The sequence below is a fragment of the Erpetoichthys calabaricus genome, chromosome 2 (genome assembly GCF_900747795.2).
Source record: "Erpetoichthys calabaricus chromosome 2, fErpCal1.3, whole genome shotgun sequence".
Classification (NCBI taxonomy): domain Eukaryota; kingdom Metazoa; phylum Chordata; class Cladistia; order Polypteriformes; family Polypteridae; genus Erpetoichthys; species Erpetoichthys calabaricus.
The window spans coordinates 106,707,828-106,779,916 of record NC_041395.2 but is presented as its reverse complement, the minus strand read 5'-3'; the positions used below and the strand labels follow the sequence as shown (position 1 = coordinate 106,779,916).

Below are 72,089 nucleotides of genomic sequence, written 5' to 3'. Positions count from 1 at the left end.
AATTCTTCAACAAAATCAAAGTCTAAATGGCTGGGCAAACACCTTAGTGGCTTAAATTACTTCATGGATCACAGTGTGCTTTTACGTTGGTAACAAGTACTGTACTGGGTTAGCATGCTATGTGTTCCCAGATGTGAATGAGACAATACCCAAAAAAAAAAAATCACACAGGGCCACATCAGTCAGATGGGCTGAAGTTCAGAAGGGTTGTGTAAGAAGACACACATCTGCAGATGTAACGAACTTCCTGAGCTTGCAGGAAGGACCTAAGAATGAGTTAACATATGCGTGACACACAGAAATTTCAGTTTTTCTTTTCTTTTTTTTTTCGTTTTTTCTTTTTTTACAGGAACCCAAAATGCAGCCCCTGCAGTTAACTAAATCAACAGCACCCACAATCTACTTGGGCTATCACACAATTGAAAAGTGCCAAACTCTTTAACTTTCTTAAATTTCACTTCACTGGAGGCTTTTGTGTTATAGCAGTGTGGCTAAAATACCCACTCTGTCACAAATGGAGGCAATTGATCCTAGGTATTCAGCTCCTTGATGGAGGTGGCTCATAAAGAGCATCACCCATTCTGCTTGCGGCCCTTCTATAAGGCCTCCTAGGTGTGCCAACACAATGAAGGCAAAGAATAAATTAACTAGATGAAATACAAAAAATCTGAATCCAACACACCTCTCCTAAGCAGTGAATGTATACAATCAATAGTCCATCCCCACTGTCTTTCATAATCATGTGATTGAACTTAATTTCTGACATGGTCACTCTTGAGCTTGTGCAGTCTTCTGCACTCTACATGTCTCAAATCAATGCCTGTCCAATTTCTGTGTCACTGACCTTTAAGGCTAGAGGTTGTGTCATCAACCAAGGTGCTGGTAGAAGACTTTTGTACTTGTAACAGACATTCAACTGAATTTGGAGCCGTTCCACTTTTCTAATGTCTCCCAGTAAACTAAACATCAAAACATTGGTTTGTGAATCCCAAACAAGTTTCACCATATTATCTAACCACAGAAAAGCAAGTACTGAATCCAGTTCTGGTTGTTTTATGTTGGCCTATGAACATCACAAGGAAGCGAATCTGAAAGAGAGATTCCCAGTTCCTCTTCTGTTCCAGCGCATGTGTGACAGAGCTTTGGCTCAAGCTGATCTCTCAAATGATTAACATTCCCTTTCTGTCAAGCAAGAGGTGCAAGCAGCAATCATACCGCATCACATTTATACAGAACCAAATGTGAAGTTCTGTAGGTGGCAGCCTCAGTGTTCACTGCACCCCAGAATGCTTATTAGTAATTCTTGTGAGAAGTATTTCAAGCAGCCATCAATCCATTCATCCACATTCCTAACCCAGGTCAGGGTCACAGGGCAGCTGGAGTCTGTCTCAGCAATCATGGGATGCAAGGCAGGAGCAACAACTGGACATTATGTTATTAAAAACATCTAGAGAGGAAACTAAAAAAATGAGATTACAGCCACAGCCTCAAAAAATGTTAGAATTCCTGATCACAAACTAAATGAGTACAGTATCATACAGTATACAAAATTGTACTGCTTATTGGGCAAATGTTGTAAATACTTGAATGAAACGATATCACATCCTGTTGCTGCTACCTATTATGTCTCCATGGTTTAACCTTTGAGTTCTTTCTTTTTTAAGTTAACAATCTATTCAGCCTTTGGACATTCTTTTGAACCTGGTCACTGCTGAAGAAAGAAACAGTTCTGAAGAAAAAGAAACATGTCCGTTGTCTTGTTGTATCACAGACTATTGTTCTGATGATGATGAAAATGGCATGGTCCTTGTCTCTGCAACGCCTTGTATGTTCCAAGTTAAACCAGCATTAAAAGTTAATCTAAGTGCTATATTTTGAGTATTTCATCCTGTTCCAAGGGGTGTGTGGGTGTTTTTTCACTACCGGTAGGCTTGTGATAAAATTACATTTTATAATTTACATTTTACATGACATTTTTAGACAGACAGACAGACAGACAGACAGACAGACAGACAGACAGACAGACAGACAGACAGATAGATAGATAGATAGATAGATAGATAGATAGATAGATAGATAGATAGATAGATAGATAGATAGATAGATAGATAGATAGATAGATAGATAGATAGGTCTACAGGTTGTTTTCTTATCTACGACTCAGGAATCCATTTTCCTGCCTCAGGCTTTCTCACTTGGCTGGTCACTCTGTGACAGTGTAAAGTTGTCTTTAGGGGCCAAAGAGCTGAACTTTATTTTCTGAACGTTTCCTAGTCAGTCTTTAGGGCATGATCAGTGATCTTTGTTTGCCTAGACTTCTTGGTACTGCTGTGCAACCTCTGAGGTCAGTGAATATGTCAGTGCTGATCATTAGTTAAATTGAAGAAAACATTTAAAATTGAATTCCTGAGAAACATGAAAAGGTCTCATATCACAAATTTAATGTACTGGAAGAATTTCAGTTGCAGGGAATCTTTGATTGGATCAGGCAAGTCTTAGATCCTAAGATGTTACCATGTGAAAGTTGGCAGAAGTCTTCTCTACAGTCACTAACCATATCATTCCCTCCCCTTCTTACTCCTGTTAAAGTCTCTGAAGGCCATTCATGTGAAGGCAGAAGTGAAAGTTTTCAATTCTAATTTTTCTCCCCTTTTGGTTTCTTTCAAACAAAGTGGCCATTGCGGATTACTTGACATTGTGGGATGCGAATCTGAGGCCCTGGTTGTTTGGTGAATTTTGTATTCAGCGCTCTCATTCTCCACATTTTATGTTTTATAGTCCACCAGGGTGACAGGGTACCTGGCAGTAGAAATTCAAAAATCTATGGCAGTGAATTAGACACAGTTTTTCGTCAGCTCCATCAGGGAATGATAGGCGTATGTTTGTCTGTCTTCTTGTTGCTTTGTGATATGATTTAACCAGACATTATGGACCCTTTAAACTACTGCAGAGAAGTGGCCCAGATGCAGATTAAGGAGGCAGGGTGCCCTGCCAAGTGCTTACGTGCCATCCTTCCAGATATACTGTAGCCATACAGCATTCAATCATCAACAGTACAGCACCAAATATAAACTACACCATGCATCACTGGTTATTGCTACATCTCAGAAAACATGTTGTCACTATAGTCACCCACACTAAAGCAACCAGTATTGCACATAATGGATTCAAGTGTGTGGTGTAAGCTGGAAATTGTAAAGGTCTTTAGTTCGACTTCCACTGTTAGCTCACACAAAGACCATGAAAAAGACATGTCACTTGAACTCCTCAAGATGTTAAACATGTTTTCTTCTTAAGTTGTATTGCATTGATCAGATAAAGGGCTTTGTGCAGTGCTTGATGTATACAAATTAAAAGTTAGAAAAGTTTCGTGTCTATCCAATTTTTAACTGGAAATCATCACCCATTTCTCGTGGAATCAAATGTAGCATTTCTGAAGATTTTTTTTTGTTTGTTTTGAAACCTTACACTTTATGAGAATGCCTCCTAAAATTGTGGCAGATGTTCTCACCCTGGGTCACCAAGCAACAATCCAGCATGTTGTATTGCCTGCTATTACAATTATAGAAGCGTGTGAAGCTGCTGAGAGGGGAGAAAAAAAGTATAAATAAACTTGGAAAAACTTCAGCGTCATCAGTTTCATAGGCAAGGGCAGCAGCTGCAAACAACTCACCAACCACATCTCTGGGCAATGACTACAGGGGCATACCAGCAGCCCAATAGCTCGCTTGGAAATTTAACTCTAACAAGCATATTGTTTCTCTGTCTGGTCTGAAGAGTCAGTGGCTTCAAAGTCAATACACCTTATGTGTTTGGGAAGGTCTAGTTAACAATGTAGGGGATAACCAGATTACCAGAATGATGGAGACTATAGTAAAAAATCAACCAAAGGGGAGCATCACTAATTTTTGCAGGGCACATCTATTCATCCATGTTCCTAAAGCTCATTGTCACAGAGGGTTGGAGCCAGTCCCAGGGGCATTGGGTGTAAGGCAGTATGGGATACCTGTCCGCTGTAGGACACACATGCTCCCATACCATTCTAAATCAGGACAGACGATAATCTAAACCTCATGTTTTTGGGATGAAAACAGACATGTCTGACAACAACAGAGGGAAAACATGTGAACTCCAGACAGACAGTGGCCTGGCCAGAGTCCTCTATCTGTGAGATAGCAGTGCTAACCACTGCACCCCTGAGACTTTTGGGCCAGGAATCACATGAATTTAGTCCACATGTTGTACTGCATGTGCTGGCTAGTAACAGTTTTAAATGAAAAGGGAATCAGGAGAAGTGAAAATAAATAAACAAACCGCAGGACGTGAATCAATGATCAAAGTTGGGATACAGTGCAGGATTTTGTAGCAAAAAGGGGACACCTAATTGGAGTCAAAGCAAACAAAGTGAAAGAACAGAAGAAAAAGAATTCATAACCGGAATATACTAATAAGATGTTTCTTAAAAGCAATCTAAAATCTCAGACAATTGGACCTTTATACAATTGTGCTGCTGGTGTCACATGTTGCACACTTCAGATCATCTTGCCTGGTAAATGCATAGCAACTTTCAATAAAATTGGAGGTGCTCCTGAGGAAATAATGCAAGACGAGCATAATTAGGTTTCAACACAGTTAAAAACACAAGGTTGAGCGAAGACTGCGGTGGGCAGTCGCCCTGCCCGGGGTTTGTTCCTGCCTTGCGCCCTGTGCTGACTGGGATTGGCTCCAGCAGACCCCCATGACCCTGTGTTAGGATATAGCAGGTTGGAGAATAACTGACTTGAGTGAAGAGAAGATTTTAATAAGTACTGTTGCTTAGTGACTCACGCAGAAGACAGATCTAAAGATCATAGCAGGTGACTCACTACCCAAAAAAGAAGAAGCGATGGGCATCTGGACTGTGGTGTGCCCAAGACCAAGAAAGGGCGATTATTAGTATATTGACAAAGTCGATTTTAAGTCTGAATGGAGTTCCTCAGGTTCCTGTCTTTTGAAAAGTGACAGAGAAAATAGCTTTTGATTTTAGGGGAGTATTATCAAGTTCATCTGAGATTCAGAGAAGTGTCCATTTTTACTTTTGCTATAGACAGAATTCTATATTAGAGATGGGCCGACAACACCAATAGGAGTGATCTGAAATCTGGGAGGGTATCACTGATCTTGAGTTTGCCACTAAAGTTAGAGTGGGCAGTAAACTTCCGATCCCTACTGACATGGATGAAAGAGAAGAAAACAAAGGGCTGAGTCTGGAGTGACTCTGCTATTGCCTTCTAAAATGTTCTCACTTTAAGGTGATGACAAGTGGTTTGCTGCCAGTTAGCTAGACGATTATCAATAGTATGAAGGAAGCCACTGTTCTGTTCCAAGAACTCTACCTTGGTGGGGTTTTTTTTTAAATCTGAACAGCTGAACTTTAACCTACTTGTTGCACTATTTTCTTGTTTTGGATTTCTGTCAAATCCTAGAGGTTTGTATCAGTGTTTCGGTTTTCACCCCATGATCATATATTATGATCATATTTTATCTCCCAATATAGATCCAAAGAAAACATGCAATTGAGAGCCCTAATTCATCATTACATGTAGAGCTGCAGGACGTTGCTTCAGAAGGTAACCATAGTCCTGAGAAAATTCACACATTAGTTGGTATTAAGATGAACCAGCTTCTCAATACACATCAGAATTCTTATCCAGTATAAAGGAAAGGGCATTCAAGGACTAAATAATTGAGTCCTGCTTAGTTTTAAATGAAAGCAGGCAGTAACTAATAGCATTCATGATATTACAGGTTGTGGAAGATCAGTCCGACCCATACAGACACATAGACTCAGAAGTCAAAAAAGCATGCACGTTTATTATTCTTCTTTGGCACACACAATGCACAATCCCACAATAATTGCTCAATCCTTTATTTTCTTTTACTCTTTTCTTCTTTTGCCATCTCCACTCCTCTCCTGCAAGCTCCGTCTTCTGCCTCCCTACTCCGGCTTTCTTAGTGGAGTGAGGTGGCCTCTTTTATACGGCACCTGGAAGTGCTCCAGGTGCTCCCTGATCAACTTCTGGCAGCACTTCCGGGTGTGGCAGAAGTGCTGCATGGGAATCCAGCTACTATTCTGGCCTGATGCATGCCAAGCTGTCCAGGCACCCCCTGTGGTTGGCCATGGGCCCCAGCAGGGTTGAGCTTCTAAGTTCCAAGCCCATGGCCCCGATGCAACCCAGGGGGGCTACCCTCTCATGTTCTCTCCCCCAGTCCTCTCCTCAAAAGGGCGCCCAGACCGGGCAAGGACCCCAGCCGTCTGTCACAAGGCATATACAATGTAGTACCAAGCGATGGCTGTATCCCATGTCCCACTGGCTCCTTGATTTAAGTACTATAAAAGGAAGCACATGCAATCTTTAGATCTGGACACCCAATGCTTTACTTTTGTACAGGTTATCTAACCACAGCTTTTGAGTATCCTTTTCAAAATTTGTTCTTGTGTGTATTGCCACCATCTACTCAAATTAATGTTTAGTCTGTCTTTGCACATAATTTGTATTTCTTAGAGTAGTAATTCTGTACTGCATGTGAAAAATCATGTGCGTGGTGACCTTGAGCAATGACGTTTCAAATCCATGTGTAATTCTAAATGGGGTGAAATACAGTCTGTAGCAACTATTAGATTGAATCACTTGTCATTGCTGCCTCATCAACACAGGAAGTTAAATAGTAGCTGTCCATAACCCCCCCATCTGCCATGGAAGAAACCCAGAAACATGCAGAAGATTTTAAATACATTGCTCTATATTTTTTAAGCTACATATTCCATTGTTCACCAAAGGACAACTTATAATTCTATAGAATATTTTGTTTTTCCTATTCTGCTCCAAAAGGGGTGACAAAATGTTTTAAATAAGACATAAGCCAAGAGGCAAGCTAAGATTTGTAACTGTGAAGACAAATATACACTGTCATCAACCAAAAATCAAAACCCAAAATCGTTGACAAAAATAACTAAAGCAAGAGGTCATTTTACGAGGGTTACAAACTAAGTAAACACACACTGAACTATTTGTTATTGCCCTGTAAATTCAGATAATTAGAAAGTGATTGTCAGGACCCTTATTCCAATATCCGCCATGATGTCACCATCCATTCAATTCTGTGTTAATTAACCAAAAAGTGTGGCAACAACTGTGCCACAAAATGGCAGCACCCACAATAAATAAAACAGTGTCACAAAAAAGACGGTAAATTAATTCAGCTTTTTTGTAATACCTTCTGGAAGCATACTACTGTCAAATTCGAAATGCTTCAGTTAAAAAGACCCTCGATATACGCATATACAGTATGTTTAGAAAACACCTCAGGAAAGGCACAAAAATTAAAGAAAAATATAAATCATAACATTTACTTGGTCCTGGCTGTTTGGAATTGAAGGCTCCTACATATCAGTTATCTGGCAGCTGTCTAATTTTATCTATGAAGTGTCTCAGAGAAGAACAATCACCTCTTACTCGCTGCTGTACATCTCACCTGTCATGGTCCAGGTGGAGCTTGGGACCTTTTTGTTTTCTTTCCCCTTTTTAATTCCATAATTATGTCTCTTTTAGTTGCTAATTGTTATTCATTCTTTCTATTAAGATTAAAGCCAAAGGAGGTCAGCCTCCACTTCTGACTCCTCCTCAGGTGCCGCTGTTAAGCATGATGCAGTCACTAGAGGGAAAGTTAGCCTCAGTTTATGTTTTGCTGAGGTTCTGCCTTGTGCTTCTTTCAAGTGTAAAGCTTTTACTCTCTGTCCACCCGGTCTTGACTTTTGGTGTGCTAGCCACATCTGGATTACTGAATTATAGTTTTTTTTTCTCTAGGTTGGTTTATTTTTAGTAGTTTAGAGGGTTTATTGATAGTTTTTAATAATTCAATAAGGTTTGGATTTCTTGCTTTTTTCTAGTTTTCCTTATATTCTTGCAATCACATTTTGTGTTAAAAAATCATTAATTATTTTACAATACATCTCTTGTGTATTTGTTGATGGAATATAATATTTCAGGGACTAGTTTTTGTACTTTTGCCTTTTTAATTGGGTGATCCTTATGAAATCTTTAAATGACTGAAATTAACATAATTGATTATGCTGTACATTTCATATCTTTCAGTGAAGAAATGGATGGAATGATGTACAGTTAAACTCTTTTAAAAAGGGGCTTAAGTCAAGAATTCAAAGATTAAATTGCCTTTTGTAAATTATCTTAGCTGCAGATAATCTGATTAATTCAGAATTTTTTCTAGGGTGCAGGTTTAAAGAGCAGAATAAAGAGCACCAAAAATGGGGTCCTCTTTAGTTTGTAGAATTTAAACAGTCGCCTCACCCCTACAATCACTAGTCAAGGTAAACCAATCAGAGCAGGTATAACTGCTATTGAGAAACGTCTTTGAGTGGTCTGTCAAACTGATTGGGCTGCTTGCTTTGAAAGAACAAGGGGCACTTGTTTGATGAGTTATAAGGAAAATATTTCACTTTGTAAAAGCTAGAGCATTGTGTTATTAAGCTGATCAGTTATTAGTATTAACAATGAGACATGGGGCAAAGACCTGCATAGGTCTCATCTTCCACATCCATACAGTGGTCTGCTAATACATTTTCATTAATTCTGCAACCCATACTGGCCTGTTGATTTAAAAACTATGACCTAACTCAGAGCTGTATGTTGTCATCATTAAGTATGAGTGACTGCATATCATAATAGGCATTTATAAGTTTGAAAATAATAAAATATCTTAACTGTTTTTCCAAACATGCCGAGGGTTATGAAACTACGGAGCCCGTTTCAAATTTGCATAAGTGTAAAAAAAGGAGGTGACTTTGGGAGTTGTGTGAATATTTTATTTCTAAAATCTGCACTTTACCCTGTCCAAAAATACTGTACTTCAGATATACTGCATCTGACAATATTGACATAATATTTACATACATATATAATTGCCACTTTAAATGTGAAATGTTTAAACAGTAACTATTTCAGTCCGTTAAAACATGGCCCTCTAAACTAAAAAAACATTTAACAGAGGTTAACCATCCTCATTGCAGGCCTTAATTATTTCTTGGGCAAAGAAAATACCCAAATAAGTGCCATATTTCTTTTTATGACGCTATGCTTTATGACATGTTGCTTCTCCAGTACTCACAGCTTAGCACCGCACACCAATCCACTACCAGCCTAGGTTTAATTGTAAATGACAGTAGTTTCCTCTCCCCACTTGATACGCCATGTTCATTTTTTTTCACTGTTGCCATATTCCATGCTCTCTTCTCCACTTTGTGAAGATTTCAAAATCTTGGAACTCAAAGTGCAGATAAGCAATTTGCTTAAAATGGCCAGTCTTAATCCTTACCATAACTGTTTCTGTTCCTTTGTGTTTTGCTTCTCTTGCTGTTCTCCAGTGCGTTTTTTGGCATCTTCTTTCCTCATATAGTACCTATTAAAAGTTTTCACACCATAGTCATTTAACATATTATTGTTATACAACATTGAATCACTGTGGACTTAATTTGGCTTTTTATGACACTCAACAACAGAAAAAGGCTCTTCGATGTCAAAATGAAAACAGATCTCTAAACCATCACTGGTGCAGCCAGATAGTTTTACAAGTCACATAATTAGATCAATGGAGTTCACCTGTCTGTAGCCAAGGAGGTTCAATTGAATGTAGTTATAAATGCCCCTGCATGTGGAAGGTCCAATTTGTGGTGAGTCAGTACCTACATAATGGAGACCACTCTAAGCACTCCATGGAAGGGTGATTAAAAATCACAAGTGAAAGGATGCAGACAAGAAAATGTCACAGTCATTAGGAAATGGAAGGAATGTGACACAGCTGTAAATCTGCCTGGAGCATGCTGTCCAAAAAATGGAGTGAATGTCCAAGAAGAAGACAAGTGAGGGAGGCCATCAGAAAGGCTCTTATAACTCTGAATGAGTTACAAGCTACAAAGGCTGAGATTGAAGAGACTGTGCAGACAACTACTGTGCCTGGAGGCTTCGCAGGTCACAGCTTTATGGGAGAGGCACAAATTTGTCTGAAGGAATACAGGAGACTCTGATCTTAGCTGGGAGAAGGTTCTATAGTCTGATAGGACCAAAATTGAGTTTTTTTAGCAATCAGACTAAACACCATATTTAGCATAAACCAAGCATTGCACATTATCAAAAAGATAACATGCCCACCGCGAAGAATGGTGGTGGCAGCATCATGCTGTGGGGGTGCTTTCCTGTAGTAGGTTCTGGAAGGCTTGTGTGGGTAAAATTAATGCAGTAAAAGAAACTGATTCCCTCAGGAGAAGTTTTTTTTTTTTCCAGCAAAGCAGTGTCCCTAAGCATAAAGCCAAAAATACACAGGAAAGGCCTAAAAAAACAACAATGTTAATGTCCTGGATTGGCCAAATCAGAGTCCAGATCTCAATCGAATTGATAATTTGTGGCTGGACTTGACAAAGGCAGTTCACTCGCCATCCTCATACAGCTTGACCGAGTTTGCAAAGAAGACAAAGTAGCAAATGCAGAGTCCTGATGTGGTAAGCTGATAGAGACCTGTGCACACAGACTCGAGGCTGTCAGTGGCTGCCAATGGCGCACCTACTAAACACCTGAAGGGGTGAATTAGAACATTAGAACAATCTGGACAAGAACAGGCTATTCAGCCCAACAAAACCTCGCCATTCCTATCCACTTAATTCTTCTAAAAACACATCAACTTCTAAAAAAAAAGTCATGCAATCATCAGTTATGCAATCACTTGTTTTGTGTTTTGTATTTGTCATTAATTTCAACCACTTCACAGAAGTCTGTTTTAATTTTGATTTTAAAGAGCCTTTTTCTGTTGATCATTGTCAAAAAAAACCAAATTAAATCCACTCTGATTCAATGTCCAAAGAAGGCAGGGGAGGAATACTGTTTTTTAGGTTCTGTATACTTCTTTGTGTGTTTTTTTTCACACTGCCTCCCCCTATCCTTACATTAAATTTCTAAACATTATGTTTCTTCAGTCTGACTGCAAAAAAACATTTTTTAATGTATGAGATTCTACATAACTCTAATAGGTAACAATGGTGGTTAAGCTCTAGCATACAGTACTTTTACCTGTCTTCAGATACTTTTATTTAAAACAGCATGACTCTAAGTTTTGACAACATGTTTCTTAGCAGTTTCACCTGCTTACTTGGTATTTGACCTTTTGTCCATTCTTGGGCCAGATGGACATTAGTATTTGTGTTATTCAATCTGTTTACTGTACATTTTTTGTTTTTTCATGTCTCCTTGTTCTTTACCTGGCAGTCTAAAACCACTTAACTAACCCCAATGTTACAAAATTAACCAGGTTCCAGAAAATTAAAAAAAAACTAACCTCAGAAACACAAACATCCATTATCCAACCCTCTATATCCTATCTACAGGGTCACAGGAGTCTGCTGGAGCCAAACCCAGCCAACACAGGGTGCAAGGCAGGAAACAAACCCCGGGCAGGGCACCAGCCCACCACAGGGCATGCACACACACACACCTACACACCAAGCACACACTAGGATCAATTTAGAATCACCAATCCACCTAACCTGCATGTCTTTGGACTGTGGGAGGAAACCGGAGCACCCAGAGGAATCCCACGCAGACACGGGGAGAACATGCAAATGCCACGCAGGGAGGACCCGAGAAGCGAACTCAGGTCTCCTAACTGCGAGGCAGCAGCGCTACCCATTGCGCCACCATCTCAGAAAACAACATTCTGTTAAACGATCAAGACAGACTGTGTTTCATCATCTCTTAGGATCCTTGTGGTTCACTCTCTAAAATGTCAGTGCATTGTAAATAAAGATATTGTGTCACTTTATATGCTTCACCCAGCAGGTTTCTGGCTTTGTCTGTACCTATACCAACCTGAGAAATTTAATGAATTATGATAGGTTTTAACCTGGAAAATGAACCCAGCTTTGTTAGAGAAAAATATTTAGACAGCCTTCATGTATAAAAAAGGGATGAACTGACTAATAAAGAAAATTCTTGCAACTCAAGAAGACTCAATAGCTGCAGTTCTACCTACATTGACATTATTTGTTGACCCTGACCTACACATGAATATGGATTGTTCAGTTTGAAATAAACCAGCCTGGAAGGTACCACAATAGTTTATCTGTTTAGACAGACGGGACCGAATAGGCCACTGTGGTTTTACCCTCCAGGATACACCATCAAATATTCCGTTGCAACAGATACACTGTACTTTACACACGGCCATACTACCTTATGGCTGTTGACTTTGCTCACATACAGTCTGTACAAGTTTGTGCTGTGTGGTAACGCAGTCCTGTTTGGTGACTGAGGAAAGATTGTGCCTGCACTTCTTTTTATCTTTGTGCAAATGTATATTTTATTTCCAATTTTTGCTCTTAGAAATTACTTTTGATAGCCATTAAGAGTTTGTACAGTACATTTTACAGATTTTTTATGCTGTGTTTCGGCTGCACTAAGGAAATAGTTAGCATTTGAAGCGGAGAGGGAGCAGCTGAAGTGTGTTTACTGTACAGAACATGCAAGAGTTGGCGGCAGCGGCAGCAGCGCAGGCAAAGGCAGAGGCACCTGGCAGGGCATAAAGATATGTAATTCACTGGCATTATGCTTAATCTATAAAAAGTAACTGCGAATCCATGGAGCTTATAAAAAGAAGAAAAGAAAGTAGAAAAGAATATCAAATCAATCAGTTACATAGCGTTCAAGCTTGCAGGCGTTGTGTTAGGACATTTAATCAAAGACAGCGTAGGCTGGTGACGTCTGAGCTGGAAAGTAAAAGACAGAGTGAAGTATTATAGGGAGCAAAGCAGTAACTCAGAATAAAAAGGTAGTGAAACATCTGAAGCATCTGAAAGTTATTTCACTCTAGTTAGAGTTACACAGCAGGCTGTAAAAATATGTGAAAAGCAACAAGGTAAAGGTCAAGGCATGAAATGTTATTATTAAGAAGTGGTGCAGGCCCTTGAGTATATTAGAAGGTGTAAAACAGCCACTTGTAGTTTCTTGAAAGGTGCATTTAAATAGTTAGGTCAAAAAGATTCAACCAAATGCAATGCCAGTCTTGTATGATGCTGGCAGTTTGTTTCAGTGACAGGCAGTCTCGTTTAGTGTGTTGCACAAATGGGAGACCACGCTGAGCTTGTTTTTAGGCCTTTGGCCAGAGCTTGGTGGATGCAGTTGTCACTCTCCACACCGGAACAACTTCTGTAAGTATGGGAAGACCACCAGTTCTGCAAGACAAATTGAAAGAACTAGGAACCTAGCTGATATGTAGAGCTGATAAGATGGCCTGCTTTCAAATTCTGCCAGTGTGACTCTCCAGTCCAGGTAACCTTGAGGAAATTCAAAGATTTATTATGTTGTTCAAATCTTGATGTAGGACAGAGGGGTACAGGTTTATGGGATATTGGAATGCCTTTTGCTGAGACTGGGTACATTTGGACTGGATGAGCACTGATAAACTGGAAAGGCATATGTGTAGGTAAGTTAAGGGCATTTTAAGCTAAGGAATTGAGGGACAGGAAGTTTAGGACAGGCAAGGGTTAAATATTCATTCAAATCAACAACAATAATATTAAGAAGAAGAAGACATTAATATATAAGACACTCAAAGTTGCTTTACATACAGAAAGGGGGAACCACTTCAGCTACCACCAATATGCAGCATCCACCTGAATGATGTGACGGCAGCCATTTTGTGCCAGTATGCTCACCACATATTAGTTATTAGGTGGCGAAGAGGTGAGAGAGACAGTTAGCCAGTTAGAGACGGGAGATGATTAGGAGGCCAGATTGACCAAGCTGTGATGGAAAATGTAGCCAGGACATCGGGAAACACCCTACTCTTTACAAAAGATGCACAAGGATCTTTTATGACCACAGAGAATCTGGACCTCGATGTAATGTTTCATCTGAAGGAATGACACAGATTTTTACAGCACAGTGTCTCCATCACTGCACTGGGGCATTGGGATCCACATACAGACCACAAGGTAAGTGCCACCTGATGGACTCACCAAAATCCCTTCCAGCAGCAACCCAAGCTTCTCCTAGATGGTCTCCCATCCATGTACTGGCTGGGCCCAAACATGTTTAGCTTCAGATGTCTTGTTCGGAAGTGCATGTGGCATGGCTGCTTGTATAAAAATATAAAAGTGTTCCTTTGAAATTAGAAACATACAGGCGGTGAAACTAAATAAAATCACTGATACATAGTAAAAAATGAGTATAAAGACTTGATACTGGGAGTGTGTTACTGACTCCTAAAGCAGATAGAGGAAAGATTTGGAGTATGCACTGATACCACGCGTCGCCGCACACACTACACGACGAACCACGTCAGGAACCCAAATTAGGATCCAAGCGCAGCTGTGCAATGGGTGACACCTCAGCACCACACTAGTTTGAATGGAATAGTGTGAGGTTTTACAGTGGCTGAAGTGTCAATCCTGCCACCAACATCAGAGTTGGAGGACCTGCTTGCAGGGCTGGATGCAGGTTAACCTCATACCTAGGACAGAGCAATTGCAAGTTAAGGCCCAACGGAGTGGAATCACTTCTGGCATTTATGGGATATGAACCAACAAACATCTGGTTGCAAATACTGATCCCTAGACTCAGCACCACCACTACACCCCAAAAGCAAATAACAGATTCAAAATGCAACCCTTTAATGACACTAGAAAAGCAAGTTTACAAAAGTATGTTACGGTAATGGGAGACTTTTCTCACTTAAATATTAACTGAGAAAGCCTTTCAAAGAGCAAGACACACTAACAGGAATTTACAAATCTAATTGATGATTTTTTTAACCCAGTACAGTGATCCCTCGCTATATCGCGCTTCGCCTTTCGCGGCTTCACTCTATCGCGGATTTTATATGTAAGCATATTTAAATATATATCGTGGATTTTTTGCTGGTTCGCGGATTTCTGAGGACAATGAGTCTTTTAATTTCTGGTACATGCTTCCTCAGTTGGTTTGCCCAGTTGATTTCATACAAGGGACGCTATTGGCAGATGGCTGAGAAGCTACCCAACTTACTTTTCTCTCTCTCTTGCGCTGACTTTCTCTGATCCTGACGTAGGGGGTGTGAGCAGGGGGGCTGTTCACACACCTAGATGATAGGGACGCTCGTCTAAAAATGCTGAAAGATTATCTTCACGTTGCTACCTTCTGTGCAGCTGCTTCGTGAAGCGACATGCTGCACGGTGCTTCGCATACTTAAAAGCTCGAAGGGCACGTATTGATTTTTGACTGTTTGTTTTTCTCTGTCTCTCTCTCTCTCTCTCTCTGCTCCTGATGGAGGGGGTGTGAGCTGCCGCCTTCAACAGCTTTGTACCGGCGGTGCTTCGCATACTTAAAAGCCAAACAGCCCTATTGATTTGTTTGCTCTCCTCTCTCTTTCTGACAGTCTGTGCTCCTGACGCACACTCCTTTGAAGAAGAAGATATGTTTGCATTCTTTTAATTGTGAGACAGAACTGTCATCTCTGTCTTGTCATGGAGCACAGTTTAAACTTTTGAAAAAGAGACAAATGTTTGTTTGCAGTGTTTGAATAACGTTCCTGTCTCTCTACAACCTCCTGTGTTTCTGCGCAAATCTGTGACCCAAGCATGACGATATAAAAATAACCATATTAACATATGGTTTCTACTTCGCGGATTTTCTTATTTTGCGGGTGGCTCTGGAACGCAACCCCCGCGATGGAGGAGGGATTACTGTACACTGAACTCCAATGAGAGTAGAAGCCTGTCTAGATTTATAATTTGTAGTTATAAGGAAAAAAAATAGGAGGTAGAAATAATCAAACAATTATGATTCAGTGTTCATAATACAATACATTTTAGTGGATCAGTACAGCGTATCCACAAAAGTGCAAAAAGTACAAAAGTGTATCTGCACATCCTCTCTCTGACACACTAACTCTAAGGACTCCTTTATACCAACAGCAATATGTATGCATAATGCCTCACTGTGACTGGGACTGACAAGTCAGACGTTTTCCTTTTTTTGCCATTTTTCTTCCTTTTTAGTCATTCTGATGTGTGTGCAGACTGTAATGTGTGTAAATATATGTACATTATTTATTCATTTATCTATTTATTAGCTGTATATATTTATTTAAAGAGCTTCTGTAAAAAGCCAAATTTCCTACTGGGACAAATAAAGTTCTATCTATCTATCTATCTATCTATCTATCTATCTATCTATCTATCTATCTATCTATCTATCTATCTATCTATCTATCTATCTATCTATCTATCTATCTATCTATCTATCTATCTATCTATCTATCTATCTATCTATCTATCTATCTATCTATCTATCTAATCTACCTACCTACCTACCTACCTACCTACCTACCTACCTACCTACCTACCTACCTACCTACCTACCTAGAAGATAAAACACATATATTTAATTTTATAAGGCAAAACGTATGCAGAAAGAGAAAACTGGAACAAAACTTTTAAGTGTGGGAATGGTTAAGAAGTAGTGAAGTAGATTTAAGATTATGTCACACAATGCAGGACAGATTCATACCAAAATTTCAAAACATTAATAAATCTTTGAGAAATTGGCAGAGTAAGAAACAAAGAAATAAACTGAAAAAGAAAAAGCAGCTATAAAACATGCATTAATGCCAGCATTAACCACAGAACATGGGAAGACATGATGATTAATGGTTAAAAAGGACATTAACAAAGGTTAAAAAGCAGCTAGAATACACAGAAAATGCAAAAATTTATTTTGATAGTGAAAAATGGTCAAAGAGGAGTGAAGTGTATTAAGAAGAGTGAGGGTGAAAGAGTTTATGTGCAATGATTTTGATAAAGTCCTGTAGTTACAGGGACAATGAAGGATTAATTTAGCAATTTGGAGATAGCAGAGAGAGAAGTACTACTTGGATTAAAAATGGAGAAATCAAATATATCACTGGCCCAGATAACATTTATCTTAGACTACTTAGGGAGGTTGGTGATTACATATATATATCTCTCTGGAACATGTCTTGTGAATTGTACAATGATGAATGCCATCTTCAGAGTGTACGTTGGTGGATTAAATTGTAGGCACCTTGGAGTTACAACATGCCTGATGCAAGAAATAAAAAATTATTTTAAGATATGTGATTCATTTTCTTCCTTTGTGGATTTCCAGCTACAAATATACAAACTGTATCACCCTCCAAGAAGCCCTCCAATGTATTAGATGATGGGAAACTTCAGCTATCCGAGAAGCTCACAGCTATGAAAATCTTTTCTTCCTCCTTAGCTACCTATGATTTAAACCACCAACGAACACTCTGAAGATGGCATTCATCATTCAACAATTCACAAGATGTGTTCTATATGAACTTCTTACTGAAGTTACTTACTGAAGTTTGTTACTGAAGTTACACGGCAAACTAACCACATAAGACCAACACCCTCTGAACCCCACCTTATTAATCCCCCCCACCACCACCACCACATCCACCTACCCTACCCTTCTCCCTGCCTTATTTGCCTCAGATTCCTGTATGTCTAATCATTTTCCTCTGATGATGACTCCTGATAGGAGCTGAACAGTTAGGAATAAAAAACTATTTTAACATATATGATTTATTTTCTCCCTTTGTGGATTTCCAGCTACAAATATATATCATATATACTATTAACATATTCACTTGGGAAATTTCAAAAATCTGTGATCAAATTGATCCTTTTTATAGGGAAGATTATTATGCATCACAGGCAAAATAATGGAAGCAATAATATAAAGGACTAGCAAGAAATGTCAAGTACCTTTGTATTAATGAACACTCGACAGCCTACAGTGAGCAAATGAACCTGGACAGAATTTAGACTTTGACAGATTTGTGTACCATATATAAATGGAAAGTGTTACACGCAGGAAGTAAAAATGTTTGAATGCACAATAGGGGGTCCAAGAGTTGAATATTAGAACTTAGGATTTGTAGTGGACTGATCCATCCATCCATCCATTTTCCAACCCGCTGAATCCGAACAAAGGGTCACGGGGGTCTGCTGGAACCAATCCCAGCCAACACAGGGCACAAGGCAGGAACCAATCCTGGGCAGGGTGCCAACCCACCGCAGTAGTGGACTGATCAGTTTCCATATCCAGACAGTGCCCAAAAGTGATTAAGGAATACTTAAGATGGTATAAGATGATATATAGAAGACCGATAGGATAGCATGTAGAAGACTAATATAGTTCTACAGAACAATATCAGTCAGTCAGTCAGTCAGTCATTGTCCAACCCGCTATATCCTAACACAGGGTCACGGGGTCTGCTGGAGCCAATCCCAGCCAACACAGGGCGCAAGGCAAGAACAAATCCCCAGGCAGGACGCCAGCCCACCGCAGACAGAACAATATGTCAAATACAAATCAAGCAGAGGTTATTCTTAAACCAAACAAAATATAAATGATGCTTCATCCAGAAAATCATGAGCAGTTCCACTCTCTATATTACAAAAATGTATTGCAGTGCTAGAAGCACTCCACTAAAGAACAGCTAGACTGGTTCCAGCATTATGAGATATTAATAGAAAAGTTGAATATTTTCAGTTTAAGACATACAAATGTGATATGATAGATATGTATAAAATGATAAATTATGTTGTACAAAAAATTTCATCTGGTATTTTAAAATGAGTTCTTCAACAAGAACATGGAGCACAGATGGGTGCTAGTGATGGGTAAATTTTACATAAATGTCAGAAAATATTTTTCTTCAGCCAGAGAGCTATAGATATCTGGAATATTTTCTCAAATAATGTGGTGTATAGTATTGTTTTATAGGACCTTCAAAACTCTGTAAGATATTTTGCAAACATTAGATGAGTATGGACTGGTGAGCTTTGCAGGGGATGAATTGTCTCTTGTCATCAAAAGTGTGCTTATGTTCTTACACAGGGTCAATTTACAATCACAAATTAAACTAACATGCACTTCTGTTGCATATGTGTGGAAACTATAGTACCTGAAGAAGACAACATACAACGCGGGCAGGACATGCAAACTGGACCAGGACACAAAGGCTTGAGGTGTGAGGCAGCAGCGCTCATCATTGTGCCACTATGCTGCCTGCTTGATAAACCAGCTCTGCCAAGTTTACTTTGCTTCTGGCAGAGAGGTCACAAAAACAATAAACAGTGACAAAATAAGTGATTTTGAATCCATTGCTAAAATACTGGTGTCTTTATCAAAACTAGGCAACTTCCTTAAAATGAAAAATTGCCCTCTTGCCTTAAAGCAGATAGAGTCAGTATCTTTAATAAACAGAGAGCTGTGTGGCAGGTTTCTAGATATTTAAACCAAGAGCTATTCCACTGCTTGTTGTTTTACTAAATCTATTTGCTCTTTTTAAGATTAATAGGTAAAAATAAGTTACAAAATGTATGCATGGTATAACATTCATGTGGGTTCAGGGATTTAGTTAATTTGGATTTGGTTTTGAGACATGGAGCATTTTTAATATTTCTCTATTTACTTAATCAAAGACATATAACACTTTAGTGTATTAAGAATTTATGTAACAATAACAGATAGTAAAACATGACAGTGATAATACAATTACACATATTAGTAGAGTACATTAAATTCATGTTTTTTTAATGGCACTATGCAACAACTTGTGGCTAAATATCAAACCCAATCAGGCTTTTTATGAATAAAATATCATTCATTGACAGCAGATACCAACTCAAGTGATGTAAAAATTGCATCAATGGATAAAGTATTGTTAGTTGTTGGCTGAGAATGGTCTATGGTTACACACAGGTCATATTATTTCTATGATGTAGAGTCCATCCACTGGCACTGTAGGGACTTTAATAACTTACAAAGGGGATTTTTTTTTTGCTGTCAGTAACTATCGGATGTGTAAAAAAGGAAAATCTCTCAAGGTAAATTTGAAAAATTAAATTCATCAGTAATTCAGGTCACACTGAATGTTTCTCTGGTTTTAGATAGAGAACTTTCAAAATATATTAAATGGTTTTCAAATGGGAACTTTTGAAATTTCAAGAAATTGTACTGTGCAAGCTATTCAAGATGCAACAAAAACTAAACTTAGGAAAAAATGTAAAAAAGTTTCATAAAGTTGGTGCACTAGGAGCCATGTTGTTTTATTCAAGCATATGGGCATGATGAATGCATCACAAAAAGCAGATACTGGACATATTAATATTATTGCTAAGACTGGAATAACCTTTGTTGTGTGCATTTGCCTACATAGGATTGAACCATAGCCATGCAGCACATACATAGCAAGCCAACCAACCGAGCTAAAGGAGGACGTCTGATGTCAAGGTAGCCTGAGAGTGTTACTGTTATTGGCCAGTGGTAGGGTCATCATCCACAATAGCTGGCTTGCAAATTGAACACTGTTCCACTTTTCCAACTAAATTTTCCATTTTTGGTGAAAATCCTCACCACTCTGACACCACTGCAAATGACATTAAGTCTTCCCTTTTCATCTACCAGGACCCAATTTATTATTGGGATTGGACCACAGACACTTTTGTGGTTTTTCTTGCTGAATTTTTCAGCTTTGTATCAGATTTAGCTATAAAGTATAATCATGTAGTGTTGATGGAGTCTTTAAGTATTCATATAGATGTTGAAACTGACACTTGCAGCAAATGTCTTACTCACCTGCTAAACTCAGTAGTGTTTTGCCTGATTATGAATGGCCCAAGTCACTGACATAATCATACATTGGATCTAATAATGATTATGAAGTTGAGATCTAACATAAAAGTCTTACTCTGTTATATACTGTAAAATTATCTCTGATCACTGCATAATTACATTTGGTTTGTCCTTGCCTTTACTAATACTATATATGGTTTAATCTTTGATAGGGTGGCATCCACTGTACATAGCAACTCCACATTAAATTTTATGGATATTCTGGGAAACCCAAATTTATTTATTGAGGACAACATAGATCAACTGACATATACTGTAATTATAATACATCACTGAAAGAAGCCTTGGACAGAATATATACCCCAGAAAACAAAAGTGAATAAAGCACATAGAAACTCAGTTTACTAAAAATTCGAATTTTGAAAACTAAAGCATAGATGGAGACCAAAAGGTCTTCCAAGCTGCATGGGCAGATAGTGCTAAAATATATAAAATTCTATTTTAAATGTATCTTTTCTTACTAAAGAACTTGAAGAAGTAGTGCTCTATACCTTCATTCTCACCTTACTCAACACAATTTACTTGAGATGTTCCAGTCTGGGTGTTGTGCTGGTCACAGAACGGGAACAGCAATACAGTAGCTTGTGTGAAACTGACTCTTTAATATCTTCTGATGAAGGAAATGCTACAGTAACTCTGCTGTTAGATTTAAGTGCAGCTGTTGACACCATTGTCCAATCTGTTGTGGAAAATTAACATTCAGTCTGACTCAAATGCAGATGACATTCCACTACACTTTTCTTTCTGACTATCTAAAGTGTCTCCTAATGTGCCCTTAAGTCACTGTTTCAGTGGATTAATGATAACTACTTATCCTTAAACACAGGAAAAGCATACATTTTATAAATTTGTGGGAATGATACAGATCACGACAATATTTTATCACTTTTACATTTAGGAGGTCTAAATATTTTACTGAATCAGAATGCAACTTACACATTATCTTTGCTACCAGTCTGTCTTTGAAACTCACATTTTTGAAACTTACATTTCAGCACCTGCTGAAAAATATTGGAAAATTAAGATATTTTGCAAATGTGGAAGATGCAGAGAAATTAATTCATGCACTTATTTCAAGCAAAATTGTGTTATTCACAGGATATTCCAATCATACTATATGCAGTTTTCGGTTAATTCAAAATGCTGCTGCAAGAACCTGTACAAGAACTAGAATATTCAACCACATAACTCCTGTTCATTCTTCTAAAATATTTACACTGGCTTCCTCTTAATTTTAGGGCTGATTTCAAAATCCTCCTTCATTTAAATTAAACATGAAATGGTGACAGCCTTACTTACCTTATTTTTAATATGCAAGCCGAGCAAGTTTTATGATCTCAAGATGACAGGATACCAAAGATTCCAATCATTAATAAAACAACAAAATCATGGAATGGTCTGCCTGCTTGTATATGAGATGCCCATTCAGTCTCAGCTGTTAAACCCAGCCTGAAGACTCGCTACTTTAGTGTAGCATACCATGACTAGAGCTGCAGATTAGCTGTTAATACATTTTGTTTCTTAGACACTTCTACAAAAATGTAAGAAATACAATAATTATGAATCATCATTAAACCTCCACTTTGTGTTTGTCTTTTTGGCATCCTGCTGTGGCATTTGGTAGCACTGCTCTACTTCTAAGCTGTTTTTTTGCCCATGGGAAAGACACCTGAAATATTGGGAGCTGCAGAGTCCAAGGATGAAAGTGTCTTGTCTTATCAGGATACTCTGCACTATATATAATACTGTAGAATGCCTAGAAGGGGATGGGTGGCTAATTGGAAGAGGTCTCCAGGACTATGTGTCTGAATTTGTTTAAACTGACTGTAGGTGCCCCAGACTTTTAGTTTCCCCAGAGATGCTGCTGTCTGAAGGTTCTGTTTCCTTTTACCATTGTCAATTGGCCATTATTTCAACCATAATATCAACAGACACATGCTGATGCAATCTTTCTTGTGTTAATCAGATTGAATTTTTTGTTTTCTGACTGTGTTTTGTAATTGCTAATTGCTAAACTTTGTAATTGAATTTTACCTGTCAATTTGATACAGAGAGCTGAGCCTGCAGACAGTGAAGAGAACTATACTAAAATAGACATTAACAATGGTTTGAAAGCATAAACCATAGGTTGGTTCCTATAGGTAAATGCCAATCTTATTGTATTTATAATTAAGCTTCCTTTCATCTGCATGTACCACTTTGCACTCAACATTAAATTTTCCAAGTGTTTGTCCAATTGTAAATATTGTCTAGGTCATTTTCAATGTTTTTGCTGCCTCCTCCTATCCTTATAATTTTGCTAGTGTCTGTGAATGTCACAAACCTACTAACTAATTTAGGATCTGTACCATTATATTAAGTGAGAAAGCAGTAGTTTTTAAAGCACGGGTCTCAGTGGAATTCCATTAATGACCTCAGTCCATGTAGAGTATTCTCTTATCTTTACTCTTTGCCTTCAGTCAATTAACCAGTTTGAAAACCAGTTTTGTTAATTTACTTCTTATGTTAGTGGTTCCAGTTTTAAAATGAATCTTGAAGGCAGACCGTTATCAAAAGGTTTCTTGAAATAAAAAAAAATGATGGTGTATGCTTTACTTTTGTCCCATACTCCATTTTCCAGTTTGAAAACATTGTAACACATTGGTTTGTCAGGATCTCTCACAAACCCATGCCATCTGTTATTTAGTATATTATTGCTGTACACATAGTGGTTTATCTTACTTCTGACTACAGTTTCAATAATTTACACTGAACACAATTAAGGCTTATTGACTTGTGCTTATTTGGATCCGTCTTGTCTCCTTACTTCTTGACACATTTTATTATGTTTCATATTGTGATTGCTTGAATATGATTAGTAAAGATTTATAAATACCACCTTTGATTTGTTTCCACTGGACAGATAAAATCCCGTCTGACCTCTGAGTTTTTTTAGTCTCCGACAGAGTGAGAGCCCAAAGATCATCTGTTTCTTTTTTAATTGTTTCTAGTTTTGTAAGAGGCACTGAATTTATTTCTTCCTTTCTAAAGTTTTGGGTGAAATATATATTTAGTTCATTTGCTATTTTCACATTGTCAATGATTTTTCTTTTTGCATCTCAAGGCCTGTTAACTTCTCTTTACTGCCTTTTTGATAGAGTAGTACTGGAATCTTTGCTTCAGTAGCAGTTCTTTTTTTCAGTTTCTCTTTTAATCTTTCAAATGCTTTTTTGATGCCATGCTGCAGTTTTCAATATTTCTCCAAGTATGAATATTTTGACTCTATTTAATTTACAATTTAAAAAATATTTTTAGTTTTATCTTTTAAACATTTTTTAAGTATCTTTATTCATCGATTTCTGCTATTTCTTAGTTCTTTTCATTTTATTTGTTTTTTTAAATATATTTATTTTGGGCCTGAATCAGAACAACCCTGAAGCCACACTATCTATTATGTATATTTGCATTATTTCCATCCATCCATTATCCAACCTGCTATATCCTAACTACAGGATCACGGGGGTCTGCTGGAGCCAATCCCAGCCAACACAGGGCGCAAGGCAGGAAACAAACCCCGGGCAGGGCGCCAGTATTTGCATTATTTTCATTTTCCAATTTAGGATTTTCTATGTGGTCTTTAATTTTCTCTGTTTGAAGAATGTTTGTTTTACAGTAAATTGATCAATTTGTAATCATTTTCTTATAATTTTATAATACTTTCCAACACTTAACCACTGCCTTGTTGAGATAATTTGAGGCATATCATTAAATGGTGTCTTACATTGACTTACTGTGGGTAAGACTAAATTGACTAGGTTTCTTACTTTTATATATTGGAGGGCCTCTCAGACCTTGTCCAGGTGATCAGCTCGTTGATTGGCTAACTCGATGCCAACTTGGCACTTGTTCTAGCTTGACTTAACTAGAGCCATACATTCATTTTCCAACCTGCTTATCCAGTTCAGGTTCTTTTTCTTTTCTTCTGGTAAATCCATCATAAACAAACAACATAATAATATTAAAAGTACAATATACATGTAACACTGGTTTGGCTTAATAAGCCTTTCATAGTCTTAATGGCTATAAACTTCACAAATTTTAAGCATCATTGTACATTCTATCTACCATACAATGGAAAGAACACACACGGTACTAATGTCCTTTCTGTCGTGTTAATCAAAAACAGCACTTGAAAACCTTCTCAGTCTAGAGGCCTTAGTAGACCTCTCCTCTTCCTCATAGACTGGGAGTCCTCCAATTTTTGCCCCCCTTTTTATGGTCAGTTCAATCAGTGTAGAGCTGTCAATCACTTGGACAGCATTTCTTTGGACAGATGAAATAGCCAAAGGCCTGTAGGAAATCCACATTAACCACTGCTTGACAACATCTTCGTTTAAAATGTTCACACTATTTGCTTTCAGTGTTTTGCAAGAAATGTCTAAATGCAGTTTGTTATAAAAATGATCATTTGGCTAGTAATGCCTCTTTTGAAAGCAGAAACATTCACATAGGAAATAACAACATCTTCTGTAGTGGTATCACAAAAAAGAAAATGCTATGACACTAACAGTCATTAATCGAACCCGTAAACATAACTGTTTGGCTTTTGACTAAACTGTGATTTACTGTAGAGGCAGTGGTAGCTAAACATTGGGGGTTTCTGTCACAGATTAGCCCCCTGGTCATGCCTCAACTGAGGCTTAAGGGAAAGAGACCCCAAAGTGAGGTTTATGGTGTATCTACACATTCAGAATGCTCTCAACATAGCAGGTGAAAACCGTAGAAGGATGAGAGTGGCATGCGTCTGTGGTGAATGATGGAGAGATAAGTGCTCTTTCATGTGGAATTAATGGGTTTTCTCAAAGAGAGTTTTGTCTTTGCGGAGCATACAACCACCTGTCAAGTGGGTTAAACATCAGGTAGCAAATTCAGCAAGACAAACTTTCAAAGAATAACGTGAATTTGGCAAAAGTGAAGTTACAAATATCACAGAAAGGGAAAAAAAGAACAATCAGGAAGTAGACTGAAATTTTCATAAAGTGAACTGAAAACACAAGAGAGTAAAGGAAAAAAAAGACGTTAGACTGTAAAGTTCAAGAGGAAGGACAGAAGACTCAAACATCAATCAGCTTTGCCCTAGAAATCTTTTACATTAAACCCAGAAAGCACTCTCCTTATCTGCATTTCCTGCATGCCTCCAGATGTATTGCTGTCTTAAGATTTAACACCCTCGCCATTAAATCAGAGCATCTTCAACGAAAAATGGTGCTTTTTGATGATCTAATTGTTCAGCACTAACTCCTGAATGCTAACACCAAAAGATTTCAATTGAGAGTAGTGCACGGGATTTTCTTTGCACGACAATTTTCACTGGAAAGTGGGAATGGTGACTGACCATATATTGTTAAGTGAAAGATGTGTGTATGTGTGTGGCCTCAGTGCCATACTTCCCATGTCTAGGGGGATTTTGCTGGTACTATTTTGACTGTTCCCGTTTCTGAGAGCTATTCTGTGAAGTGAAAATAAGTATGGCTGCGAGTGGATCACAAGTGGCTTTGGGCCATTCATCAGCCTTTGCAGTGACAGCCAGTTTCCTCATGGGACCAGCATTGTGCCAGGTTATTGTCCATATAGAGTTTGAATGTTGTCAAAAGCTCTTCTTTATCTTCTTCATCAGTCCATGACTGTTAACTTTCTTCTTTTAAGTGCTGCTGGGATAGAATCTGGTCCCTCAGCGCCTGGATTAAGTGTATCTGAGAATGTTATATTTTATATACAGAAGTCCAATAGCTTGTCACTGGATCCTCATTGCTCTCCCTTCCCAATATTGTGCTCTCCTAGCAGCAATACCACACTTCTTTGCAAATGGGAGTACCACAACAATCAAAGCACCCATTCCCAAGTTAATAATTCAAGACATGAAGTGAAAATTTCTGAGAAAACATAAAAAGTTCCAAAAAACAAAACTAAAAATTAGCAACAAAAGAAAAGCTTTTTGAATCTCTCAATTCATTCACTTTTTAGCCACCTTAATTCACTGCAGCGTCACAGGGAGCCGGCATCTATCCCTGCAGCACTGAGTGTAAAGCAAAAACCAAGCCTGAAGGGGGTGGCATTCCAACGCAGAGCACACTCACACACGTACCCACACTCAAGATCAAAGGGGGCGATATACAGTCACAGGCAGAGCTGGCCCAACCTGATCAATCAAATATGGGAGGAAAAACAACATGTCAAGTCAATAAGTCAAAGCAACATCCATCCACCTGTTTTCTGTATCTGATTCTTCCAGTTACACAGAGAAAGAGTCTACAGACATTATGCATGAATTATGAATCAATTATGAATCAGCCTTGGAAAGAAGACACCAGTCCTCTTTGAGTATTCACCCATTGATCAGGCTTAAAGCAGACACTTCAGGCATGCACTGTAACTCCCAGGGGCTATAAGGCGCCCTGCGCTTTTGTGAGGAAGTTACATCAATTAATTTCACAATGTGCTACTAAGGAATGTTACACATTGAAATCAGGCACTCATTTTTAACTAGAAGATGTAAAACTACACCAGATTTCTTTAACATTTCCTGTAACTCTGAACTGAAGCCAGTTTAACATTCATAATAACTATAAGTCTTGCACTGAGGACTGTTACTGGTATGCCCAAAATAAACACTTTGGAGAGATTATCTGATGTTTTATATGTTTAGGCCCACTCTAACATGAAAAATAAAATCACAGAGCAAGACAGGAAAAGCAGAGCTTTTATGAAAACGTAGTTACCCATTTTAAAGGTAAAGAAAAAATATAAACTTGCACACAGCAAAATGAAAATCCATCTATTTGCTGAACTTGCCAAATTAAAATTTTAGATCTGTGAGGAGGGAGGTACAGCGAGCCCAAACAGCAAGACACCCTAAACAGAAGGGCACACACACACACATTCACTAAGCCAGTTAAACGTACAGTAGCTCTCTAGCATATATATCAAATTCCTACAGCATGTATCTAGATAAAGTGAAAAGACCTAAAAGAACATCAAACACTACAAAGTGTAAAAGCATAGGTGAACTTAGTCAGAATGTCACAAACATTTCACACAACAAAGGAAAATCTTCAGAAAACATGAAGAGGTCAAATTAACATTTAAAGGAGTAAGTCATTTGATTCCCAGCCAAGTATCATCATTCTCATCTCTTATGCCCTCATTTTGTGAGATGAATTCTAAGACCTGAAATGGGTGGAGTGCATCTAAGTATCCCCTGCAATAAACAGGCGGTGCTCTGTCCGGAGTTATTTATTTCCTGCATGCTGCTGTCAGAATAGGCTCCGACTTTCCATGAAATTGTGTGAACAACAACAAAATAGGTGGAATAAACTACTGTAAACTAAATAAACTAAGGTGAATCAATCTGGAGGCTGCATGGGCAGCGTGGAAGTTTGCACTTCTACCTTACGGATCCAACAATATAGGTTTTGATTACACTGTTTATTGTAAGAACCTCTAATACTTCTGCAACATGTCAAACATGTTTTAGTTGAAATGGTTGCTCTGAACTGACCTGGCTGTGACTGAGATTGGCTGTGTGTGTGTATGTGTGCGTGTGTGTGTGTGCGTGTCCTGCAGCAGACAGGCATCTCATTCTGTGCTAGTGTGTCCAATGACACTAGGATAAGGTCTTCACCACCCCTGAACTGGATTAGCTGTTTACAGAAAAGAATGGATAAATAAATCAAAGCTGACACAAACTACAATTCCATTATGTACAATATAGTAATTAATTTTAGGAATCTTTTTTTAAGACAAAATTGACATATTCAGAAAACAAACAAAACCTCAGAGATGAAAAACTCGGAGCAGGGAAATAACACCACAATGTCTAGTTCAAATTAAAAAGTACCAACTAAACATGAAAAAAGTCAAGATTGTTTCAAAATTCAAATAAGTTGTGCTTGATGATACCAATGCAGACTTTAGGTCACAGTGATGCTACAGTGGAAAGAGGGGATTGAAAAATACATACATGAAATTATCGAGTGAAAATGTCAAAAAGTAGCAAAATAAAATCTATGTCTTTAAAAGTGAAAGCAAGTTGGCAACTGACAGTATTTTTGGAGCAAAGTTAAAAATTAGAGGGAGCCCTGCAGAGCAAAACACCCACCTGGGATGGAAACTCACTAATAACACAGATTAGAGGCCTCAACCATGCCAGCCATACCAGAGGAAGCCACAACAAGAATATGCCAACATCAGGAAGAAATTGACCTGATAGGCAAATAAGCTGAAGTCTGTCAACCTGTAATTCAGCAGATCTGACCACTATGCCACCATGATGACAAACATTGCAATTAGAAAATAACTCCCACAATATGCAAAAAATTGAGAAGTAAAGCACTGAAAATGCGTAGGCAAGAAAACCATGTAGATAAGCGGATGCCACATCTTGTCTAGATTTGACTCTACCATTGAAATCAGTGCTTGCTTGCATCAAGGTGCAGGAGAAAGAGTAATTAGACAACTTACAAGTGATCAGAGAGTGAGATCACATGACCTGCTGTTTAATAAGTGATACTGTGAAAAATGCAACGTAATTACAGTCATGATCAAGTCATTCAGTATTCTGTTGCGAAAGACTTGTTCAGCAGTGATCTGCCCGCTTTTCACAATGTTATCATTTTTTATCTTCTCTTCTTTCATGCTTCTCCCTCTCTCCTTATCTTCAATATTATTTTGCTTAAATAGTAACCTGCAACAGGCACCTGAACCTATGTCAATAGTAGCGGTCCTTCAGTATTGCTTGAAATTAAATAGTTGACAATAAAAAAGCAACCACAGTCCAACTCACAACAGTCCTTCCTCAGTAACACTGTTACTGCCACTTTGATCATTGCTTCCAAAAGTCTGGTAGGTAATCATCTCCTCTGTTTGCATTAAGCAGGTGTGTGAGAAAATGCTTATATAACATATGCTATACAAATACATTGAACTCTCAATGCCTTTACATATAAAATATAAAATGAAATGAAATACTCTAAGCTGTTAGGAGCTGGTAACAGGAAAAGTAAATCAAAGCTCCAACCTCTGCAGATTCTACTGGTCATTCAGTCTCTTCTTGAGTATTCTGAAAGTACATAGCAGTGCAGGCAAATGCTGAACACATTCTTAAGATAAAGCTTGTGGCTCCAGGAACAGAGTGGAAGACAGAGCAGGACATGGGCAGGGAGCTCCAATACCCAGGGGAGATCTGTTGCACCTCACTATAGCCAGACATGGTGCTGTGGGTTGTGGCTGTAAAATCTATGCTACTGATTGAGCTGACAGTGTCATGGGAAGAAGGGATAGCAGTGGTGCATAACAGGAAGAGAATAAAATACTTGGACCTGGTCACAAAGTACAGAGAAGTCAGATGGTATGTGAGACACTGCCCAGTTGAGGTAGAAGCCAGAAGGTTTGTGGGCATATCAACAACATGCCTCCTCAAATACATGGGTTTTATGGGGAGCCAGGGAGTTTGCGGAAGAAGCAGAGTTTCTGGTTGTGGCTGAGGAAGAGAGACAAAGCTTTGGGGGCAAGTAAATCCTGAGGAAAGGTTGGCTGAAGGGGGGGGGGGGGGGGGGGTGTCATGGAGACATCCCTGTTCACTGCCCCACCACCACAAGATATTCTTGGATAATGGGAAAAAACAAACAATAAGTGGAACCCTGCTGATGTCCCCAGTGGTCAGTCAAGCAGGCATCGGTGAAGGTCTAGCAGGTATAAACCTGAGCAGGAAATCATCTACTTGTATATGTTTGAGGTCCATTATTGGTGACAATCTGATCGAAATGGCAGTGACAACAAAGACTTCCACAGGACACCAGAATAAGGAGAATGGGAAGGCTTATAATAATGACTGACACAACCATTATAAAGGTAGTAGGGACCGTCTCAGTGGAAGCTCTAAGAAGAGGGTTCTGTGCTGAAATAGTAAGTCTTTAGTCTAGAGTTATGTGACAAAATATGTTAAAATGCAAGCAGATAATAGTAAAAATGTATTGTTTTAGTACCTATAAATCAATGGAATATTATAAATAGGGAAAAATGTACTGTATCTTGTTTAATGTAATCCTTCTGGGCATGTAAAGTTAGACAAATAATAATAATAATAATAATAATAATAATAATAATAATAATAATATGAAGAAAGAAAGAAAGAAAGAAAGAAAGAAAGAAAGAAAGAAAGAAAGAAAGAAAGAAAGAAAGAAAGAAAGAAAAGAATTTAATTGATTGCATGCTTATCACTATGAGAGTTAAGATACAGCCACTGACTACCTACACAATACCCAAAGATGTCTTTCCAGCAAGTCAGTTCAGTGTATAACACTCAGTCAGTAAGTGATGGCTTTCCAGGTCCCTCCTGTTCTGTTCTTATTCAGGACAGCACTTGGAAGAAAGGTCCCCCCACACAACCTATTGCTATGACTAAGACTGATAATGAAGAGAAGAAGAATTGTTCAAGTGTGTGGGCTCTAAACCTGGTATAAATATCATTAATGTAACAGGCATGCAGTGTAGACATAGTATCGCTCAGTTCTTTATTCCTGTCTGTGTTAGGCCCTGTCTCATGTCAGGTTTAGGATGAAGCTCAGGATTACCGTCACACGTGCAGAGTACAGTGAAACTCTTATTTGCACCTGTAACCAACATGCAAGGTGTCAATGCTCCTGTATTTGGCTCAGTGTCCCTGTGATCCTGACTAGGATGAGTGAATTGAAAATCCAGATATTCTACTTAAGCATTGCCTGAGAGTATGCAACATGAGTATCTTGATCGATCATGAACACCTCTATATCACTGATTATCTTAAAGCCGAACTCCTGGCATGCTAACATCTTTTTTGTGCAAGCTTTAGTAAGGATGATAATAAATTGGAACAGTTTTTTTTTCTTTTCTTGGAAGGAAAAGGGAGATTATTATATATCTTCAGATTACATGCAAAACGAAGCCAGCCTGAGGCCTGAATAGATAGGAGCAGAGCTATGTAGGAGTATTCAAGCCTCATCCCTGGCGTAAACAAAGCAAAAACAAAAAGCATAAGCCATGCTAACAGCACAATTCACACTTCTGCCCCCACTTATAGGAAAGAAGGCCCAGGATAAGTCATTGTGAAAATAAAACCTGTTGGTCTCCAGAGCTGGAGCTTCGGAAGAGCAGGACTTTTGTGGGTTCTGACCCCAGGCACACACCTGTGAGGGTCAGCATAGTCATTGGCATATGCATGCCAAATACTCCGCTAATGCTGCAAGGCACAGCACCCTCCATGGAGTATCTCTCCCTGTGGTAAAGCCTGTGGTGCACTGATGGCCAGAATGAGGAACACATTACGAAGGGCCTGGCTAGCTCTGCTAGGCAGGGGAACTGCTGTTATAAATAACTAATACGTCCTACACAATCCAGGTCCAAATTTGCTGCTGTTTAGGGAAGTACCTGTCTTGGAGCCTTTCATTAAAAAGGGAACAAGTATCAATCACAAGTTCACTTTTAACAAACAGCAAGTTAAAGGCATTCAAAGACTAATAATAACCCCCTTTGTATGCATGTGGTTTGGTGGAGGCAGTGGCTCGAGGTGCTGATAGCAGAAGTGAAGGGAGACTCTTCAGTTAGATTCATTCATATGGGGAATGTCTTTTTCAACTCCAGGGAAGGGAGTCATCAACTATGTGTTATGTAAAATAACAGACAGAGCATCGTAAAATATCAGTCTTAAGCTTATTATCAGCATTAGTAATGTAGTAAAATCTTCTAATGAATGTTAGTATTCATGTGTTACAGCTCAATAACAGGCAGGTTAAATGATTTGTTCAGGGTCACACAGTGAGTCGGAGGCCAGGAATGAATTGACTCCCTTGTGGTTTCAAGTTTACTGTACTGTCACTAGGCCACAATGATTTAGTGGCCCCACTGAAATAGGTGGTTGAGAGGGGTGATGGCAAAGATGCCAAACACTAACCTGGCTGAGCAAAATTTCCAGAGAGAACAGCAACAACATATATGTCACTAACATGTAAGGGGAGCATCACTCCCAAATTGAACCTGGCATCTGTCAGACTGGAGCAAAAGCACAGGTGTCACCAGCTACAGTGGTGTCTAGACTTGTGCCATCAATTGGTTTCACCTGTCACATATTTTCTACCCACAGCTTCATACCCTTTTTGGATGGGTTAGACTGTGAGATGAGAGCCAGGATATTTCAGGCCCAGTGGCAAATAATTGACATGGTTTGGGGGTTTAATGGAACTTTTAAGGGTTTTAATGATTCTGTCCTTCCTTTGGAGCACAGGCCCATGTCAATGTGAAAGTTTACAGCAGCTGATGCGCCTTGTAAAACAAACCTGAAAGCAATCAAAAAGAAGAAAGGAAAAAAAAGACCTGTCTCCTAAGCCAAGCTGCAAAATACAGTTTCTTCATAATTCGCAAGAAGCTAAAGTCATTAGGGAAATGGGAGGCAAGGCCATCTTCATTCAAAATCAGGCAGCCGCCTTGATTGGCTGAGTTTATGATGTCACAGTTAATATAGTGCAGGGTTATATCTGTATCAAACACATCTCTAAGAATCAGGAACTTTCTACAAAAAGTAAATACAGTCCCCAGCCACCTCTTCCAAAACGAACAGGGAACATTAGGCTTACTGTGTAATGTAAAAACTGGACAAGCTGGTGGAGTGAAAGGAGCCGAAGCCTTTCAGCTGTGGAAATACAGATTTAAGAAAAAAGGAAAGAAGAGTGCCGTGGAGAGCTGCACCAAGTGATGCCATGCGCTTCTGAAAGCTTCAGAGTCGCCCCGGAAATATCGCTTGGGCCTGAGACTTCGCTCTGAAGGCCTGCAGAATGGAAGGCTATCTCATCAACCCTGTAAGTAGACTTGCTAGTGGACTTATAGCATTGAAATTTCAGTATGTACAGGAGGGCACTTTGCCTGCCATATATTTAAAGAGAGTGTCAATTAGTTCAATGCAGAAACACAAAAGAAGGCTTTTGTTTGGGCTGAAAAAGTACAAATGCCAATTTCAAAGCAAGGCATTGCCTGTAAAACACATTTATAATGGACAAGGCTAATAATTGAAAACAATTCAGAGCTTAAATAAAATAAATATGATACAGGTGCCTACAGAATGGAGGAAAGCTCTTAATCATTAAATGAATGAAAAAATAAGAGGTAGGGCAAAAAAGTAGTGATCAGTGGTTCTAAAAGTTAAAAGGCAATGATTCAAAAGTTAGCTCTTCATCCTAAACTTTTTATATATTTATTTCAAATCAAAATAATGCATAGACTCATCTGTGTCATGTTTAACACAATGGGAATTATATAAAACAAATCAATTCGTTATTCCATAAAACATTGTGTTATCAGAAGTAAATTGGCAACTGAAATCTTGCAGTCAATTAGAATCGCTTGAAAGAAATGCGATACACTCGCACACCCACAGACCCAAACTTGAATTATTAAAATAAATAAAAGATGAACAGCAAATAAAAGTTAAAACTTATAGAGTCCATCTGCTGTATTGAAATTAACGCCACACCGGCAAAATAGCATCCGTTTAAAATGCACAGTAAAAAATAGTCTGCTGGTATTTAAAAATAATGAGTTAAGCTTTTCCGATTCACATAAAAATAACAAATGTCGCGCGGAGTGTTCACTTACGGAGCCTGAAACAATAAAATCTGTCCGTCGTAATTCAATTGTACCTTTAATGCCGATCACTTTTATATAACTGCAGATCTTTCTCAGTGAATTATTACACACAAAAATTTTCCAAGACAAAATAAGAATTGCAAAAGCAACACTCAATGCTCCAATTCTTTTAAGCGTTAAATGTCTTTTTTTTTCTTCACCATCTGTTGGTAAACCTTTATCTACTGTAACTGAAATCCCCGATCGTTTTTTCCCCCAAGTTATTCTTTATACATGTCTATATTCGTTAATATTCTATTTGAATTTCTTCTTTTCTTTTGTGATCAAGTTCATCACCAGTTTTATTTCACTTTACTGTTTTTTTACCTAATAATATGGCATTTAGGAAAACCATTTCGATTTGCTTGTAATTTTTTGTCTGTTTTTCACTTTGTTATATTTTAGGCAATGTGTGCGTATATATTAAATATTGTTTCTCAGGTTCTCGATCTTAAACGCTCCTTGCTAAATATCCGTTTCAGTTTATTTATGGCGTCCTTTATTCGCTTTCACTTTTACGGTTTAGTGCTTTTTTTTTTCTTTACTTCAGAGGATAATTTAGCAAGACTGCTAAAAGCGAGGGAACAGACAATCAGGAGCACTAGATGCCTTTTGGTCACAAGTTTAACGCTATCAGTTATGATTTTTTTTGTGCTTTTGTTTTGAATCTATTACACAATGCGGTATTTTAATAAAACTTTAGGGCGAGTCTTTTTAAACTGCACTGAACGAAAACTGCTTACGAATACAGTTGTTTGCCTGAAATCCTGGATATTTCTCTCATTTTTATCTCCATTCTGTTTCTTTTATTTAACAGCAGACAGAAGAAATGATCTACGATCCAGAAATGTACCGCCCTTCAGCTCACGACTACTACAACTATCTGAGCAGCGACGGGGATAGCCACGGAGGTGCGTAGCTCTGAAACGCCGGGTTGTGCCATCACTAGAAAGGGGGATACGAAATGATAGAGAAGGGGGTGCGGTCACTCGGGAACTTTAGCCCCGTTAGCCTGGCGGGTCCCCGGATGTCAACAGAGGGCTGGCGGGCAATAAAGGCGCACACGCTTGTAACACTTTGTTGTGGGAGGCACTTGAAGTCAAGGCCACGGCAGGTTGCGCAGTAAACCCTCACATGAACCTGCAATTGTGTGGCTGGAAAAAAAAAATGGTGGAATGAGAGTCCTGAAGGTGTCGAACTCGACATAAAAGTGTGCCTGGAGGTGACAGAAGTGGAGGACCCCTGGGGACAGAAAAAACGAAAGAGAAATCAGACCAAGGGGTGAATACTTTATGTTTTTCCGATAGAGTTGTACATGATATTGCATTTGCCCAATATACAGAGGATGGATAATTTCACTCTGAAAAAGTAAAAGCTTCACATTTTGTTGGTTAAACCTTTACGTGGCGAGTGCAATTGTGTATACTTGCATGGATAAACATGCACACCAAACGTTCGCTTACAGTCGCGATTCAGTTTTGTGTCAAAATGGAGTTTGCCCAGTGTGACTTCAGACAGTAAATGAGTCCAGAAAGTGGTTGTGAATTCGAATCAACTATCGTGTTAGACGAAAGTAATCAAAAATTTAGCAGTTTGTTCCTTGGGGATGGTTAAGGAGCGTGAATTCGGAATTGCAAGCATCTCCCTGTGTATTTTCAAGATGAGCACCTCCTGAGATAAGTTTGATAGTTAGGTCCAGCCATTCTAATGAACTTCTCTCCTGTTGCCGTCTCATCAGTTTATTTAAATGCAGTATTTTATCCTTCGAGTGAAAGGCCCATCAGTAAAAGTGCTATCAAAGTTCGTTTTAACAGTTTTGTAATAGGAAGGATTGCAGTGTTAAAGCAATTTAACGCTTTGCGGCCGACGCCTATACAAATACAAAACCTGTCACGAGTGAGTGAGAAAATGGAACATGAGGCAAGTTTCCTCCATGCCGCCTAACTGCAAAAATAGCCGTTCAACATCTGATTTGCAATCATGTAGAAAACTAACTAACCCCACTGTTGGAGGTTATTGTGTAGTGGGTAGTGCTGCCATCTCAGGGCACCGCTGCCCTGGGCTCTGTGCAGCCTGCACATTCTTGCCGTGTTTTCCTGCCACAACCCCAAAGATGTGCTGGTTAGGGTGATTGTCTATTTAATTATGTGTGAGTAGTCCTTGCCTTGGGCTGTATCCTGACTTGTATCCAGTGCTGCTGGGATAGGCTCCAGCCTCCTGAGACACTGAACTGGATTAGGTAAGCGGATTTGTGTAGAATATGAATCAGCCCTTGATGCGATGCCTGGTCTTTATAGGGTACACACTCACAACTGACCAATTCATAGTCACCAATCAATCCTAAAGAGTATTTATGGATTATAGAAAGACAGTGGTGTGTTACACAGGGTGTACAAGAAAAATCTGCTCATAAGCCCTAGCTCAAGTGCTGTTGGTGCAGTGAGGCACCAAGAAAAAAAATTCCTAGCAACAGATTCATTCTTGTCTTAGCAAAAACTGTCACATAAATGAAAAAACATGCTCTCCAAAGAGTCAAGTGTTCTGAATTAATTTATGTGTTTAAATAAATCTGTATCTTTGTATGTACTAATTCCGTATCTATCAATTAGTGTAATCTATACCTGCATTCAACCTGAGAATTTGTTCACAGTGCTCTGTGCCTGCACTCAGTGAAGAGTGCTATGCAAAAATAAGCTGTAACGCATTGTATCATATAATCATCCTAGGGATATGCTTTTTCTACACATAATTGCGGAGAATTTAAAAATGTTTATCAATATGATGAGCTAATTCTGAAAAATTAATTTATAAAAGAATAGATCTGCCTTGGGCGGCACGGTGGCGCAGTGGGTAGCGCTGCTGCCTCGCAGTTGGGAGATCGGGGGACCTGGGTTCGATTCCCGGGTCCTCCCTGCGTGGAGTTTGCATGTTCTCCCCGTGTCTGCGTGGGTTTCCTCCGGGCACTCCGGTTTCCTCCCACAGTCCAAAGACATGCAGATTAGGTGGATTGGCGATTCTACAAATTGGCCCTAGTGTGTGCTTGGTGTGTGGGTGTGTTTGTGTGTGTCCTGCGGTGGGTTGGCACCCTGCCCAGGATTGTTTCCTGCCTTGTGCCCTGTGTTGGCTGGGATTGGCTCCAGCAGACCCCCGTGACCCTGTGTTTGGATTCAGCGGGTTGGAAAATGGATGGATGGATAGATCTGCCTTGCTTACTCCTTTTACAGTTCCAGGGAGTCACAAGAACAGTTAAACTGCCCTAGGTGGGGCATTAGTACATGGCAGAAATTAGAATACTGCACACATACAGTACAAACTCATCCATCTTTCCATTATGGCAATTGCTTAATTCAGTTCAGGGTTTCAAGGGCTGGTGCCAATCCCAGCAGCAATGAGCACAATGTAGGAACTGGCCCTAGATGAAGCAGCAGTCTATTGCTGGGCACACATAGGCACTTAAACAGGCTTGATCATTCAAGGTCAATAAACCTGACATGCCTGTGTTTAGGATATGGGAAGAAAAACAGAGTGTCCAGTGAAAAAAAAAACCCAGGGAGACACTGGAGGAATAAGCAGGAATAAGTGACAGTGAAGCTGTGAGGCAGCGGTGCAAGCCACACATTTACTGTATTCCCATAAAGTGGGACAATTTAGGAACAATACCTGGTCTGACAGCTTGCTTCTGGAGAGTAAGAGGAAACTAATGTTGACACAGGTATAACAAGTACATTCAGCACTGAAGGCAATCCAGCCCAAAATGAGATGTAAGTTTTAATTACATGTTAAGTATAAAATAATGTAATACACCTAAGGAAAATAACTAAATGCTCATCTAGTTTCCTAATCAAATTATAAGCAAGAGATGACTGACAAATTCTGAATCCATTCTTATCATTTGGGTTAAACAATGGGGTTCAGTTGTTGAAATAAGCCATGGTTGCTCACACTTTCTACGTGCATAATCCAACAGCATACGTGCACAAAGTGGTTTTCTAGCCATTCTGAGAGCAGCGTGCCTGTTTCCCTGTAAGTCTTTACAGCTGCTAATTTGCATACAATAAAGAGCCTTTTGGTTTTAGTAAGATTTTTAAACTGTTATGCAAAGTACCTTCAGCATTAGTGTGGATTATTCCACATGGAATCACACAATCTTTGAAATCTAGAGAATTTTGAGCATAGAAGAAAAAAAACAAACATATTCTGTATACAGAAACATCTGGTGTTTAATAAGGCCTTTAAAGAAGTTTTTCGTGTTGAAGCACCTGCAGTCCTTTAATTCACTGCACAAGTCAGTTGTTTGACCAGTGATGTCCTCAATATTAAAAGTAATTCTTCTCAAACTGGGAGACTGACAGTGTGCTCTGACCCGGTGCCAGTTCACCTTTAAAGACCGTCAAGGGCAGTTTTGAAAATGCTGAAAAAAAATCATACAAGAATGAGTAGATATGGTGCAAGATTAAAAAATAAAAGAAAATAAGTACCCCAGGTAGTGGTGTAATAAGAAGTGTGAGGCTGAGTGTGTTATCAAAGTAAGGGAACGAGCTGGCTCAAGAAAGTTAAAAAACGAAGGGCAGGATACTGATGCAGGCGTGTCCCATGGTGTGTATGATGAGTATGTGTGTGTGTGTGAATTTGTCTTACTGAGGAACGTAGTCATTGTGGGTCAGTCCAGCAAGCTCATGCAAAACTGTGATCAAGTTGCACAACAGTTCTGCATCCGGCTCCATCACCATCTCAGAGTCGGTGGACATGTTGTTTTGCTAGACTCAGCAGCTCTGAGCTTTACGTACACACATTATACTAATTTAACTCTGGGAATGTCAATAATTTCTTGCTTTCTGTTTTATTTGTGATTTCTAACTTCACCCTCACCTAAATATTATAGCCAAAGACTACATAACAGAAATAAACTTAATGGGGCCTTCTTCACGATACTGTTTTTTTAGCCTTTTCTAGGGGAATTTTATCACAATTCTGACAAAATAACAATGAAGAAGATGTTAAGAAGAGCGGGTGACATTGTGACAAAGTGGTTAGCATGGCTGCCCGACAAATTCAGGACTCTAGGTTTGATCTCCAGTCATTAGTTGTGTAGAGTTTGCATGCTCTCTCCATGTGTGCATGAGTTTTCTTCTTGGTATTTTGGTTTTTCTTCCACTCCCCAAAGTCATGCAGGTTAGCTTGATTGGCAATTCTAAAATTGCTCCCTGTGTTAAACTGGTGCCCTGTACAGGGTGTTTTCCAGTACTTGTTTGCAGGATAGGTATGGGCTGCCCTCAGGTTTAAAAAGATTCTGTGTGTACGAAGGGGGAGTCAAGCTAAAGTTAGAAAATGGGATTTATTAGAAGATGGAACGAACCTTAATAAAACTGATCATATCATTTCCCAATGTAGTCTCCACCCTTCTCAATGCACTTGCGCCATCTGCCTCGAAGTGCCTGGATTCCAGCAGAATAAAGGTTTTTTGTTGTCCTCACAACCACTCGTGCACCGCTTTCTTCATGTCGTTATCTGTCTTGAATCGACAACCACCATAATATTAATAATGTACTAATATCGAAGTTTAGCTACATGATGTCTGAAAATGACCCAAGCAGTAACTATGATAAGTTCTTATTATCTAATACTGTATAGAGCGTGGGCTTGAGCACAATGAGTAATAATAAATAAAAGGCGTTTCCGTATTTATCACAAGTCCAGGACCAGAGTTCAAATGCCAGCCTCTTTATCGTCTGCATAAAATTTGTACTTTTCACTCTCATTCTCTAACTCCCCATGAATATGTACTGAAATAAGTGAGCTATAGGATGGACAACAGATGATGTCTAGTAACTGGACTATACAATCTACAGCTCTCTGTTGTGGTTTGTTATATGTTTTCTTTAAGTTTTTGTCAATCACATACACAAGCAGAAGTTTTCCATTATATTAGATATGTCATAGACCACCAATTCCAACAATGTGGGAGTAGGAATAAACCTGAAACTTAAATGGGGCATGGAGTCCTCCACAGTGTAAACAGGTACATGGAGGGAGAACAAGTGTAAAGATAGGAGAATAAAGGTGAGCAGGTGTAAAGGGGTGAAATTGAAAGCAAGAGAAGAATACAAATGGGGTGGATGTTGATAAGGAACACAGGTGAATGAGAATGAGAAAGATAAGGGGACAGTGGAGGACAGAAAAATAAAGAGAGATTAAGAAAGTTGGAGGGGTGATGGTGCTAGTGAGAGAGACTTTTTGTTTGTTTGGTGAGGTCTCTCTTGATTGTGTGTAGAAACGTAATTATTTATTGTATGAGCGCTCCTTTGGATTTAAAATTTGAGCAACAGGTAGTGTTAAAGTATGAAAACAAGAAAATAAGCACCTTCAAGTACAGATGATGGCAATGTTAATGCTTACTCTTGTTCGTTCTCTTGTGTCCTTTGTTGTAGCCTGCATTGGAAAAAATGTAAGATCATAAACTAGGTGGAAGGGAGGATGTGTGAAGAGAAACAAATATGTATATAGTGGGATGAAGACAGAGGGAGAGATTATACTTGATGTGATCAATGTTTTGTTTATGAAATAAACACGAGTGGGGAATGACATCAACAAATGAATGAACATAATTATACAAATATATATCTATGGGGGTTGTTCTGCCTACATTAAAGCTTATTTATTGCATGGCACACTCATGCACACACCTACATTCACACTGGGTCAATTTAGAGCCATCAGTTAGCCTAAGAAGTACATCTTTTGATGAGGGAGGAAAAATAGAGTATCCACACTCACATGAAGAAAATGGAAATCTTCTCACAGACAATGATGTTGTTATTAAATGCACTTGGGTTTTTTGAACTGTTAATCAACCACACAAATTACTGTGCTACTGTACCACCCTTCTTACTCTTTCTACATTCCTTAATTCTTTATATAAAGGAGATGCAAAAGATCTATGTTTATTCCTGTAACCTCACTTGAGTTTTTTTTTTTTTTTTTTTGCACTACCTTATTCCTCACACCGATATAGTAGCTTTTAGATGAATTGAAATCGGGAATCAAGGAGTGGAAGTGGCAAAGCTCATGTGAATGAAAGTAAAAAATAGATGAAGTGATGGGAGTGTGAGTATAGGAAGAATGTAAATTGTGGAGTGACAATATGGAAGAAGAAAGTGGGAGAGAAATGAAGGCCCCAGAATACACTGCTACTCTACTACTACTTAGCCCAATGGTAGAGACCAGACAGATGCTTACTAATCCTATAAGTTTCTTGGGAACATTATAAGTTGGAAAGGGGAGGAATCTAGCAAGAGGCCACTGCATTTTTGGAGCTATTGGGGCACTAAGCTTTGATTTACATTTTTTCACAGAGCACTGCTGGGACTATCATGCACATCACTTGCACAATCCGGAGTTTGAAACCTTCCCTGATAATCACTTTACTGAACTACAGAGTGTTGCCCCTGTGCACCTGCAGCAACTGCACCGCTACTCGGACATTGACCCCATGCACGCCATAGACCCAGGACTGGGAGGCGCGAACCTGGCAATAACTCCACAGGTGAGTCGGTGCTGAATGTGATAAAAGTAAGTGTTGCCCATAAAATGTTCAAGTCCATTTGTATATATGCACTTGGCATGTGAGTTCAAATCCAAAGGTTTGGCTTCACTGCTTTTAAAAGTAAGCCTGATGAGCAAGGTGAAAGCCTGTTTCATGGCTGTGTTCAGTTATAATACGAATGTGTGTTAATGACAAGGATCACACAGAAGATGGCTATTAGTTTTGTTAGAGATGCCATGGGGGAGAAGGATTTAAGTGTCAGCCAAAACAGAAGGTGATATCCTAGAAAACCAGAGTATACAGGATCAGAAATCTGAGAGCAGCCTGGCTGTCCAGCTTGCTCCTGTAGTAGTGAAATGTGAAGGACACAAAGAAAGAAGTCAATCAGAATGGGCTGATGGATCCAACTACTTAGGAGAATGAGAACCACCACCCTTGCTCTCCCCTCCCTGCCCGGCCCCCATGGGCACTTAGTGTTAAAGCAGCACCACATCCTGTCCAACAGGTTTGAAATTTCACTTCTGAGCCCAGCCTCTGCTCACTTTCCATTTCTACTCTCTAGTTCTGCTTTCAGTGAGGTTTGCAACTTGAATCCTACTCTGACCTTATCTGTATCGGTTATCAGCAGGTCCTGTGGCTCAGCGGCTAAAGAGTGTAAAACCAGACACCTTCCAGCTTAGCAACTTACTACCCAAACACATATAAAGCCTAGTCTTCTCATTTGTGGCCTTCATGCTCCATTGTCCAGGCTGGATCTTGATTTGCTTGTCTATGTGTGTCTCATATAAGCCACCTTGAATACCAATTTACAAGTACTCTAAGGCTAGTGGCCTCCTACATTCCAGCATGCATCACTTATCCAAATTGTTTGACAAATGCAAGCTCAATATCACCTCAGATAATCACTCCCTTTGCAACCTTGGACCAAGCTGCTTCGTCTTGTGCTTTTCAGAAAATGTTGTGGGGTAATATAACTTCCCAGTGTAAATCGCTGGTCAGTGTGATCCTGGGCCAGTTCCTACACTGGTAGCTTCCCAATTCAAATGTCAGCATATATCAGTTAATCAAATCACTACCAAGCGAGCACTTGATAGGAGGCTATGTGTCATGATAAGAGAATTTTAACTCTGTGCTTAGTCTCTCCCTGTCACTGCCAAGTTGATACCAGTTCAGCATCTGACTGTATTCTTGTGTGTGGCCACCTTTAATACTTTTACATGTAAACAGACAATTCCAGCACCAGTAACTTCCCAGTTTAAGAATCAGTGTGTACCACTTTGCCAAGTGATCACAATTGGCCTTGCACTTTATAAGTCACCACTTAACTGAATAAAAAAAGGTTAAAGATAAGTGGCTTCTACCTGAAGTCCCAGTTCACTCACTGACTGACCCATTATTCCATGAGCCACATTCATCTAATTTGTTTATGTACTCGAGAAGACATGACGTACTCCAACAGGTAAGCTTTGAGACCGGTTCAAGTGCATCTCAGACATTCATGGACAAATGTGCTGTAGGAGGCAGTGGAAATGTATAGACAGATTGTTTTGTGTGTTCCTGAGCCTAGTCATCTCTCCCCAATCTGTCCTTCAGAGGAAGTTGTGTCAACCAGTGGCTTCCTGCATCACTTAGTCAACCCTTGTCAACTATGTTATGCACTTTAGTGGAGACTATGTGACCTAGTTCAGTTCCACAGCCCAGCTGGTGGATCAGTGTATTTCTGAGTCAGGTCTCCTCACATCTTTGTGTTTGTCACAGGGGGTGTTGTGAATCAGTGGGAAAACATTCTAATTCATCACTTAACCAAGTTAAATTTTGTGGGTTACATGCTTCAAAGCAGTGCTTGTGATCAGGGAGCTCTAGTCAAAATCGAAGTTTATCTAACAAATGAATGTTGTGTCCTAGAACTAGACTTTATCTATCTCCTTGTGCTTTTTGGAAACTACTACGTGAGCACAGTGAATTCTCCTTTTAGACTGCTCCCTGCTTTTTTAGTCTGTTTTCCAAGCCCAATTTAGCTCTTTGTTTTTAGTCTCTTTAACTAGAAAACTATTCACACTCATTATTTTTTTAAAGAACTTTTCAATAGTGAACACCTTCCAATTATTATTCAGTGTCTTTCATTTTTTATTTTATACTATTGCCACATACACCAAAAAGGAGGTGCACCAAACTCACATTCTTCTGCTAGGGTCACTGACAACACCTAACCTACTCAGCACACTAACTGTTCAGCCCAGAGAGCTGGGCAGTTAAAAGGAAAGAAGAAATGTGATTTGTATTTCTTCTCAGGACAGAAAGGCGCTATACAGCCAGTTCACAGGCAGATAACAGCTGCAGCTTGGAGTCAGACTTTGCACAATGTTCCCATCTGAGTTTGGCTCACCGCACTCAAACTGCTCCCCCGTGGTCGAAATTTCGTAATTTGCTTCAAAAATACTCCCTGCCGAAAAGAGATAGTGGTCACCGCATCTCACTGTTAACCCTGCGTGCACTGGGCAGCAAAGCAATGGTTTTGCAAATCACTTCTTGAAGGTCTTAGAAAGGCCACTATACTAGTGGATGTGATGGGCTTCTGCATATGGTTCTGGAACAATAATCCTCTCCATATGTCATAAGGTCCATGGTGAGATCCCTGGACAGGTAGAACCTTGACCCAAAAGTCTCCATTTCCTTAAAGAAGCAGTGTCTAATTTAGTGTGGGTTGTGTTCTATTGCCATTTTTAGCAGCTGCCCCTGAATTTCATTGCATAAGGCAAATAAGTGGGTTCACAGTAGACGGTTACACAGGTTGCCAACAGCCCTGCAGTGCAGGAACATTTGCATCAAGTCTAAGTGGACAATCACATTTCATCCTGCACAGAAACATTTTTTTGAAATTTGTCACATCTGAATAAAAGTCTGAAAACATCTTGCAGTGGGGAAAAAAATAGCTACTGTAATGCCAAGTCTTTTGAAGGTGCCCATATAACCACTGTGACCCCAATGTTTGCTCAGCCCTTAATAGTTGAATTTTTTAGAAACCCCTTGGCAAAATCCCCCATTGGTATTAAGTCATGCTCCAACGTATGATGAAAGATCAGAAAGACCTTTGGAAATTCTAAATACGAGTAAAGCAGCATGAGGTTAGTGTCTACTTCCAGATAGCCGCCTCACGCAAGCAGAGTTACCCAACTCCCAGCAGGCCTGCAGGCAATTATGCTAACTCATCGTTCGCTGGCTTGTGGATTGTTGACCGTTACTGGGGTCTGATGTACACAAGCAGGGTGTCATTGAAATACAGATGGGAAGTAGAAGAGCTGCTTTGTAAGGCCATCCACAGAACAAGGAAACAAGCAAGACAAGGCTATTCTTTAGTGTCCCACTAATTCAGAAGTGGGATACCACTGCTGAACTTCACCTTCCTGAATAATTGAATGCTAAGGAACCTTTCTCCAACCAAACCAGTGGTTCCAAAGAAACTGTCCACTAAGTCTTTTGGACATAGACTAGCTTTTTAAAGCACAATGTAAATATTCAGGAATTCCCCAACCAACATCAAGGAATTAAGGAAGTTTAAAGTGAAGTTGATCTGTTTGTGTAGTAGAGCAGCATCATGTGTTTAGAAATTCTTCACTGAACTCATATATGCCCACCCACGCTGACGCCCAAGTACAGAGCGGAGGCATTGTTTTATTGTAGCTCCCCCATGTGGTACATTCTGAATAATCAGATGAAAGTGTAATTGAAAGGAAAAGCAACACTAGTATAGTACAGATGCTAAAGCTTTTTGGAAACTTTCTAGAAAGGGGAGACTGAATAGTGTGCCATGAAAAACTGACAGATATCTTGTTTCACGTCAAGGTTTTTGCTTTTCAGTTCCAGGTAGATAGAGATGGTTGCTTCTTTGAGTTTTGAAATTGAGATTAATCTTTACTGTTTGGAATTCAACAGAGATTATATACCTTAATAAAATGATGATGTATATTTTTTTCTGAATTTACAAATAAATATCTGACATAATGATTTTGGAAGAAAAAGTCCATATACTCACACATACTACTTCCCCTGAGGCAGTTATACAGAATACACATAATCTCCTCAGATATGCATGTGTAGTCTATACTGATGTTAATGTCATATCTCATTATACCTAACAGACATGTTTCCTCTGTCAAACCTGTCATATATTTCAGATTTATGTTTCCTGTGATGTGAGTATTCTTTCTCCTAGCATGTGATTGATATGTGTGTTTTGTGTTCTGCTTTGGTCTGAGTGTTGTTTCTCCTCCGGTTATGAGTCTTTTGTCACCTTTGAAGTGAACATTGTATTTTTTAGATGCAAGATATCTATGGTGATATGGATACATGGATAATTTATAGTGTATTGTAAAGAGTGTTCCATTTTTTTCATTCATGTATGTCATGTACTTTCTGCTGTTTGCATGTCTAGTTCTGTAATTACTTAATGGACAAATAGTGCTGGGCTCCATTTATGTTATCCACTTTCAAACTGTTTTGTGCCTTTATGCATTCACTATGTAATTAGTAAAGTTTATATTTGCATATGTATATGTATGTATATTTATATGTACTATATATACTGTATGTATATTTTTGCATTGTAACTGCACACATATCACAGTGCTCTGCACCTGCACTCACTAAACTGAGCTGAGTTGAATTAAATATAGGTATGATGAATTTTCAGATAGTTGTCATGCTTCCCCAATATCCGTGTCATCTCATTTACATGCTTGTCATGTGTTTTCATCTATGTATGTCAAATATCTTCTGATAAGTGTGTAATATCCATGTATGCATGTCTTGTCTCTTCTAATAGCCATATCATGCCTTTTCTGGTATTTGTCTGTGCCTTACATTTTCAGATTGTCTCAGTGTACAGGAACATGTCTCCACTAATATTATTGTAAAGTTTTGATACAAATGTGTTGCCCGTTCTGGCACTTGTCTAATGTCTCCTTCAACATGAGCATTTATTCACCTGAGCTTTCCATGTCCTTTTCTTTCAGAAACATGTGTCATACTTTCTGTTATATGTCTTTATCTTATGTTTTAGATTGTTTCCACTTACAGGCAAGTCACGTCTCTTCTAATACTATTGTCAGGTTTTGATACAAATCTCTTGCCTGTTCTGGCACGTGTAATGTCTTCTTCAACATGAGAATTAATTCACCTGTGCTATCTGTGTCCTTTCCTTTCAGAAGAATATGTGTCATATTTTCTGTTATGTAAGTGTCACGTTCATAAATGTGAGTCTGACTTCTTGACATGAGTGTCATGTATGTTTAGACATGTACTCTGTTTCCCTGACATGCATTTCGTCTCTCATTCACTTTCCTAACATGTCTTTTCAAGCATATGTGTCACATCTCCCCTGCTAAGAATGGGATATTCCTATTACGGATGGTATTTCTCATTTGAAATCCACATCCTCTTGGTATGTGTGCTTTGTCTCTACCCTATACTAGCTGACTGTCTCCACTTACAGTATAAGTGTCTCCTCCGACATGTGTGAAATATAGGTGCATAAATACAGTATATGCTGCATTCACCAGAGATGCTTCTGTCTGATGTAACGTGTTCTATGTCTTATTTGACTTGAATGTTACATGTTCACAGATACAATCAGTTTCATCTGTCTTCTCATAGGTGTGATGTTCTCTGGCTGCTCTGAAACACTTAGCTAAAGTGTTTCAGTGGGGAGACTGCAGAGTTCAACCACAGACATAGTGAAAGGGGAAGTTTAGCTAAATCTGACACGACAGCAAATTTGATGTTCTTTTAGTGTCGGGGGCGTAATCAGTAAGCTGGCCAGACATCTTGCCTTTTAAAGACTTCATGAGAGAAATGCTATTGAGAAATAGGAGAGACAGTTTCCTTGACCAGAGGCTTCTGTGTGACAAGCAGGGTCCTTCTGTCTTCATCATTCAGGGCAGGCTGGTTGAGCTCTGAGGGGCAATGTGATATCCTGCAAATTGGTACACATCAAAAGGAGCTGATAGGTGACCAAGCCACATTCACAAGAAAATGTAGCGAACCACAGTAAAGGTACTTAAGAAGGACAGATTTTAAATGCTTGCCCTCTCCAATTTCACATTCTAATGAAATGTGACATACTGTATATATCACAGGAGACGGAGACAACACAGCGCACATACCAGGGGGTACGTGACATATGTATCAAAACAAATAAAGCACAGGTATAAATAGACATGTGACACAAGTATCACAAGACTTAATATTGACAAGAGATACAAGCCTCATAGCACACACTTCAGATGAGACTGAACACATGCAGTATGTAAGAAGAAGAGGTCAGTGTTCTAGAAGACAAATATATATCTGTAATGAAATGGGAAAAGACATGATACCCATAACTGAGAACACATGGAAAATGTGTGTCAGCAGTGACAGAGCACACACATCCAAGGAGCTTTGACTAAAAAGACCCAACACACATTCCACACAAATCAGAGGTTACATGACACACATACTCTGTTAGAAGAGATTTGTGCAGTCCTGGCCAACTTACTGCTTACATCCTCAACTTAAAATGAAGAGCAGATCTGCTGCCCTGTCAGATTTAGCTAAACTTCCCCTTTCACTGTGTGTCTGTGGTTTAACACTGTAATGTTCCTACTCTTCTGGGCTTCACTGTAAGCTCATTTGATAATTACTTCAAAAATAGGTGATGAAAAACAGACGGACATAGAGAGGAACAGAGAGATTGAGATGGTGTGAAATTGGGTTATGGTACTGGCCCCATGTTTTCATTCCAATTAATTTATAGCCATTCATCCATTTTGTAAACTCACTTGTTCTAATATAGAGTCATCCAAACCTTGCAGCCTTTGACATGAGGCTAAGTAGAATGCAAGTCAATTGCAGGGTATTCTTATGGACATACCCAAAGTCAAGCCAAATAGATTTAAGAGTCTACAAGTAACTTAAACTGAAACATACCAAGACATAAAGCATACCTTGATGTACAGTAAGTGTGAAATTATACATATGTTGTTGAATGCTGGCAGTTACTTTAACCTGTTTATTTTCACAAAATATGTACAGTATGTGATGACCGTTATACACCTCTAATTGCAAAAAGAAACACAAAAAAAAATCCCTAGCAGGCTCAATACAAGACTGATTGTTATGCCTCTGGTGGGTGGCTTTCTATTCACTAAGTTCAGAAAACTATGTTCATACCTGTGCTCTAGTTAAGCTACAGTATTTATTACCGTACTCCTGGATGGAGAGTCTTGACTCCAACTCACTTAGAGCTCCTGTTAGATGTCCTGTCTAACCCACATTTCTTTACAAGTACTTATCCATAGTCCAACTGTTTACTGAAAAAGCAGAAACATGAAATTTTGTGGTTTAGGTTCCATGACCTTAGCCACTGTGCCACACTGCCTGTTCTGCCCTGTAGGTATTGCTTCCTAATAAATGGTTCAAATGTTTTCTAAGTGGATACCTGTCCAATGACAATGATGCGAAATCTGGAAAGTCCAAAAGCAATCAATGTAATACAGAAAGTGTGAGAACATGATGTCAGGAATGAGCAGGGGATAAGAGCCAGAAAGGCAATGAAGGTCATAATACCAAAATATTACATGCAAGGCAGAACTCAAAGTCAAACAAAACTCAGAATCCTAACTCCCTAAACAGTCTTTATTTTTAACTAAAAACACAGAAGATTTTTTCTTCCCAATCCCGAAATGTAGTAGCATTTGTAACGACTAGGTCCCAAGCTCTAAAAGAGTTCCAAAGCACATTGTCAAAAAATGCCCTCTAGAGGGGCCAACCAGCTAGAAAGAAGAGCAAACGCAGAATCCTTATATATAAAAATATTTATTCTTCACAAGAAAAATGCCCTGCAATACTGTAAAGCTGCAAAGAGCACACCAGGCATGCCAATCCAAAAGCAAACAAAGTCCCAATGTAGTATACAAAGAGAGGTAATTCACAAGTTGAAAACACAAGAAAACTCGCTGACTCCCATGCCGGTTCAAAATGAACTGCCAAGAAATGTGGGAGACCCTCTGGGTTTATAGTGCAGAGGGCAGTTCTTAATGGTGATCACCCACAGCACACATAGAATGTCATACAGGCAGCCTACATACTGTACAAAGTCAGAAGTCAAAAAAAAATAAGGCACACAATAAACAAAAGTAACATTAACATAAATAAAGCATCAGGAATGAACAAAATAGACATAACACAAGAATCTGAACCCCAGCTGGGGGGTATCCTATCAGAAATATAACAGCAATGGGGTATTGTCACTACAGTAATAGTAATATGGTTGTGGCAATTCAAAATCATATATGAAATGGTGACACCTATTATAAAAAAAACAAATGCAGAATAGCAGTGGCGTCACCACAGTGACAGTAAAAATTAATGACCTGATGAATGTGACGGTGGCGCAGTGGGTAGCGCTTCTGCCTCACAGTAAGGAGACCTGGGTTTGTTTCCGGGTCCTCCCGGCGTGGAGTTTGCATGTTCTCCCCGTGTCTGCGTGAGTTTCCTCCCACAGTCCAAAGACATGCAGGTTAGGTGGATTGGCAATCGTAAATTGTCCCTAGTGTGTGCTTGGTGTGTGTGTGTGTGTGTGTGTGTGTGTGTGTGTGTGTGTGTGTGTGTGTGTGTGTCCTGCAGTTGGCTGACACCCTACCCGGGATTTGTTCCTCCTTTGTGCCCTGTGTTGGCTGGGATTGACTCTAGCAGACCCCTGTGACCCTGTGTTAGGATATAGTGGGTTGGACAATGACTGACTGACTGAATATAAAAATGCTAAATGCATGCAGAAATAGATCCCACATAATCTGATACTTTCAAATCATAACATTAAGGCCTCTTCCTAAAAGAAGTTGTACAAGTATAATTCCTTCACATTGTACTATTTTATTAGCTTTAGTTTGAATAACATCATTATAGTTATGTGTTTACATCACTCATGACAGAATTTGCAGAATAAAACCTTGTTGGATTTGTGATTATCCTTTGAAAATGGTCCAATACTTAGAAACCTCACCATTTTTAAAATTTTGCTGGGGGTGATAGATATCACATAAGATGAATATTGTTTAGCCGCGGACTGTTTATACAATGTACGGCTTTTTTATTACCACATTGGTTGTATATACAGTATTATTCATTTCTCTTGAGTTTTCTTCACTCTTAACTGTGTTGCAAAAGAAAACCCTTTAACACCAGAGCCTTTGGGATTGCTTTTTGTCATGAATCTGTGTTTGGGTGTCCAGGGATGTTCCATTTTTGGACTATTTACTTTTGTTTTTGCAGTTTTTTTTTTATTATTGTGGTTCAGATGAAGCCCTTTCACATTGTGTGTTTTGGTTGGTGGCTTCAGTTTTGTGATGCTATTCACAAAGTCACAGATAAATCTTTTATAGTAGTAAAAAAGTCATGTGACAAACTGTACCATGGTTTCCAGCCTATGTAAAATGGTTATGTACAGCTTCTGGCATTCAAACTTTCCAGGCCACAATAATAATAAACAACTTTGAGATATGGAGAGTTGCTGTAGCACCAGAATCAGTGGGGGAATGTTTCCATTACAAATGCTTTCTATACTGGTAATAAGACTTATAAAACAGTTTTCATACTTTGTCAAAAATGTGCTATATGACTGTTCATTACAAACCTTGGATGAACATTCACCACAAATGGTCAAGGCACTGGAACCTGATTTTCACATAAATTAAGATAGAAAGTACATAGTGTCATCTTGCCAACACAAAAACATGTACATTATGGAAATTGAAGACTATATCAATCTGATGTCTTTTCTAAGTGGGTTGCCACATACTGAGCATATACAGCACATGATGATCCTAATAAATGCATTTTGCATAATGAATACAGGGTCAAGCACTGCTTCTCCTCTGTTTCAGAGTCCTAAGTTTGAATTTCAGTCTGAGCTCTGTCTGTCGTGAGTTTGCATTTCTGCTTGTGTCTGCACGGGTTTTCCATTAACATCCAAACGTGTCTGTTAGGTTAATTGACAATTCAACATTGCACCAGTGTGAGTGAATTTGCCTTGTGAACTAGTGTTCTGTTCCCTTCTTGCTTCCAATGCTGATAGCTCCTTTCAACACTGAACGGAGAAGTGGGTGATGGATGCATACACTACACATGTACACATTTATACATACACAACATTTAGCTAACTTAGTGAGCGATATATTTTTTATTTTACTTAATATTTTGACTAACAGCCTTTTTCAGCTGAATAAGTCTTTATGCCAATGTAGAAAAAGAGAAAATGTTCACATATAAAGAATTTTTTTCTTGTGCAAACTGATAGTTATGAAATGCAATGATTTCCTAAAGTATAGTTGGCTAAAATAAATATAGAAGGAATTATTGATGTTTAAGGCAAAGTGAAAGTTCAGATTGGCTGTTCCACTGGTGCTTTAGTGAAAGATCAAATAAACTACAGCAGGAGTTCACTACATGTATATACTGTAATTGTGTTCCTTCGTTTTATAAATACAGTACATAACGCAGTAGTAGTTCATAAGCAGACTTGTAAACTACACCAGAAATAGCTTTATCTCAGGATATACAGTTACTGTCACCATTTCAATGGTAAAGAAAAATATTTTTAGAACCTACCTCGTACACTTGCTTGAAAGTTTAAGCATTTGAAACTAGACAAAAGTAAATATAAATTCCTTGCTCAGTGTGTTTTATAAATATGCTTTCAATGTCCTGAACACAAAAAACAGGAATTGGACATTAGAAGCATTCTTTTGTCTTGCTAGAAAGTATTTAACTGGAAAATTTCTAAATGTTTATAAAGGTGGACATGTATATTTTACTGCCAGCTTTAATACAAACGTCAACTCCTAAGCTTTGTTGATGGCACGACTTTGGCCTTGTAGTTGAGATGCCCTTGACTAGACACTGCAGGGCTCCTTTTTGAAGACACAGAATTAAACTGTAAAAAGTGAGCACAGTTGCAAATCTGACACATCCATTGTCACTAGCTGGTACACTCATATTGCCTTTTCAAAAATAATGGCAACTGCCAGAGCTCCTGATGACTTCTCACGAATGCGCAATTTTAACACAACTTGGGAATAAATATAGCTGATGGCTTTAAAAGACATTAAATACAATTTTTCATTAATTTTGCATAATAAAAATAAACTAATTTTGCATGCATGGCTGTTTCCTGCCTTGTTCCCAGTGTAAATTAGATTAAGTGGTGTTGAGGATATTATGTTATGTTATGCATGAGTTTTAAAAATGTGCTTTATTCATAACAAAGGGATTTTTAGATTACTTTAATTCATGTGAGCAGGGCCCAGTAATCTATGTTAGTTTTTTTTCTTAGTTTAAAATTCTTGATAATGTGATCCAGTGCATGAAGTGGAATGAAATTATTGGTGGCACTCTATTTCTGGCAGTACAGTGACATTTGATCAAATAGTTGAGGGTGGACTTTCCCTCTTGAAGATTTCAGAAGTGTCAGTGCACACTGGTATGCTAAGAAAACCAAGCTGGTATGGTGAAACATTAAATAAACATCGTGATACAATGACAATTGATCAAAGTTCAGGGAGTCCCTGTGAAGATTTCTGAAGAGGTGCTGGTAATCACCAATACACTAAGAAGAGATGCCAGTACTCTTATGTCGAAACTGGAAAACGTGCAGGTACTGCGTACCAGGGAGTACCGGCCTGCTTCCAGCATTGATGTGATCTGGAAAGGTGTCCAGTTGACCTTTTTAAGCTATGTTGTCATTCTGCTGCTTGCTTGAATATGGCTTCAGTCTTGAGTGTGTATCTTGTCAGTGATTTAGATATTATGCAGTCATAAAGGTTTAAAGCTAGAGTTCTCATTTAATGTGAAGTAACAAGGCAAGTAATAATGCTACATTTTAAATTAATTCTTGGAAAGCTTATAGTTACTGTACATTACCGTGCACTTAACATACCAACACACTTTAGTTTTTACAGTGCCTTTCTGTGGTACACATTATCCCAAGGCATGTTGCATTTATATAACTATTCCACAACTGTTTGCTTACAGGGTGGTACGGTGGCGCAGTGGGTAGCGCTGCTGCCTCGCAGTTGGGAGACCTGGGGACCTGGGTTCACTTCCCGGGTCCTCCCTGCGTGGAGTTTGCATGTTCTCCCTGTGTCTGCGTGGGTTTTCTCCGGGTGCTCCGGTTTCCTCCCACAGTCCAAAGACATGCAGGTTAGGTGGGTTGGCGATTCTAAATTGGCCTTAGTGTGTGCTTGGTGTGTGGGTGTGTTTGTGTGTGTCCTGCGGTGGGTTGGCACCCTGCCTGGGATTGGTTTGTGCCCTGTGTTGGCTGGGATTGGCTCCTGCAGACCCCCTTGTCCCTGTGTTCGGATTCAGCAGATTGGACAATGGATGGATGGATGTTTGCTTACATTGGAGCATAGGTGAATTAAATGTGTCTAGAATCATTTGGAACCTTCTGATATAAAAGGGCTTAATTGGACTCCAGCCTTAGATTAGATTACAACTTTATTTGTACCTTTCAGGGAAATGTGGCTTTTTACAGAAGCTTATTATTAAATAAATGAATAGATAGATAGATAGACTTACACATACTGTGGTCTGAACACACACCAGAATGATTAAAAAGGAAGAAAAATAAAAAAGAACAACCTCTGACCTGGTTACAGAAGTTACAGGCATTATGCAGATGTGTTGCTATTGGCATAAAGGACACCCAGTTTTTTTATGCACTTCTGCTGAATAATTCACTGGTTGAAAGTACTCAGTGTCAGCATGTCAGAAAGAGGATGTACAGCATTGCTCATAATGGCACTTAGTTTTGTTTTAACTCTGTCCTTTGCAACTACCTCCAGGGTGTCCAGAGTGCATCCTATAGCTAAGTCTGCCCTTTTAATACACTTGTTGATTCTGTGGGAGTCTCTGTGATGTTACCAGCGTAGTCCATCACAGCATAGTAAATCACACTGGTCATCAAGCAGTTATAGAAGATGTGAAGTATGTCACTACCCACATTAAAGCAACACATTATCCTAAGAAAACAGAGCCTGCTCTGCCCTTTGTTGTTTAGTCCCTCTGTGTTTTGAGACCAGTCCGACCTGTCATTGATGTGGACCTCCAAGTACTTGTAGGAGTTTACCACCTCTACATCCCCACATGGAATAGTGACCAGACATAGAAGCTCTTTGGTGCGGTGAAAGTCAATAACCAGTTCCTTGGTTTTCTGATGTTAAATTGCAGACAATTCTCTTTGCACCAAGAAGTAAAGTTCTCCACTTGACTCCTGTACTCTGTCTTATCCCCCATAGTGATACACCCCATAAGTGCAGAATCATCTATGAGAATTCCTGTAAGTGACATGACCTGGTGTTATATTTATAGTCTGAGGTGTACAGAGTGAAGAGAAGGGGAGACTGGCCTGTTCCTTGTGGTGCTCCAGTGTTGCTGACATCCATATCAGAGACGCAGTCCTTGAGTCTCACAGACTGCAGTCTACCTGACAGATAGTCCATTATCCAGAACACCATAGGCTCATCCACCAGCATATCTCTGAGTTTACCCTTTAGGGGGGATGGCATTGCAGGCATGGGGGAAATCAAAAAGCATAATTCGCACAGTGCTGCCAGCTTTGTATAGGTGAGAATAAGCTTTGTGGAGCAGACAGATAATTGCATGCTCTACTCCAGTCTTTATCCAATAGTCAAACTGCACTGGGCCCATGTGATCTACCACAGGAGAACTTATATAGTCCAGGGCCAGCCACTCAAAGGTCTTCACGATGTAAGACATGCCACTGGTCTCTAGGCATTAGGTGAAGAGGCCCCTGCCTTCTTTGGAAGTGGAGCAATGCAAGATGTTTTCCACAGCAGCAGCACTTTCTGGAGCCTTAGGGATAGACTAAGTAGGTGACAGAGGGTAGCACATGACCTTGAGGACTGATTCCTTTTGGTCCCGCGGCTTTTCCCTGTGTATAGCTTTCACAGTTGTCACCTTACTTCGTTTTAACTGATGGACAGCCCATACTGATGGTCACAGGTGGACATGTCGCTGGCCATTCCAATTGACATCATAGGAGTGGTTGATGTAGAAGGGATAGCAAGGGGAAATTAGTCACTGGAAGAAGTTGGCAGTGGGAGGTAAAGTCTGTTAAAAAAACTTCAGCACATTAGCTTTGTTCACATCTCCTTCTAGCACCTGAGTTCTGGATGACTTGAGTTCAGTAATTATGCCATTCATTTTCAGACATCTTTCATGTTTTTCTGAGTCAGTTTGTTTTTTATTTTAGTTTTTTAATGCTCTCCTTCACTCAGCTTTTTCTTTAGCACTTACTGGGTGCCCTTCAGAGCCTTATTGTCACCAGATTTAAATGCTCTTTTTTCTCATTAGGAGACTTTTTAGCTCCTTAGTAATCCAGGGTTTGTTGTTTGGAGAGCAACTCACTGGCTTTGTGTCAGCACAAAAGTCCCTCAATATCATCCCCTCATGACTCGTGCATCATTTCCCAGTTTGTCATTTGAAAGCAGTCATTCCGAGCCATTTCAGCCTCCGGGTTCCACTTCCTCACTGTCCTGGCGGTAACAGGTTGCTGTCTAATAACAGCTTGTAGACAGAAGTAATACAAATCAGGTTGTGATCAAATTTGCCCAAAGGTGCAAGTAGTTTACACTTCAAGGCATTTTTTAACATTTCAAAAGACCAAGTCCAGCTTGTTAATTCCTGAAGTGGAACATGATACACACTGATAGAAGTTTGTTATAGTTCTTTCCAAAGGCACATGGTTGAAGTAACCACATATTATAGCTGCAGGGTCAGAATGATTGTCTACCTTAATTAAACAAGCATTTTTTCCAGTTTTTCTCTATTGGTGTCAATCCAAAAACTACAAACTTGGTTTTCTAAATTTTATTTGAATGTATCAAGGTTTTATGTACTGTATATTACTAGAGGATCTTTTTTTTTCTTGGTTTTAAGATATGCATCATCATCATGACATTCATTTTACTGTTCTGATTATTTAAGCCATTATTTAGTTTAACACTGAAGACTTTCTACATTTGCTATACACTCCACTTCATTGTTATTTGTAACTATTAAGGTAAAATTAAGGTGAAAACTCCACATAACAAACATGAATTAATAGAAAAGTGACAAAAGAGAATTAAGCTATGGTAAAATGTCAAATGTTTCTACATTTCTTATAAATGCAAACCTCACACTTAAGCACTTTTATGAAGTAAGAAAGAAAAAGACAGATAATTACATTTAGAGGTAAAATGACTGGCTGATCATCATGCTGGAGCCTGCAGCCACAGTGAACCTAAGTACTGAACTTAAGGACAATTGCTGTTGACTGCAACCAGAATTTTCATAAAATTGATTCACAGATGATCCTGTAATGCCTGCACAATAAATCAGAACGAATCGATTGAGGACAAGGTGCAGAATTCTACGTAGTGATTTGAACCCAGTTTCTTGGAGTTATGATGCAGCAGCACTAAGCACCACACTGCCCTACAAGAAATGTCCAAAATTATTAAAACCACATTGAATAGACTTACAAAGATTAATAGGAGGCCAAAAGTCAGTGTGTGCTGTAATGAAAAAACAAATGAAGGGTGGATGCAGCAGATAGAACAAACAACGGGGGATAATTTTTTTATAAAGCTTTTTGTCTAAAGTCGAAGGCCATTAGAGAATTCCCTTTAAAAATGTGCCTCAGCATACTGATCCAAAGTCTCCTTTGTTTGAAAAAGTGTGCTGATTTCCCCTTAATTTCCACCTGTGTCCTCAAGTACTGTATGCATTACACTATTTAACTGGAAGAATTCTGCCATAAGTCAAATTTATTTCTGCATTTGAGAGTTTTGAAGACCTAGATTAGGCCCCCATGTTTTCTTCACTGTTAAAGACTGAACAGGTCCGTGCCCCTTAGCCTGTCAGAGTAGGTCAAGCCTTTAAGTCCATTGTTGTCATTGTCCATCTTGATTCTGGAACAGAGACCAGACTTATGCAGGGCTCCAGTCTAATTATTTTACAGAGTTGACAGAGATATATGACCTGCATGCACATTATTTCCTTCTTATAAATACCGTAACCCCGAACAAGGAGTATGACACTCATTCTCAGTTCTTGAATAAGGTGGTGGAGGATTTTGTTGTGTTTTTTTTCCTAACAGCCATGCCACAGATGCCTTCTATCTTGCTTATTCTCACATTTTACCATTGATTTTCAGGTACAGTACATACAGAAGTACTGCCTGGCCTACCCTCCTGTGGTCCAACCCAGCTCAGATGAGGAGGACCTAGAGAGAAGAAGCCCCCCTTTTGAGGTTTCTGATGGAGAGAATGACCTGACAGAACACAATGTGTGCATGAGCAATGCCGAAGCAGGTGAGTGAGTTGGAATAGGCTAGTATTTTATGTCAAGTTGAGCAACAGCCATACAGACATCATCTCTTTTGCCTCCACAGGCAGCAAAAAGAAGATCCGTTTGTACCAGTTCCTGCTGGACTTGCTGCGAAATGGGGACATGAAGGAGAGTATTTGGTGGGTGGACAAAGAGAAAGGAACATTCCAATTCTCATCCAAACACAAGGAGATTCTAGCCCATCGCTGGGGGGTGCAGAAGGGCAACCGCAAGAAAATGACGTACCAGAAAATGGCCAGAGCACTAAGGAACTACGGGAAGACAGGGGAGGTGAAAAAAGTGAAGAAAAAGCTAACATACCAGTTCAGTGGGGAGGTTCTGGGCAAGGCACCCACTGAGCGGAAGATGTACCCACATTGACAGAGTTGACCGTCCCTTTGTAAAGAACAAATGTGTGGACTCTCTGGGTAGCAAAACAAGGACTAAACCATTTATTCTTTTTTTGTTTTAAATTAAAATCAAATATATATTTAATTTTATTCTACTTCCAGTAAGTATCTGATTTCTCCAGAACCTTTTGGTGGTAAGTACAGTAAGCCACTTTCAACTTTTGTGAAACTAGCACTGTGCAGCAAAGCACAGCAGTTTATGGATTACCCTGCAGGACATTTGAATCTATGGTTTGTATCACATGGACCCTCATTTTTCTTGTAACATACCCCGACTATAAAGTTGTGTATCCAAGATTCTAGGACTGTTAAGCTAAATTTGTCAAAATATGTAAGTCACCATGATTGTTGGGTTGGGATTGCTAGCAGAGAATTTTGTCTCTAATCCATGAAGATTGATGGCATATACCTGTCAATAATTTCTCCAGCATGACCATTTAGGCATCGTTCAGATTCTGTTTTCAGGCCCCTGCTTCTTTCTGCAAGTTTGGATAGCAGCCATCTTCACATTTCCTGCAAGACATCTAGACTGCTGGGATATACCCCTCAAGTTTTGTTTTGTCTTACGTGGAATCTCAAGTTATTGTATTTATATGATAAGATGTTTAGAATTTTATGGGATGTTGGACAGTCTAAATTCACTTGTAAGACACAGGACCTTTTCTATATCTTTCGGACTCTGAAGCATTGAGAATATTTAGCTATTTCTGATGGATTCTGATTTGCCTTTTAAGTCTCTACATATAATGAGTATCATCTGACAGACTCTCCTTTCATTCTTGGATATGGTCTTTTTATGGGATGTATTGCCCAGTGTCTGAAGTTTTGTTAAGGACATGTTTAGCTATGCCCTTAAATCTCTCATTACAGGGTGTAGAGAACGTTGCCCTATTCGTGGAGACTTGCGGGTTTTGTCTGTCAGATTTAGAATTCCCTTGTAAGATATTTCAACGGTTCAGCTATTTCTGTCAGATCCTCATTTTTCTTGTAAAATTCGAAAGGGGAAGTTGAACCTTGTTGACCTATTTGCTCAGAACAACAACCAGCCCTAAACCCTTTTTTGCACCTTTTTCTTCGATATTAAACATATGTATTTTTTGTAATTTCATGAGCATAAAAGAAAATGAAAAACATGCATTTTCCCACCAAGATCAAACTTTTCTAAAACACACTAAAAATCTCATTGATTTAGCTCATGCCAAACAACAAAATTATACTTATAAACAGTATAGCTTTAAAATATTAGCTTTTCTGATACTTCTCGCCAGTACATGTATATCACACGTACTTACAGTATATTATTTAGCTATTTTTGTTCATCATTTTCTATTGCTCTTCAAGAGAGAACATATGAAGCGGATGCACATCTGTTGCACAGCTGTTTGTGACTCCCAAAATTTCACCATGTAAGTAAAAGAAAATTTGACTTAATATTAAAGCACTGAGTACTTCATGAGAAGAAATAGAGATTAATATTTTATTTACAAGACTTTTTGGACTTGAGTAGAGGAATAAGTATGTTTATAAGGTACATAAGGGTGTCATGTGGGGTATCAATGGTGAACAAGGGGTAGACTAAGCTTAGTAAAGTATATAATTTTTTAAAGACAACGGAAACAAAAACAGTTTGAGTGTCAGCACAAGGCTGAGTATGTGTTATAATGAGCCCAAATGTCAAAAATGATAAACCTATTGAGCTATGCCTGTGATACCTAGATACCACCTGCAAAATTCAAAATCATTGGACTTTGTCTCACGGAATTTGATTTCACTGGATTGTTGGAGTGTGTCTGTTTGACCCTGATGTTTTCTTCTGATTTATTTTTTTCTTTCAATGACATTCTTGGTGCATTTCACACAGTGTGATTTCTCCTCCAGGATGGTTTGGACTGTAATTGCAAGGTGCTGGCCTCCCCAGCAAGGCAAAGGGATATTTGGACATGTCTGTTGTTCGTGAGAGACCCCAAGACTGCTGAAGTATGTCCTAAAGACTGCAGTTTCTTTGGTAGTACCTCAGTAATGTTACATTAAATTTGGGACAGTTTTGGTATTCTTTCAGTTTTGATGTCTAAAGTTGTGCTGGATTTTCAACTCAGTGGCTGGGATGCAAACTATAACAATCGTATTTAAACAATTGGGCTTTTGTATATATTGTAGCAGTGATGATGTAGAAAACGTGAAAGGGTTGCAGGCTGACATGGAGTAGCTTGCACTCAGCAACAATATTTCCTAATTTATCATTATCGCCTTTTTTTGTAGAGAACAAGCATTAAATACAGCAAAGTGTTTCCTTATGGGTTTGCCTTTGTCTTCTCACTAATAAAAAGATTTGTGTTGTGAAGCGGTTTCTCGATATTTCTTTCAGAAACAGATTTCTGGCACTGTGACTATTACCACAAACACTTACAAAGCACTCACCACCTATATTTAGACCATTAACTATCTAATGAAATGAAATAAATTTGTCAGTTCATTGATTTTACTGTCCAAAACCAGAAAGAAAAAACAACAGACGAATGGGAAGAGACGAGAAGAATAAACAGCGCAGTTTGCTCTGCCCTGCTAGTACAAAAGGAAAAGTATCACTCTGACTTACATAAGAGGTTCTGTCCTTTTGGCCTGAGCCCTGACTAAGTCAAGGACTGGCATTGGTATATTTACCTTATGAATTTTATGTCCTCTTTCTCTTACTTTTAATCAGGAGGCATCAACTGCATTAAAACAGCTTGGTAATGAATGTGCACACGATGAAAGAACTTTTTTTTTCTTCAACTTACCGCACTTCCTCATTGCTATCCTTTTCCCAGGGTAACTTCCCCAAACATTGTTGTCTTCAATGATATTCACTTTCCCTCTCCCTCTTTCTTTGGTTTTGCTTCACGTATTCTCCATCCTTCCTTTATATGTGCCGAGTGTGACCACATGCACTCTTCTTTTCTAGAACACCAGTCAGGGTTGTCAAATTTATCAGGCCACAAAAAGTCCAAGAATAAAAAAAAAAAGTTAAAACCCCCACTCAGCAGAGTTAGTTGAGACCATCTTTACTTTATATTCGCTCTCTTGCCATTCATTCAATTTATTGACATGCAGGAGGGGCTGATTTCCCAGTTGGTGTGGTCCTTATTACCTGGTGTATAATCTTAAACTCTTCGTAATGTGTGGACTTCACGCTAAAGGTTACAAATCCATAATCTCTGTTGACATTACTCCTTCACCTCCATTCATCTTTTTTGAACAAAAGCAATCATGGAGGGAGTGCAAGTCTTATGTTTAGTATATTAGGGGGTATCAACATAGGGAGTTTGGGTGAGTCTCTTTAAAAATAATTGCTCTGAAAAATGTCATATCTAGTGTTAGACATTGTAGGTGAGACTTCAGAATGGTCATAATAATCAGGGTGTGGTCTACTAATGTAGAAATTCCAACCTTCACCCAAATGTTAGCTCTTCATCAACTTGTCTTATGGAGAGCCCTGGAGTCGAGCTTGCTGGGTGATCCATGTGGTTGGTGAAAGGGCGGTATCATTATAGAACAATGCACTACATTTTTTTCTCTTTATTTCTGTCAACCAAATATAGTCCTTATTTAAATACCATGATTATTTAAAATGTGCAAAGTCCCTCCACATTGAAAGCAATGTGGGTCTCTGCCAATGTTAGGCTAATTTAATTTGTATGAAAACACCAGAGGTCGTGCATCATAGAAGGCACAAATTTATGTTTCTTATGTCATTCTTTATTTTGATAAAAAACACAATCTAAAGAAAAATATCTCAAAATAAGAGATTTTTAACGCAAAGGGACTTCAAAAGTAGACCAAATGGGAATGAAAATGTCCGGTCTGGCAACTAGGCCACCAGCCCTTCCTTTCTCAGCGTTCTCCCGACTTTTCTGTCATAGTAACTGCAGTGTGTTTTCCACTATTGCACTTTCTTCCTTGTAGCTTTTCTAGCAACTGTTGATGAAAAATATTTTGTAATAATAATATTAATAATTAAAACTAAGCACTTCTGTGAAGGCCACTCATTACTGCTAAATGTGATCACACTTCCATTGGGAGTTAAGGAAATATAAGAAAATAAGAAATTTAAGATTCAAAGCAGAAGGACACAAGATGGCTGAGCCAAAGGACTGATGCATACATTGTAACAGCAGGAGCATTCTGGTTGGGCGTCTCCCTGAGGTCAGCCGTCATTGCCCACTATCGTTTGAGTAGCTGGTCTAGAAAGATTAATCCTTGAGACTCTTACCATAGCTCCTGTGCTACACAGCGAGGCAGATAATGAGGTAGATATAAAGAGGAACTTCTTTCACGTAAGGGAAGTGCAAAATAAAAATGGTTACACCGAAAGCCACCTATTGTTTTCAGTCCTGCTTTCACATGCTAGGCCCTGCCACCACTCTTCCATTTGAGTCCCCTTTCCAGCAAATCAGTTGAGTAGTATGTGCTGATCTGATGCTCTCAGAGGTTAGACATTTAAAGAAGTCAAAATTTAGATTGCAAACTTTAATGTTAAGTTTACAGTCAGTCCCCAGCATCTTGGTCAGTTTGTTATTTAATTGGAGTCTTGAGTGTGGTACCATTTCATAAGTCAGGTAAATAATTGCAGAGAGGGAAAAAAAGAAGAAGAAATTGCACTTCCTTTCATGTCTTAATTCACCTACACCTTTAATTGCACAAAAAGCGAACACACTTTTGATGCTGAAAATGGAAAAATGCCAACGTACCCCAATTTTTCCAAGAATGACGCGTCTCAGGTAACACAAGCCGAAGGCTTTCATTCTGCACCATGAAGTCCACATAACAAGGAGCCCAACCTCTCTCAAGGAGAGATATAAAAAGGATGAAGGGTGAGCGAGCAGGTAAGAGTGATTCAGGCAAAGTCTGTCACTTGCAAGACAGCAGCCAGCCTGAGGACTTCCCTAATTCAATCTAAGTGCCATTTGCCATTCCATGACACATTACTGAGGAGGAGAACGCTTCAGCACAAAGCATGGACTTTATTTATCCAGGCAAGCATTCCGTCAGTAAGACTATGTAAGAAACAGTGTAGAAATGTCTGGGACTGGAAAGCATTTACAAACGCTTCTGACATCATAACATGGTTCCATTATTATTTTTCTTATTTTCATCCATGTATCTGTCTATTTTCTGCACCACTTTATCCAATACTAGCTGTGTAAGTAAATCGTCAGAAAAAAACAGATAATCGAAAGGAACTACTGTGGGCATCTCTCTCCTAGGAGGTTTTGGCGAGTGTATCTTTCTTCAGAGGTTTAATTTTGCAGACGTTCTTGCCTCCCTTGTGTATTAGTGGCGGGAGGAAGAGTAAAAGGGATACCGTTTTGCCGATGTTAGCGGCTAAATGACTTTGGCTTTCTTCTGAGGTTTCGTTTTGCTGACGTGCTGGCCTCACTTGTGTTATTAGCGGCTAAGCGAGTTTTCTGTTTCCTCGGCGGTGGAGCGCTTACCCCGACTCCACCTCTCACTTCAGGGCCGGACAGACACACACACACTTCCACGCATAGACTTTTATATATAAGATAAGGTTGTCTAAGGGAAGAATGAATCTTTGGGGCACTCCAGGCCAACACAATTAAACGACCACTTAATCCAAAATATGCACATTTGGGATGTGGCAGTTTACCAGAGTACCCAGACAAAACTGGCACGGATGAAGAGACGATTTACAAATTATGTGCAGATATCAATACTATTTCATGAATGACACAAAGACACTGTAGCACTGTAATATACAGCTGACCACTCCACTGTATGGCATTGACCTGATGATATTATTGTTTGACTGCCCACTGCAGGGGTTTTATTGCATTTAAAAGAAAGGCTATAGAATACAAGAATAAACTGAAATCAAACATTTGATGAAAGACATTCCTGACCTCTGGATTTGGCACAACCTGATTAGAGAATATCTTATCATCTTACCCTGCATGGCACATTGTAATACACTATTAGTCAGTTTCTCTTCCTTTCTGTCACTCTCCCTTACATCTCCCGACACTGTGAATCTCTGCCCCAAGCTGGCACCACAATAAGAGAAAACATCTGACAAGCGGTAGCCTCTAAACCCCATCTGGGGTTTACTTGCAGCATAATCCCCTAAAATATCCCATCTGCCAGGTTAAAACAACTCTCTAGGATTCTTTGAAAAAGTTCAGTTCTGTGCCCACTCATAACGTTAAAGGAGCAGGCCTCCACTTCCAAACCTGGTCAATCCAGTTCAAGTGTACACGAGGTCAAGTTGAAGTGTATTATTGAGTAACAGCTGCATATCATGGCAACATCATGCAAAAGGCCGGAACTAAGAAGTTCAAGCACCCAACCATCACAGCACACATTCACACACACGCTCAGACTCCCAAAGGAGCAATTCAGAGACGACTAATCTAACACACGTCCTTAGGATGTGAGAGGGGAACTTGGACTGCCAGGAGACAAGGAGGAAGTGCAAACTCTACAGACGGGAGCCAGAAGAGGATTAAAGGTGACCTAAAACACTTTTCAGTGACTTTCCTCTATACTGAATGGCAGAGCCCTACCTGAACTAAGTAAGCTATCTCTGCTGCCACCTACTGGCTGGAAGAAACAACAACGTCTTCTGCTTGTTCTCATGAACAATTTTCTTCAGTGCTTTTACGGCACCATCTGTAGTTATTAAGGAAGCTTCCATCAGACCAAACGTCTCTTCATCTGCCAGTGTGGAGTTCTCTATCCCAGTCTTGAACCCGCTGGTAAGATGAGGAAAAAAAAAATAACATACAGTTCAGATCATTTTCATTCAAAAACTGTGTTACACTGTGGACAACATCTGTAAAGACTGCACACAAACTGCTACAGGTGAAGTGATTGTAGTTTTGAAGAATTAACAACATTTTAAAAATTGAACATTAACCCTCTTAAATTTTTTAGGTATGTTTGTTAAGTTACAATATTTTTCCTTTGTTCATTTTTTAATCGACCATACAACCTGTGAATAGAAGCTATCCCTGAATTTACTGGTGCGAGATTGCGAGTCCCAGTGGTCCTGTACCTTTAGACAGAAAGGAGGAGCAGAAAAACAGCAGTATGGCTGAGGTCTTGATTAATGTTGCGTGTCTTTCTGTGGCAGAGAAACTTGTATTTGTCCTGGAGAGAAGGCTGTGCTGCTTTCACCACCCTTTGCAATGCTTTACAGTCTTTGACGGAGCAGGTTTTGTACCAGGATAAGATGCAACCTGTGAGGATGGACGCCATGTGCACCTATTGAAGTCTGTGACAACAGATGGAAAAAGATGGGGTTTCTGTGGACCTTTGAAGCTGTAATGGCATTGGAACATCTTCTTGACAAGAGCCAAAATATGTTGCGCCCAGTTCATTGGTAATAGTTATTCCAGAAGATTTAAAGCTGCTCTTTCTTTTAACAGAATTCCCACCAATAAACTTGCAAAGAGCAGGGTGGTCTGCCTTCTGCTATACTCTTAAAAATAATGGTGCCAGGGTGGTTCTTCAGAGCAATGCTGCTGGGGAACCATTTATGGTTCCTGAAAGACCCAACCACTTGAAGTTTCCAGAAAGAGCTTTTACTTATTTTCAATCCATAACAGACTCTAAAAATAATCATGAATAGATGGTAACCGATTTGTGAAATAAGAAAGGTTCTTGATTTCAAAACGACTCCTGCTGCATACAACAACACAGGCTAAGTTCAGTGTCCTGCTAGGTAGCCTTCCATACATTAAATATTTCATCTTTTTTCTACATACATACAGGAAATTTTTCAAAGCACAAAGAACCCTTCCCAGAGTGAAATTGTGCTTTGCCAAGCAATGAAGCACCAAAAAAAAAACCACACAATCCAGTAAAGAATCATACAGTACCTTTAAAGAACCAGTATTTGTAAAAGTGTACCTGAAGTATAAGACCATTTCTTTGGTTTTGCTGACATTAAAGGTGAGGTTGTTGTCCCCAGCAGGTAAACCTTTTCTCTGTAGGCCGTCTCATTTTTGTTAATGATCAGTCTGATAATGGTGGAGCCATCAAATTTAATGATGGATTTGGAGGGGTGTTTGGCTACACCATCAAAGATGAGCAAGGAGTGCAAAAGGAGAGCTCATCACACCACCCTCTGGCCTGTTAAAGGTCAGCATGGAGGATGTGATGTGGCCAGTCTACAAATACTGAGGTTTATTGGTTAAGAGATCCACATTCCAGTTGCAGAGGGTAGCACTAAGTCCGAAACTGGGGAGGCTGGTGGTCAGCTTTGCTTGTACAGCAATCTTAAATGCTGATCTGTATTCTATAAACAGGACTCCATGGTAAGAATTGTTAATTAGCCAAATGTGCCAGGATGGCATGGAGTGCACCAGGTATGACATTCTCTGTGGACCAGTTATGATGATACTCAAACTAGAGATGATAATGACTATCTGGAATTTTCTCTTAATGAGTTCCCAGCACCAGCCTTTCAAAATACTTCACTGTAACGGTGATGTGTGCCACCGACCTGTAGTCACCCAGAAAGACCACTTTTGTTTTCTTAGGCACTGAGATAATTGTCCATTTGAAGCAGGCAGGGGACACAGATTCTCTCAGTGAAATATTAAAGATGTCAATGAAGATGTTTTTGGTATCTATAGATTTTTAAAACAATAATAGATGTCATTTTGCTTGACTTCTCCCTACATTCATAATGTCTAACACAATACAACACCCTAGTACTAAAACACATCCTGAAACTCTGTCCAGACTGGATGCCATATAAATATTAACTTATTTAAAAGTTATCCTTATGTTTTGTACAAAATCAAAGAATGATGACTCGTGTGTTGCTTTAGGCATTTGAATGGCAGGCTGAATATTATTACAATCAAAACAGGCACAAAAAACATTAAATTCATCAGTAAAGAAACTTGCTGTTCAGGTTAGATTAGGTTTTACTTTGTAGTTTGTACGTATTTCCGATCCATGTCAAAGTTTGCATGAATTACAGCTGCTGCATTCCACTACTTTGATTGCTTTTCAGTTTTTTTTTAGGAGGACCAGGCCCCTCATGGACCCCATGATCATCAGAGGTGACTGTGTGCAGAGGGTGCAGACCTATAAATACCTGGGAGTGTAGCTGGATGATAAATTGGACTGGACTGCCAATACTGATGCTCTGTGCAAGAAAGGACAGAGACGACTATATTTCCTTAGAAGGCTGGCGTCCTTCAACATCTGCAATAAGATGCTGCAGATGTTCTATCAGATGGTTGTGGCGAGCACCCTCTTCTATGCGGTGGTGTGCTGGGGAGGCAGCATAAAGAAGAGGGACGCCTCACGCCTGGACAAACTGGTGAGGAAAGCAGGCTCTATTGTAGGCATGGAGCTGGACAGTTTGACATACGTGGAAGAGCGACAGGCGCTGAGCAGTCTGCTGTCAATCATGGAGAATCCACTGCATCCACTAAACAGTATCATCTCCAGACAGAAGAGCAGCTTCAGAGACAGACTGCTGTCAATGTCCTGCTCCAATGACAGAATGAGAAGATCGTTCCTCCCCCACACTATGCGACTGTTCAATTCCACCCAGGGGGTAAACGTTAACATTATACAAAGTTATTGTCTGTTATACCTGCATTGTTATCACTCTTTAATTTAATATTGTTTTTTTATCAATATGCTGCTGCTGGAGTATGTGAATTTACCCTTTGGATTAATAAAGTATCTATCTCTATCTATTTTATTAGCTATGAGTGCATATTTTTAACAAGAGTATTAATTTGTGCATAAAAATGGATTTAATTTAGCTAAGCCACGATGCACTTCTTCAATAGTCTGCAGTGTAAACTCTCTCAGTGTTTGTTATGTGTAGCTTGCTAACTACACTTTGAGACACTGCAGTCATGCAATCTCTGCACTTTGACAAATTCATGCTCACGTCCTCCACACATGACATTACCTCCATAATACAATTAAAGGACAGGATCATGGTTTGCTTTGATGCCTAATGATGTATTTTGTCCTCAGTTGTTTTTCCTGAGCTGGCAAATACATAAATAAATGAGTTTACTTGATAAACTGTAACAAATGGCAATGACAACCAAAACTCCTAATGTATTTAAAGAAGACTGTACTGTATATATAGCCATTTCTTTGAATGTATCAATATTGCCTAACAAACTCACTACCGACGTGTGGATGAATTTTTACTGTACTGTTTTCTCTTAAGTACAAACTGAATACTTTATACTGTTATATATTTTTATATGCCTGTGACAGACATTTTGTGACTGCTAGTGTTTACTCAAAAATGTAAATACAGAAATGCAAGAGGAAATATAAACCTCAGGCCTGCTGGTAGTACTTTATTCTGCCTTTGGCCATCCCAAGGTCAGGATCCTTCAAAGAGTTCACCATACTGGACTGCCACGGGAAGCCAAGACTTACCCAAGTGGATAACCTGCCAGGTCCAGCTGATTGCTGGTTGATGAGCAACATTCCAGAATTTTAGGAGCCCCAGCACACTACTTTGCCCAGGAGCCTATGATGCTGTTAATACAGCCCTGATTGCTCAACAGAAGCAACCCCTCTGCCACAGCTTGAGTGCCAGCCTTATGCTTCACTTCCAGGGCTCACTTTCCCAACTTAATTGCTACTCACCTATAGCACCTTCTCCATCATGATTCTGCCTTCTTCTTCTTCTTCTTCTTCTTCTTCTCATTCCTGTCCCCCTTTTGCCATGCAGGCTCCCTTTATAGCACCGAGCGGGGGCAGATGCTGTCATTACCTGCTCCGAGTGAATGAAGCACTTGACCGACGCGTTCACATTTACACAAGCTCCCCAGTCAACCAGTGAAGAAGAAGAGTGTGCTAAGTGCAATCCGGTAACAAAAGCCTATAAATAAAGCATCAATTTGACTAAACATATGTATAAAACAGAAGAAAATTATCACAGGTGTCATGCTTATTTTTGTATTCACAGACAGCGATTTTGATGTTTAACTCTTTTTTGTGCAGTTTAATGATGTCGGAGCATTTTGCCAAAAGAGAACTCCAGAAGATTACTTGCACATGGAAACATGGATTTATAAGAAGATATCTTTCTACCTTAATCAGGTTATTCACCTTAATCCAGTGTGATATGTGGCCGGCAGTTTATCCCAGCCAATACCCCCACACTGCTATATGGAGTCCTCCCTGCAACATGGAGGGGCCCCGAATTCCCACAGGGCATCATGGACATTGGAGTTTTACTTCACAGCCCTGCTGGATACCGTGGGGGCCCCCAAGGGACACTGCAGGGAGGCACGGGGATTTATATTTTCCATATAGCCCGGAAGTACTACCTCATCACGAGGATGGAAGAAGCGAAGTACTTCCAGGCTGAAGAAAAGGAGTTTTTCATCTGACCTGGAAGTGCTATGAAATCACATGGACTGAGGGACAGAAGGACTTCTGGGTCAGGGACTATAAAAGGATGATGGGAAACCCCAGCAGACTGAGCCGAGTTGGGAGGGAGTGCTGGGAGTGGAGGAATTGTTATGGATTAGTGTGGTCATTATTATTGATTTATTATTGAGTATTGTGGAGGTGGAGGTGCTTGGTGCACAGTATTATTACAATAAATCCATCTTTGGACTTTTACCTGGTGTCTCAACGTGTTGTCTGAGGGTTCCGGGGTTGACAGCGCCCACTATCTGTCACAGTGGCGTAGTCGGCAGGATACTCTGGCTGTCTATTTGGCAGAGGACCTGAAAGAAAATTATTTATGTGGACAGAACCCCAAAAGACAGAGTTGCAACACACAGGACATTATCGCCAGAACCCAATTCACCAAGGCCGTCATGGGAAAGAAGAAAACAAAGCAGAGCAGCAGCACAAGCGGAGGTCCAGTGCTCAGCATTGCCTGCACTCAAGACAAGCCACGGAGCGGCTATCTGTTTCAGGAGAAACTTCCAGATGAAGACGACTACAACAAGGTATGTGCCGGGGAAGTGATTGAGAACCTTTTCAAAATAAAGCATTTTTTCCTGTGCTCATACCTCACAGAAGACCATCTGGAGGTTCTGTGGGAGGCAGTAGAAAATCCCGAAGGCAGTGATGCGCTCTCATTCAAGCTGACAATATAAAAGGACTTCCGCATGTCGTGTGCCAGCAAGGAACACTTGACCAAACCCGAAGGATTTGGGGAAGGAGAAGGTCCGTGTCCTGCTGCTTACTGCTTCACCCAAGAAAAGACAGACTTGGTCTTTCCGAAGGGGAAGGGGGAGGCAAGCGAAGCATCGCTCACCCCACAAAAAGGTAAAAAGGTCCGGGAAATGATTGCTAGTTCTACCGAAAAAATAAAACATGCGGATCACAGTCAGCCAGAGACGGCAACCCGGTCCTCCGAGGAGAACTACAAATCCCAGAAGCCTGTGCGCAACCCAACAGAGCACGTGCCAGAGGCGGGCGTGCTCATTGGCTCCCAGCCGGAAGGTAGCGATAATGAAGGCTCGAGCCTATCTTCGGCTGATTTAAATAATATGGATGTGTGCGAGCTGGAGAAATTAATTCAGCTCGTGCACAGTTTCTTACAAATTGTCACATCAATAAAGAAGATTGTTGAAGAACTGGGAGCAGTGGCCGAAGCGCCTTTTAAAAAGGTAGAGGAGTACCTAAGGCGGTTGGGTCGGGGCCTCCCGTATTGATTGATTCAGCGGTACAGGTAAGGATTACTGGTACCATAAAAGAAACAGGGACACAGAATGAAACAGGCCCGCGATTAATCAATAGCGGGTGCCAGGTAGCTGCAAACCCTACAAGGGAGTTGGGAACGATGACCGAGTGCTTGGTGGAAGGATCGATTGAGACAGAACAGCTAAATAGTGCTGCCTACCGGAGCGATGCGATCTTGAAGACATTGGTCAAATGTAAATCAAAAGGGGTGCAAACAGTAAAGGGTCTCTCTTTGACACATAAAGAGACTCAGACTGTTGACAAGCCCCAGATTAAAAAGGAGACCCCGGAACAAAAACGGGAGTCTCCTGATAAATTAGAACATGGAGCTGTGAGCTCAGGTGTGACGGATGACTCCTCCTTAGCGGAAAAAGGGGCGGAGCAAGAATATCCAAGCTGTTTTCAGTCTCGCAGGTAGAGACAAGTAAGAGGAAAATGGTTGTGTTATGAATGCCACCGACCAGACCACATATGACAGAATTGTCCACAAAGAACTGGGAAAAAAAGGTCTTATGTATATAATGTTCTCCCAGGAGTATTTTCCAGGGC

At 39.5% G+C, this 72,089-nt stretch overlaps 1 protein-coding gene across 1 annotated transcript; it reads left to right on the top strand.

Annotated features, from left to right (window-relative positions):
- The first annotated feature begins 33,318 nt into the window (after window positions 1-33,318).
- On the top strand, window positions 33,319-61,182 carry spi1b (Spi-1 proto-oncogene b). The gene is made up of 5 exons (XM_028794268.2): window positions 33,319-33,637; window positions 35,278-35,371; window positions 41,813-42,003; window positions 58,259-58,415; window positions 58,496-61,182. Exons 1-5 carry the CDS (start codon window positions 33,614-33,616, stop codon window positions 58,810-58,812), a joined length of 783 nt encoding a protein of 260 aa, XP_028650101.1. The 5' UTR covers window positions 33,319-33,613; the 3' UTR covers window positions 58,813-61,182.
- Window positions 61,183-72,089: the final 10,907 nt, after the last annotated feature.

What these genes read in the sequence shown, in the direction of transcription:
- spi1b (XM_028794268.2), top strand. Translation starts at nt 33,614, where the DNA reads ATGGAAGGCTATCTCATCAACCCT. An exon ending in AAGGCTATCTCATCAACCCT is followed by an intron (nt 33,638 to 35,277) that starts GTAAGTAGACTT and finishes TTTATTTAACAG; the next exon opens with CAGACAGAAGAAATGATCTA. An exon ending in CGACGGGGATAGCCACGGAG is followed by an intron (nt 35,372 to 41,812) that starts GTGCGTAGCTCT and finishes ATTTTTTCACAG; the next exon opens with AGCACTGCTGGGACTATCAT.